At 50.6% G+C, this 69,752-nt stretch overlaps 5 protein-coding genes across 5 annotated transcripts in view; all 5 read right to left on the bottom strand.

The window, feature by feature from the left end:
- Positions 1–3,457, bottom strand: part of LOC310634701 (HLA class II histocompatibility antigen, DRB1 beta chain-like) — a gene marked incomplete at both ends in the record, with an annotated part of 6,116 nt that extends 2,659 nt beyond the window's left edge. Inside the window, 2 exons of the mRNA XM_083353235.1 lie at positions 2,437–2,709; positions 3,373–3,457. Coding sequence (XP_083209361.1) covers positions 2,437–2,709; positions 3,373–3,457 — 358 coding nt within the window. The remainder of the gene's footprint in view (positions 1–2,436; positions 2,710–3,372) is intronic.
- Positions 3,458–19,608: 16,151 nt separating this feature from the next.
- On the bottom strand, positions 19,609–24,942 carry LOC310634702 (DLA class II histocompatibility antigen, DR-1 beta chain-like; the record flags this gene model as incomplete). The annotated part of the gene is made up of 5 exons (XM_083353236.1): positions 24,848–24,942; positions 22,443–22,715; positions 20,186–20,467; positions 19,906–20,019; positions 19,609–19,667 (listed from the first exon to the last, which is right to left on the bottom strand). Exons 1-5 carry the CDS (start codon positions 24,930–24,932, stop codon positions 19,609–19,611), a joined length of 813 nt encoding a protein of 270 aa, XP_083209362.1. The 5' UTR covers positions 24,933–24,942.
- A 4,384-nt stretch (positions 24,943–29,326) lies between these two features.
- On the bottom strand, positions 29,327–39,815 carry LOC310634703 (DLA class II histocompatibility antigen, DR-1 beta chain-like; the record flags this gene model as incomplete). The annotated part of the gene is made up of 6 exons (XM_083353237.1): positions 29,327–29,340; positions 29,850–29,873; positions 36,250–36,333; positions 36,502–36,783; positions 38,800–39,072; positions 39,731–39,815. 6 exons carry the CDS (start codon positions 39,813–39,815, stop codon positions 29,327–29,329), a joined length of 762 nt encoding a protein of 253 aa, XP_083209363.1.
- Positions 39,816–44,255: 4,440 nt separating this feature from the next.
- Positions 44,256–56,741, bottom strand: LOC310634704 (H-2 class II histocompatibility antigen, E-S beta chain-like; the record flags this gene model as incomplete). Its single annotated transcript, XM_083353238.1, has 6 exons — positions 44,256–44,632; positions 45,084–45,107; positions 45,337–45,450; positions 45,602–45,883; positions 50,602–50,874; positions 56,657–56,741. The coding sequence occupies 6 exons, from the start codon at positions 56,739–56,741 to the stop codon at positions 44,619–44,621; spliced, it is 792 nt and encodes a 263-aa protein (XP_083209364.1). The 3' UTR covers positions 44,256–44,618.
- A 10,467-nt stretch (positions 56,742–67,208) lies between these two features.
- LOC310634705 (DLA class II histocompatibility antigen, DR-1 beta chain-like) overlaps positions 67,209–69,752 on the bottom strand; it is a gene marked incomplete at its 3' end in the record, with an annotated part of 5,415 nt that continues 2,871 nt past the window's right edge. The window contains exons 3-5 of the mRNA XM_083353239.1: positions 67,768–68,049; positions 67,494–67,607; positions 67,209–67,255 (exon numbers count right to left, since the gene is read on the bottom strand). Of these exons, the coding sequence (XP_083209365.1) occupies positions 67,209–67,255; positions 67,494–67,607; positions 67,768–68,049 (443 nt within the window). The remainder of the gene's footprint in view (positions 67,256–67,493; positions 67,608–67,767; positions 68,050–69,752) is intronic.

Here is a 69,752-nt window from a genome sequence, read left to right on the forward strand (position 1 = left end):
GGGGGGCATTTGCCCAGATTCGCCTAATATACCAATTGCGCCCCTTTCTGGACCAATACACCCTACGTACAGTCACCCACGCACTCGTTACCTCCCGTATTGACTACTGTAATGCTCTCTACATGGGGCTGCCCTTGAAGACCACCCGGAGGCTTCAGCTGGTGCAGAGTGCAGCTGCACGGGTAGTGATGGGAGCACCCCGATACTCCCATATTACACCCCTCCTGCGTGAGCTGCATTGGCTACCGGTTGCCCTTCGGGTGAGATTTAAGGTGCTGGTACTTACCTTTAAAGCCCTACATGGCTTAGGCCCGGGATACTTGCAGGACCATCTGCTGCCGGGAACGAATTCCCATCGCCCAGTACGCTCACACAGAGAAGGCCTCCTCAGGGTACCGTCAGCTAGGCAATGTTGGCTGGCGACCGCCAGGGGGAGGGCCTTCTCTGTGGGAGCGCCAGTCCTATGGAATCAGCTCCCCCCTGAGCTTCGGATGGCCCAAAATCTCCAATCCTTTCGCCGCGGCCTCAAAACACTCCTATTCCACCAGGCTGACCTGGACTGAAAGGCATTTTAATTATATTTACAATTTTTAATTTATTTTTAGTTTTTAATTTTAATTTATTGCACAGATGATTTTAAATTTAATTTTTATCTTAATTTCTGTACTTATTATATGTTTTGTTGTTAGCCACCCTGAGTACTTCGGGAGATAGGGCGGGATATAAATCCCATTAATAAATAAATAAATAAATAAAGACTGGCAGAAACTATGGGATAGAAATATCAGATAGACTAAAGCAGTCTCATATAAAGAAAACTTGTATAAAATGTTTTACAGATGGCATATGACACCAGTAAGATTACCGAAAATGTTTAAAAACACTTCAAATAATTTCTGGAAATGTAAACAAAGGCCAGGTACTTACTATCACATCTGGTGGACAGGCCTTAAAGCAAAAAGGTTTGGGGTTAAAAGACATACATGGTTGGAAAAGATGAGTAAAGACAGAATTTAAGCCAGAATTGGTTTTGTTAGGAATATTAGGATCTAATTATGAGAAGGAGAATGAATATTTAATATTGCATGTACTGACAGCAGCGAGAATAGCATTTGCCCATTGCTGGAAAAATGAAAAGTTATCAACCGAAGAGGTTTTAATTAAGAAAATCTTAGAATGTGGAGAAATGGATAGATTGACGTTAGAGATTAAAGAGAAAAAAGATTCAGTTTATTATAGAACATGGGATAATTTTTACCAACAGTTAGGAAAATGAACTAGCGAGAAATGAATGTGATATGTTATCTTGAATATACATTAGTAAGAAGAATGACATGTATTGACTAACCGATACTGTTTTTTATTATCGTTTATTACATTCTCTACAGATATCTATTACTATATTAACTATTGTTAATTGAACGTATGTACCAGGACAACAGCCTGTTTGCTAAAGATAGAAAATGTAATTTGGGGAACATCCCAATGTTGACCCCAACCCCACCCTAAACCCTAATCCCTATCCCGATCCTATTTTATCCCTAACCCTATAAAATTCAATAAAATCCTTTATTTAAAAAGTGGATAAGTCAATCAATAAATATTATTGATTTATTCATATAAAATATATTGAAATATTATACAGCATACAGATTATATTGAAATGTATCTACCTACTGGGCAAGAGACGGACCTTGCTGGATTCCTCTCCCCCAGAAAAATATAATATTTTGTATAATATTCTGGAAAGAAGTTTTTTGGACCTGGGGAAGAGAAGGAAGATCGTGGGACGAAAGGGAAGGAGAGAAATATATTTCTTCCCTTTTGCATGTTTAATTGTCATAAGTTGTAGAATTTCTAACATTTTAAGGGTAATTTTTTCCCCCACATTTTTATTTTAGGAGGATGTTATAATGGTACCCCCTCCAGATCTGCGCTTTGAGGGAGGGAGGGGGGTGGCTTAGGAGGATCAGTAAATATCAATAAATACCAATGAGTAAATTTCTTAGATTGGAGAGCAAAGAATAAATAAGGGGCAAATCTTTATCTGGGAAATTTTTTTTTATTTTAATTCCATTTATATCCCGCCCTTCTCCGAAGACTCAGGGCGGCTTACAAACTTAGCAGTAGCCTTCATTCTATGTATATGCCTGCTTATTAGGGCTTTCACACACACCCCAAGCGGCATTATTACAAAGTCAGCTTAATTGCCCCCAACAATCTGGGTCCTCATTTTACCTACCTCGGAAGGATGGAAGGCTGAGTCAACCTTGAGCCTGGTGGGACTCGAACCTGCACTAATAGCAGGCAGCTGGTGTTACTTAAGGAGGTATTAGCCCACTGCTCCACCAAATCAATTCCCTAATCAATGAAATAAAAGGGGGGGGAGTCCCCGCATTCACACACACCCCATGGAACTCCCCCTCCCCCACTCACCTCTCCGGCCAACCACGGAATTGCTCTGGAGAGCCTCGTAGTTGTTTCGGCAGCCGGAATCCACTCGGGCCTTCTGGTACTGCAGGAGCTGCTTATTCCTGTTCCAATACTCCGCATCCACCTTCCCGAACTCCGTGACGGCCTCGAACTCCCCGAGGTCGCTGTCGAAGCGGGCGAACTCCTGACGGTCGTAGAACTGGCTGTACAGGTATCTCACCTGCTGCGTCCCGTTGAGGAAGCGGCACTCGACCTTCTCCTGGACCAGGAAATGGGCTGCGGGAAGGAGGAGGGGGGGCGTCAGGAGAGACTCCGGGGCCCATGGTCCCCAGCGGGTACTGGAGGAGAGGCCCACGTGGGGAGGGGGAGAGGCGGGAGACCTGCTGCGAGGGACTGATGGAAGACGCCCCCTGGAGGAGGGAGGGGGAACCGTCGGTCCCAGCGGGACTCCCCCTTGGTGGGGGGGTCTGGAGGGGGGGAAATGAGGGAGGGGGAAAGAGCTTCCATCTCCCCAGGGTGGGAAAAGGCAGGCAGAAGTTCAGTCGGCCCAGGCCTCCCCCTGTCTGCAGGGAACGCTGGATCCCGGGGGGGCTCTTCCCCCCCCCAAAACCGGCAGGAAGTATAGGGGCAGAGAAGAGACCCCCCCCCCGGCTGAGGGAAAATAATATCCAAACTTCTCTCTCCCTCTTCCTTTTGGGAGCACAGTAAGGATACCCACACCCATGCTCCTGGGCTCTCCCCTCCCTTCCAGCCCCACTTTCTCTCCCCCTCCCATCTTAAGCCCCACCACGCGGAGATCGAGGCTCCTGCAGTCTCCCGCCTCTCTTGCCCTCCACCCCTTTCCCCACTTCTGGGGTTCCCCCCTTTCTTTCTCTCCCCTCCCAGGAGCACTAACGGCCCCTCTCATCCTCCTACCCCCCCGCCCAGCCTCCTCCTTACCGGGGGTCTCCTTCCCCGCTTCGCTTCCGGGGATCCGGGCCAGCGCCCCCACCAGCAACAAAAGAGGGACCCCAACGGAGCCCATGGATGCTCCCCACAAGCGCCCCCAAAGGGAGGGGAGAGAGACGCGGCCCAGAGGCGGAATCGTGGGGTCTGGCTTGGGGGGAGGGGGCGGTTTCATCGGACTTCGGAATTGGGAGGGGCCAGGAAAGCGGAGGGACCAATGGGAATTCTCCCTTCTGCAGCGTCATCGGTCTCCGGGCAGAGTCTGCCTGAGTTCATCCACAAGAGGAGATAGTGCGAAGCCGAGAGAGAAGCGGAGAAAGTTGGGGGAGGGGAATCCCTTCAGTCTGGGGGGGGGGGCTGCATTTTAGGGGGGCGCTTCCTGCTAGATCCGGAGGGGAGAGGAAGCGGCAATCGATCTTCCTCTGCTGCAGGAAATGGGTTGTGGGGAGGGGGAGGGGGAGGGGGAGAAAGAGGGGCAGAAGGGACTCCGGGTGTCAGAATCCATTGATATCACATTCATTAATGTATGGTTAGATATTGTGCCTACCGGGATTCTGCCATACTTGTAGAAGGAGGGAGGGATTGTTTATTCAGTCTATCTGTGGCTGCTTTCAAAGATCTGGGGAAAAGTGATCTGTCTGTTTGGGGCTGTAGGAAGAAGGCGATCTACCAAGGAAGGCAGGAAGTTCCTTCTTCCCAGGGAAGGACCTGACAAGCAGGAATTGAGGGGATCCTAACCAAATGGAGTTTTGAGGGGAGGGGGTTGAACCGGGAAGGCTTATATAGATTTGAAATGCGACTCAAGACCAGATCCTGTCTCATTTCTCCACAACCAATCCTATCCTTAGTAAACGTTTTCCTTTTGGACAACTCGGCTCCAAGGGTCCTTATTTCCTAAGATGTGGATTGGACTGGGTCCTGACGCGGGGGCCCATGGTTCCCAGCCTCTCCCAGAGAAGGGACACAGGCTTGTCAGAGGAGGGGAGGGAAACCTGCCGCAAGAGGCTACCGGAAGACGCCCCCTGGAGGAGGTATGGGGAACTGTCAGTCCCAAGGGCTAATCCTCCTTGGTGGGGGTGGGGGGGGGAGGGGAGGAAAATGAGGGAGAGGAAGAGACTCCTGAGGGACCCCCTCCATCTTCCCAGGGTGGAAAAAGGCAGGCAGAAGTTCAGCTGGTCCAGCACTGGGTCTACCTGTCTGCAAGGAATGTTGGATCCTGGTGGGGCCTCTTTGTCCCCCCCAAAATGGCAAGAAATATGGGGGGAGGTAAGAGACGCCCCCCTCTGGGCTGGAAGGGAAGTAATATCCGTGCTTCTCTCTCCCTCTCCCTTTCGGGGGACATAAGGGCTGGAGGGTCACAATAAGGATACCCACACCCATGCTCCTGGGCTCTCCCCCCTTCCAGCCCCCCCTTCCCTTTTCCTCTTCCTCCCCTCGCTCCCCTCTTCAGCCCCACAAGCTGCCTTTGGATGCTTTTCGAGGCCTCTTTCCTGTCCCCCACCCAAATAGAGCGCCCTGCAGCCCCCCAAGATGGTCTGAAAGGGAGGGGCTGCAGCCCCCTTCACTAAAGGGAGAGTTTTGGGGAGCCAATTTAGGGGAGCAATTCGGACCCCCCCGAATATCCTTCTCCCTCAGTTCCCCCTCCCTTCCAGATCCCGATTCAGCAATTGGGGAATATGGGGTGGGGGTTCTGGATCTCCTCCCCAAATTCAGTGTCTCCCCCCAGAAGGAATCCAAGCTCAACTCTTCCCTCCCCTTTAAAAAAAATTCAGAAGAAAAACTGAGGTTGCAAAAACCCTTTTGCCAAAAAGCGTCTTTTTCTTATACATTTGATGGCATTTGTGGATTCAGCTCTGAAAGTGCCTCAGTTTCCCCCTTTCGCTTTCCGTCTCCTTCCTCTTTCGGTGCAATAAACTTCGGGGCTCAGGAGCTAATCCGGGGTCCGCAAGGTCCCCCTCCCACACAGCCACGGAGGGGACGAGAGAGGGGGTACCTCTGCCTCTTATCCCACCTCGGCTGCCTTCCCGCGACCCCCGCCCACCTCGCCCGCAAGCAGGGAAGGGGGGGCTCCCTCTCCGTCTTGCGGGGAGAAATGCTGCGAGGGAGGGGTGTAGACCACGCGGAGATCCAGGGTCCTGCAGTCTCCCGCCTCTCTTGCCCTAGACCCCTTTCCCCACTTCTGGAGTCCCAGCCCCATTCTTCGCCCCCAGAAACACTGAGGGCCCCTCCCCTCTCCTCCCCCCGCCCAGCCCCCTCCTTACCGGGGGTCTCCTTCCCCCCCTTCGCCTCCGGGGATCCGGGCCAGCGCCCCCACCAGCAACAAAAGGGGGACCCCAACGGAGCCCATGGATGCTCCCCACAAGCGCCCCCAAAGGGAGGGGAGAGAGACGCGGAGGCTCCCAGCCCAGAGGCGGAATCGGGGGGGTCTGGCTTGGGGGGAGGGGCGGTTTCCTCGGACTTCGGGATTGGGAGGGGCCAGGAAAGCGGAGGGACCAATGGGGATTCTCCCTTCTGCAGCGTCATCGGTCTCCGGGCAGAGTCTGCCTGAGTTCATCCACAAGAGGAGATAGTGCGAAGCCGAGAGAGAAGCGGAGAAAGTTGGGGGAGGGGAATCCCTTCAGTCTGGTGGGGCTGCATTTTAGGGGGGCGTTTCCTGCCAGCTCCGGAGGGACCCCCCCCTCTGGGATGGAAGGAAAGTAATATCCATGCTTCTCTCTCCCTCTTCCTTTTGGGAGCACAATAAGGATACCCACACCCATGCTCCTGGGCTCTCCCCCCCTTCCAGCCCCCCTTCCCTTTTCCTCCCCTCGCTCCCATCTTCAGCCCCACAAGCTGCCTCTGGATGCTTTTCGAGGCCTCTTTCCTGTCCCCCCCCGCCCAAGTAGAGCCCCCTGCAGCCCCCAAAGACCGTCTGAAAGGGAGGGGCTCCAGACCCCTTCGCTAAAGGGAGAGTTTTGGGGAGCCAATCTAGGGGAGCAATTCAGACCCCCCCATATCCTTCTCTCTCAGTTCACCCCTCCCCCCGTACCGAATCAGCAATGGGGGGATATGGGGTGGGGGGTTCTGGGTCTCCTCCCCAAATTCAGAGTCTCCTCTTCCCTCCCCTTAAAAAAAATGGAGATTCGGAAGAAAAACTGAGGTTGCAAAAACCCTTTTGCCAAAAAACGTCTTTTTTCTTAGACTCTTTGCTGGCCTTTGTGGATTCAGCTCTGAAAGTGCCTCAGTTTCCCCTTTCGCTTTCCGTCTCCTTCCTCTTTCGGTGCCAGAAACTTCGGGGCTCAGGCGCTAATTCGGGGTCCGCAAGGTCCCCCTCCCACCCAGCCAAGGGGGGGGCGAGAGAGGGGGTCCAGCTGCCTCTTATCCCACCTCGGCTGCCTTCCCGCGACCCCTCTGCGTCCTTCTGAGGGAGGGGTGGAGACCACGCGGAGATCGAGGCTCCTGCAGGCTCCCGCCTCTCTTGCCCTCGACCCTTTTCCCCACTGCTGGGGTCCCCCCTTTTCTTTCTCTCCCCTCCCAGGAGCACTGACGGCCCCTCTCATCCTCCTACCCCCCCCCGCCCAGCCCCCTCCTTACCGGGGGTCTCCTTCCCCCCTTCGCTTCCGGGGATCCGGGCCAGCGCCCCCACCAGCAACAAAAGGGGGACCCCAACGGAGCCCATGGATGCTCCCCACAAGCGCCCCCAAAGGGAGGGGAGAGAGACGCGGAGGCTCCCAGCCCAGAGGCGGAATCGGGGGGTCTCGCTTGGGGGGAGGGGGCGGTTTCCTCGGACTTCGGGATTGGGAGGGGCCAGGAAAGCGGAGGGACCAATGGGAATTCTCCCTTCTGCAGCGTCATCGGTCTCCGGGCAGAGTCTGCCCTGACTTCGTCCATGGAGGAGATAGTTCGGCGCAGAGAGAGAAGCGGAGAAAGTGGGGTGGGGGGTTTAATCCCTTCAGTCTGGGGGGGCTGCATTTTAGGGGGGCGTTTTATGCCAGCTCCGGAGGGGAGGGCGGACTTCCATTTTCACCCCATCCACCCCCATGATTCCCAACCAGAGCCTCCTTTTCTCTGTGTGTCTGGAGGGGTGGACTAGATGCCCTCTCAGTTCCCACAGGGAGCCTAGTGGAGGGCTTTTGAACTTTTTCACCCACTTTTAGGATGTGGCGACATCCGAGGACCACCAGTCGCCTAGCAAGGTGTCCAGAACTTGATGACCAAAAAGAAAAACAAAAGGAAAAAAGTGATGAAGAGCAGGTAGTTTGAGCCCCCCCACTCCCCCCCCACTCCCCCCCCCCCATGTCCTGGGCGGAAGACTCGATCCTGACTCCAGAGGAGGTAAAGTTGCCATAGGTTTTTTTATTATTTTAATCCCATTTATATCCCGCCCTTCTCCGAAGACTCAGGACGGCTTACAAACTTAGCAGTAGCCTTCATTCCATGTATATGTCTGCTTATTAGGGCTTTCACACACACACCCCAAGCGGCATTATTACAAAGTCAGCTTAATTGCCCCCAACAATCTGGGTCCTCATTTTACCTACCTCGGAAGGACGGAAGGCTGAGTCAACCTTGAGCCTGGTGGGACTCGAACCTGCACTCATGGCAGGCAGCTGGTGTTACTTAGGGAGGCATCAGCCCACTGCTCCACCAAGGCTCCCCCTCCTGTTCTCGGGTGGGGGGACCCTCCCCATCCCCCTCCTCCAAGTCTTCCCTCGGGGTCCCCCCCCACTGCAACTGAGCCCCTCCCCTTCCATGCTGGTCCCCCTTTTCCCCCCTCCCCTCTTTCCCGGCCATCAGAGCCCCCCCCCTTAGAGAGCCGAGTCTCCCCGTAACGTCTGAAGGGGGAGAATCGGAGCCTTTGGGTCCTTTGGGCCTCCGGGGACATTTCTTCAACCCTCCGTCGGTTTCTTCTCTGGGCTGTCCGGGGGTCGGGAGGTGCCCCTCAGCCTCTTCCAGGGGGGGAAAGGCAGGGGACCGAGGGGGCCGCCCCACCCGGAGACTTAGCCATGGGGTGGAGCAGGACAGCTGACCCGGGGAAGAATCCTGGCTTGTTGCCTGCTGGATCAGGGCCGGTTCCTCGGTTCCGCTTCGGGGGAGCCCAGCGCTTCTGTCCGGGGGGGGAAGGGAAGCGAAACTCCAGCACTTCTCCAGCTGTTGGGGGTTGGGGAAACACACAAAGGTCCTCTCTGTGTTTGTGTGTGTGTGTGTGTTTGTGTGTGTGTGTGTTTGTGTGTGTGTGTGTGTGGGGGGGGGTGTTGAGGGCTGGGGGGGCAGGGAGAACCCAAGAGAAAATCCAAACCTCGCTGGGGAGACACGAAAAGAGGAGAGGAGTTCTGCTCTAGTCAGAGGCTGCCTGGATCTGGGACCCCCTTTGTGCGACTGGCTGTGTAGACACAATGGTGGTGCGGTGGGGGCAGGCCCTCCCCTCCCTCCCCCCTCCTGCTCTGGGGACCCCCTCCTGCCCGGAGAGTTTCTCCTCGAGTGATAGACAGACGTCTAGACCGTGCTTGCCATTACACGCGCACGCGCACACACGGCTCCCTCCTACTCAGCGGAGACCCCCATTCACAGCAGCCGCTGCAACCATCCAGTCGCTTATCCGGAATAGCGTCGGTTCTGCTTGGGGTGGGGAGGGGGGGTGGGGAGGGGCTGGACTAGAAGACCTCCGAGGTCCCTTCCGTCTCTATTCCCTTCTCAAAAAAAATCTGCTTAACTCCAAATCCTCCTCCGCCCTCAGCCAAGGCCACCAGATCCGGGAAGATCCCCAGACGCCCCAGATCTAGCAGCCCCCCCACAACCATATTTGTGTCTTCAGCTGAGGCTCTGCTGAACAGGCATGCAGGTGTACAAACACACACACACACACACACACACACAAAGAGAAACTCTTCTTAAAGGGGCAGCAGCGAAGGAGTCACCTGAGGCCGTTTCCAGAACTGCCTGCTCAGCCCCACAGCCGCCCCACACTCCGAGGCCCCCTCCCCTTGGGACAGCGGAGACCCCAGACTCTTGCAGGGCCCGGGATGCTGCTGAGGACCCCCACTTTGTGTCCAGGGTGGGGGGCCCGGTCCTGGCCCCTCAAAGCGCCATGCGTGGCCCCCCCTATAGAGTTCCCCCCCTGCTCAGAAAAGGGTTCGAGCGATTCTGCGGCCGGTGGCTTTGATCTTTGGGAAGGGGGCGCAGATGTCCGTCTCTCTGGGCCGGGGGCTCCTGGGCGGGGGGCCCGGGGGGGCGTCTTCCTGGGGGCCCCTTGGGCCGGAGCAGGAAGTCCAGGCTGAAACCGTTCCTGGCATAGAAGACGTTGGCTAAGACCAGCTCTGCGGGAGAGAGGGGGGGAATCAATGGGGGGAGCCCCCCCAGGAAGGCCCTGCCCTCCTCCCCCAAACCCCTTTTGTTTTATTCTATTCTTCAATCTATTTATTCTATTCTATTCTTCAATCTATTATATTCTATCCTATCCTACCCAATCTTATCCTATCCTATATTCTATTCTATTCTATTCTACTTTCTACTCTAGTCTATTCTTCAATCAATTTATTCTATTCTATTCTATCTGTCAATCAATCAATTTGTTCTATTCTATTTTTCAATAAATTTATCCTATCCTATCCTATCCTATCCTATCCTATCCTATCCTATCCTATCCTATCCTATCCTATCCTATCCTATCCTACCCTATCCTGGATTCTATTCTATTCTATTCTATTCTATTCTATTCTATTCTATTCTATTCTATTCTATTCTATTCTATTCTACAGTATTCTATTCTATTCTATTCTATTCTATTCTATTCTATTCTATTCTATTCTATTCTATTCTATTCTATTCTATTCTATTCTATTATAATATTATTTAATTCTATTCCATTCTATCTATTCTATTCTTCAATCTATTCTATCCTATCCTATTCTATTCTTCAATCAATTTATCCTATCCTATCCTATCCTATCCTGAAAGGGACGTGGTGGCTCAGTGGGTTAGAACGCTGAGCTTGTCGATCAGAAGATCGGCAGTTTGGCGGGTTGAATCCAGAGTGCCGCGTAGCAGAGTGAGCGCCTGTTAGTCCTCCCAGCTTCTGCCAACCTAGCAGTTCGAAAGCACGTAAAAACGCAAGTAGAAAAATAGGGACCACTCCGGTGGGAAGGTAACAGCGTTCCGTGCGCCTTTGGCGTCTAGTCATGCCGGCCACATGACCACGGAGACGTCCTCGGACAAGCGCTGGCTCTTTGGCTTTTCAGTCAATCAATTTGTTCTATTCTATTCTTCAATCAATTTATCCTATCCTATCCTATCCTAGATTCGATTCTATTATTCTATTCTATTCTATTCTATTCTATTCTATTCTATTCTATTCTATTCTATTCTATTCTATTCTATTCTATTCTATTCTATATTCTATTCTATATTCTATTCTATATTCTATTCTATATTCTATTCTATTCTATCCTATCCTATCCTATTCTATCCTATCCTATCCTATCCTATCCTATCCTATCCTATCCTATCCTATCCTATCCTATCCTATCCTATCCTAGTTCATACAAATAGCCCTCAATTTACAACCTCAATGGAACCCAACATTTCGGTCGCTAGTTAAGTGAATTTAAGTCCCATTTTATGATCTTTTCGGCCACAGTCGTTAAGTGAACCTGTGCCATCGTTAAGTGAGTAACATTGTTGTTAAGTGAATCCGGCTTCCCCAGGGAGGTTTGCTTGTCAGAAGGTGGCAAATGGGGGTCAGACGAAGCCCCCGGGACTCTGCCACCGTCATAAATACCAGTCAGTTGCCAGGCGTCTGAATTTTGATCATGCGCTGACCACGGGGAGGCTGCGACGGTCGTTAAGTGTGAAAAACGGTTGTAAGTCACTTCTTTTGTGCCCGAGTTCTTTTTGGCCCCAAATTTCAAAAATCTGTGGTATGCACAGCAAGGAGGTTTTGTTCAGGCACATTTTTTTTTAAAAAAAGGAGCAATTAACGAATATTAAAAGAGACATTTATCACTTGAGGAGAAACTCTCAGGGCAGGAGGGGTCCCCCCACCGCACCACAGTTGTGTACACACAAATCCACACAAAGGGGGTCCCAGATCCAGGCAGCCTCTGATCAGAGCAGAACTCCTCTCCTCTTTTCATGTCTCCCCAGCGAGGTTTGGATTTTCTCTTGAGTTCTTCCTGCCCCCCCAGCCCTCAACAACCCCACACACACACACAAACACAGAGAGGACCTTTGTGTGTTTCCCCAACCCCCAACAGCTGGAGAAGTGCTGGAGTTTCGCTTCCCTTCCCCCCCCGGACAGAAGCGCTGGGCTCCCCCGAAGCAGAACCGAGGAACCGGCCCTGATCCAGCAGACAACAAGCCCGGATTCTTCCCCGGGGCAGCTGTCCTGCTCCACCCCATGGCTGAGTCTCCGGGTGGGGCGGCCCCCTCGGTCCCCTGCCTTTCCCCCCCCGAAAGAGGCTGGGGGGCCCCTCCCGACCCCCGAGGAGACCCCGGACAGCCCAGGGAAGAAACGAGGGAGGGCTGGAGAAACGTCCCCGGAGGCCCAAAGGACCCAAAGGCTCCGATTCTCCCCCTTCAGACGTTACGGGGAGACTCGGCTCTCTAAGGGGGGGGCTCTGATGAGTGGGAAAGAGAGGAAAAGGGGGACCAGCACGGAAGGGGAGGGGCTCACTTGCAGTGGGGGGGGACCCTGAGGGCAGACTTGGAGGATGGGTATGGGGAGGGTCTCCCCCCAGAACAGGAGGGGGAATTATGGCAACTTAAGTCCTCTGGAGTCAGGATTGAGTCTTCTGCCCAGGACATGGGGGTGGGAGTGGGGGGGTCCTCAAACTGTGGAAGAAACCTTGTTCAGGTCTTCCCTGCCCAGAGGGAGGGGGCTTCGGGCCCCAAGGCAGGAAGGGCTGTGGGGGGGGCAGTGGGGCCAGGTGGGCAGTCCTGGAAAAGGCCTCTGGGGTGACTGAAGCCCCCCCACCTCCACCCCGGCCTCCAACCGTCTCCTCTGCTGCTTCTTTGAGGGGGGTTCTGTGTGTTTGTGTGTTGTGGGTGCATGTGTGTCCTGAGACAACAATATTTTGGGAGGACCGAGTTTGCCCCATTTTCCCCTCAATGGCCCCCCTGCCCCCCAGGTGGGAAGCTCTCTGCCCTCCCCATATCTCTCAAATGACCCCTTTTCAGGGTCCTTCCCTAAGAGGGGGAGCCATTTTGGGGGGGAGGCCATTTAAAGGCTGTGATGGAACCTGTTGACCGGGGGGGGTCCCCAACTCCCACCAGAGCTTACAGCCTCCCACAGGGGCCCTCGAGGGGCGGGTGAAGGCGGCTTTCCCCTGGTCTGAATGCAGCTGAGGTCAGAGGTCAGGAGGGCCCTTCCCTGGTCATGCGTGTGGTCTGAATGGGGCCACATCTTGACCCCCCCATGTCCTAGAGATAAGGGGAATTGTAGTCCTCACCCTCCCCAATGGAACTCCCCAAAGTTTACCCCTCACCAACCATGGTAACTTGGAGGAGGCAGCTGGATGGGCTGGAGTTCGTCTGGAGGGGGCTTTTCATAGATAGTTGATAGAATGTGAAAGAAGTTGAAAGGGACCTTGGAGATCATCTAGTCCACCCCTTTACCATTTATACCATCAAGCAGGGGAGTCTACACTTCCGGTGGCAACGCCATATATCAACAACAATCGGCTCAAATTATAATTAATGGGGGATTAACAGATGCATTTAAAATTGAAAAAGGTACAAGACGGGGGTGTCCCCTGTCACCGTTACTGTTTGTCTTAACATTGGAGATTTTATTGATTAAAATTCGGGAATCAACTAAAATAAAGGGAATAAAAATAAAGCAGAATGACTATAGGTTAAGAGCATTTGCGGATGACTTGGTTGTTACAGTATCCCAACCGATTCAATCGGTTATAGATTTGACGGAAATCATAATTCAATATGGGAAAGTTTCGGGTTTTAAGGTAAATAATAAGACTAACATATTATCTAAAAATATGACTATGAATGAAAAGGAAATGTTAGAACTGACAGGTTTTGAAATAGTGAAAAAGTTAAAAAGGTTAAGAGCCTTGGTGGAGCAGTGGGCTAATGCCTCCTTAAGTAACACCAGCTGCCTGCAATTAGTGCAGGTTCGAGTCCCACCAGGCTCAAGGTTGACTCAGCCTTCCATCCTTCCCAGGTAGGTAAAATGAGGACCCAGATTGTTGGGGGCAATTAAGCTGACTTTGTAATAATTCCGCTTGGGGTGTGTGTGTGAAAGCCCTAACAAGCAGGCATATACATAGAATGAAGGCTATTGCTAAGCACATTGATTTGTGCTTTAAATTGTAAGCCGCCCTGAGTCTTCGGAGAAGGGCGGGATATAAATGGGATTAAAATAAATAAATAAAAATAAAAAATAAATATTTGGGAGTATATATTACAGCTTCTAATGTGAAATTATATAAGAATAATTATGAGATGTTATGGTTAAAAGTACAAAAGGATTTAAAAATTGGAAAAAATTACAATTATCTTTGTTGGGAAAAATTGCAGCTGTTAAAATGAATGTTTTACCAAAGTTTCTCTTTTTGTTTCAAATGATACCTATTTTGAAAAAGGATGCTAATTTGGATGATTGGCAGAAGGGTATTAATAAATTTATTTGGGCGGGGGAAAAACCGAGAGTTAAACTTAAGATTTTACAAGACGCTCAGGAAAGAGGGGGACTTAAGGTGCCTAATCTGAAACTATATTATGATGCGGTGGTTTTAACACTGGTTAGTGATTGGCTCAATTTAACAAATAAAAGTATACTTTATCTTGAGGGGTGGGACTTATTATATGGGTGGCATGCATATTTGATTTATGATCAAAAAGTTGACAAGGCTTTTAAATCTCATATTTTAAGAAGTGCTTTATTGCGTGTCTGGAAAAAGTATTATTATAAGTTGAATTATAAAATACCAATTTGGGGGATTCCTGGACACGCAATAGAGGGGGTATCTATGGGTGTGAATTTAGATATGATTTCTTATAAGCAATTACTTAGACTGGTAGGGAATGATTGGCAATTAAGGTCGGTAGCTGAGTTAAAACAAGAAAATATCGTACAGTCTTGGTTTCAGTATACCCAATTGCAAGCTAGGTGGAAGTTAGATCAGAAGGTTGGTTTGACACTGATGGATGAAAATTTGGTAAAACAGATTAAAGATCAAACTCGAGCACATATAAAGAGTATTTATAATGCTTTAATTGAATTAGATTCGGAAACGGAATTGGTGAAAGATTGCATGGTAAAGTGGGCTCAAAATATTCAAGAATTGATCCCATTGGATGTTTGGGAGGTAATTTGGGTTAGAAATGTAAGATTTACTCAGGCCCGAAACTTAAGAGAAAATTTTTATAAAATGTTTTATAGATGGCATTTGGATCCTAAAAAGTTGTCTTGTATGTATTCCAACTTACAGTCCAAATGTTGGAGATGTGGTAGTTTGGATGCTACTTACTTTCATATTTGGTGGACTTGTAGAAATATAAAAGCTTTTTGGATTAAAATTTGGTGGAACATCCAAAAGATTTTCAAGAGAAAGATAAAGTTTACTCCACAATTATTTTTATTGGGTGTTATTACAGATGGTGATACTAAAGAAATTAATTTGATGTTGAATTTTATAACAGCTGCGAGGTTATTGGTAGGGCAATATTGGAAGAAGGACTGCCTGCCTACTATAGAGGAGTGGACGCTTAAAGTGTCAAATCTAGTAGAAATGGCTAAGATTTCTGCTTACTTGAAGCATCATTCACAAGAAAGATACATTTCGGTTTGGAGAAGATGGATAGATTATATTCAGAAAAAATATGGGACTAAAAAGTTCCATTTAGCTTATGAGTAAACTTTAGATTGTTATAATTTTTTTTAAGTTCGATATTTTTAGAGTGTTTGTAATCATGTTATAGGCGGGTTAAAGTGTATTATGTATTTGGATACGTAGATAGTTGATCAATGTTAGTTAGTTTATGATTATTATATATTTGTAACCCTGTAATCGGCTTTGGGAAGTGGGGGAGGGGAGGGGGGTTTAGGGGTGGGTTGGGGATGGGATAATATTGTTACTTTTATAAAACTCTTTAATAAAAAAAGCAGGGGAGTCTATACGATGAGAATCTCAGCCCCAAAGAGGGAGGGGGGAGGGAGGGAGGCATTGGAGGGCAAAATGGTGCAGGACCCTCCAGTTGTGAAGGAGAGAAATGGTACAAAGGGCTGGGGGAGTGTAGGAAGAGTCCCCCAATGGCTCCCCACAAGTTTTTAGGGAGGACCGTGGCCAATGGCATCCTGGTCCTCAAAAGGGGGCTTGAGGGGAAGCAGAGGAAAGGGGGCTCTGAGTAGGAGGGGGGTCCTGCCTCAGAGATCAGCTGCTTTAAGTCTTCTTTAGGATTCTCTTTTAAGCCCCTGATTCTAATAGCATACTGCATCTGATGGTACTGGACAAGGCTCAATTCTCCGTCCATTTTATCCCTTATATTTTCATTCTTTAGTACCTTTACTTCTAATATAGAGTTCTTTTGACTAAGATCCTCCACTTTTTCATCCAAACGTTGCACACATTCAGCCACACTTTCGATTGTAGACAAAATGTCTACCCTCATTGCACTAAACATCTCTTCCATCTTCTCCTCCAATTTCTCCAATTTCTCCTCCAGCTTTGCCATCTTATCATCCATCATATCTGACATTACTTGCGATTGCTTTGCAAAGGCATCTTGTAAGTCCTTAAGCATCAATGCCAGAGGAGGTGCAGGAGGAAGCAAAGCTTGCAACGAAGTCTGTTGCACCGGGGAAGTTCCTGCACTCTGAAGAGCTTTAGAAGATTTAGCCGCCATCTTTCCCCACTTTCACTTGTTGCGTACTTTCACTTTAAAGCTATAAAGTCTTGGAGCTGGCTGTGACTGTCTTTGAGCTGCTATTCCACCCTGGCCAGCAGGAGGCGCTGGTGCTGGTGCATTAGCATAACCTGCAGATGACACTGGCCTCCGCATATAAGAACCCGGTGGCAATTGCATGTGGGTTAAATATGGCTGTGTTCTGCCAGGTAGAGGGACTTGCATAGAAGCAATATTAACAGGAGAAGCAATAGTAACAGGAATCCTGGCACCATCAGGGGCTGGAACCTCAGATAATGGCAGAAATCTTGTATCTCTGAGCAAAGACTCCTCCATGGACAGTTGCGAGAGTTCATGTCTTAATGCAGCTTCACCAGTAGATGGTGCTATAACATTTGCTTCAGGCATCACTGTGGCTCTGTATGGCTTTTGGGACAGCCCATAATCATGTGACATAGGAGCCTCCGGTTCCCATTCGTCTTGCATGACACTCAATGATGGGCGTGACTTTGGCTCTGGGGAAGAAGGAGGCAATATGGCTTCTCCTTGTGGGTGTGGCAATATGGCCGGTTCATGCTCATAATTCCTCTCATATTGCTGAACCATTGACACATATTCCTTTGCCTGCTGCAAATGCTTTTCAAAAACCCCAATTTGTTCACAGTAGCCTTGCATAGCCCTATCTCGCATAGTTTGCTTGGGGCTTGAAGGAGCAGAAGGAATTTTCTTCGGCTGAACTTTAGGTTTCGCTCCAAGCCTTTGAAATTCATCTTGAGCCCCTGGAGTGTGAACATTTTCAAAAGCAGCTGCCAGGGAGCTTGGAAAAGTAGAAAAAAGGAGTGACTGACCTTCCATCCTCGACAGGAGCAGGTGCGTCTTCTCCAAGGCATGTGGCTGAAGCTATCGGAGTTCTTAAAGTTGAAGGGAGCTGCCCCACAGAAAGACTCCTTTTCAGCCGTGGCTTCCTTCCTGACATGTTTCAGCAGTTAATCACCGCTGCCTCGCTAGCACTAACTAACTGATAACAGCCGCAGAAACATGCATCTCTAAAAACATAAATCAAACCATCCTCTGCTACCAAAATGTCAAGGTATAAATCACCTTTGTAGAGGGCGAAGGACCGTGCTTCAGAGAATGCATGATATGCATGCAGGAAGGTAATAAAAACACGACGCATAATCTTACTAAATACCTTTTACTTACAAAAATATAAAAACTAAATATATATTATAAAGAGAGCTAGCTGACTACATCCTAACGTAATGGACAGTAACAGCAAAGTGAATAAAACAATAAAGATAAACATTGTGAGAACCTCTTCTACACATGCGCACTAAACAGACTGAAACCATAACATAACTAGTCATATGGGATTCACTATGGTTACCAGATAAATTATCACAACAGGTGCAGAGAGCAGGGGAAATGTACAGTTAGAAATGAACTTTCTGATGAACAAAAAAAAGTGCAGTGACACACACAAAGGAACCTTGTTTGTTTCTGCAACCCCAACAGCTGGAGAAGTGCTGGAGTTTCACTTCCTTCCCCTCCCCATCCCCAGCCTGAAGCGTTGAGCTCCCACGAAGCGAAACCGAGAAACTGGCCCTGATCCAGCAGGCAACAAGCCCAGATTCTTCCCCAGGGCAGCTCAGGGACTATCTGGCTCCGCCCCGTTGCTGAGTCTCTGAGTGGGGCGATGCCTCGGTCCTCTGCCACCCTGAGGGGCTGAGGGGCCCTTCCCGACCCCCGAGGAGACCCCGGACAGCCCAGGGAAGAAACGACGGAGGTCTGGAGAAACATCCCTGGAGGCCCAAAGAATGCAAAGGCTCTGATGCTCCTCCTTCACACGTTACGGGGAGACTCAGCTCTCTAAGGGGTGGGCTCTGATGGGTGGAAAAGAGGGAAGGGAAGAGAGGAAAAGGGGGACCAGCATGGAAGGGGAGGGGCTCAGTTGCATTGGGAGAAAGACCCTGATGGGAGACTTGGAGGAGGGGGATGGGGAGAGTCTTCCCCTCAGAACAGGAGGGGGGAATTATGGACTCAGGATCGAGTCTTCCACCCAGGACATGAAGCGGTGGGGGCCCCTCAAACTGTGGAAGAAACCTTGTTCTCCGGGTCTCTCCTGCCCAGAGGGAGGGGACTTTGGGCCCAAACGCACGAAGGGCTGTGGGGGCAGCAGTGGGGCCAGGTGGGCAGTCCTGGAAAAGGCCTCTGGGGTGATTGAAGCCCCCCACCTCCTCCCCAGCCCCCCACCGCCTCCTCTGCTGCTTCTTGGGGAGGGTTCTCTGTGTGTGTCTGTGTGATGTGGGTGCAGGTGTGTCCTGAGACACCAATATTTTGGGAGAGTTGAGTTTGCCCCATTTTCCCCTTAATGCCCCCCCTGCCCCGAAGCTCCCTGGATCTCCCCATCCTCCTCCCAAGCCCGTTCTGGCTTGGGACCCAAAGCTGTTGGGCTGGCCAATGCAGAGGCAGTGGAGGCCTCAATCTGGGGAGGGGGAGGGGAGAATGGTGGACCCCCTTAAGAGGGGCAGGAAAGAGAAGGAGGAAGAGGAAGGAAGGAGGAATTCCAGGGTTTTCCTACAATGTTTATTCGTTTACAGCAAAGGGAAGGGATTCGGAGAAAGAGTGATGCAGATGAAGCTGCTCTGGATTCAAAGCAGGGAGAGATTTGGGTGTCTGGAATGACAGGCAGGCCCAGAGTCCCCGGGGTCAGTCTAGATTGTCTCCACCCCTCCCTCCCAAGAAAGGGAGGCCCTGAAAGAAAGATGGGGGGCCTCTCAGCAGGAGAAACTCCAGGCTGCCATTGTCCTCCTCTCCCTAATCTAAAATCTTGAGACTCCATTTTTCAGAGGTTGCAAAAAAGCCAGAAATTCATCAGCTACTGAAAAAAAAATTCCTTTTCCATCAAGAAGCAGGAAAGATGGCAGGATTAATTCATGAGGGCTGTAGAGAAAAAGAGAAAAGGAGAAAATGAGAATATAAAGTGAAAATAACTTATTATTCCTCTCTTTTACCAACCCCCCCCACAGACCCACACTGAGGGGGGTGGTTGATAGGCAGGGGCAGAATGAGGGAAAATCTCCCACCCCCACTTCAGGGAGGAAAAGGATGCAAAGGACCAGCAATTCATTTCCCGGGACTTATGGAATTTTCCCCAAATGACTTAATTGCGGCACTTAATCAAAAGAGGAGTCCTCCCCGCCCACCACGTTGGAAAAAACCTGGTCAATATTTTACTATTTGTGGTGTGTTTGTATTTGTTTTTGATTCCAATGCATTTTCAGGTCTCTGTAAGGAAAAGCTGCCCAAAATTTCAACAATTTCTGTTATCCATAGCAAGGAGGTTTTGTTCAGGCACATTTTTTTTAAAAAAGGAACAATTAATGAATGTTAAAGAAACATCTGTAACTTGAGGAGAAACTCACCTGCAGGAGGCTGGATGGGAATTGCTGGAAGGAGAAAAAGAGCCAATCAGAACTCTTCATGGGCTGGAGGACTCAGGGGCTCCCCCTCCCCATCAATAGCCCATAATAGGTTGCAGCATGCTCGCTTATACAGCAGACCCTCAAAGAACAGAATTTCCCAAGCAAATGTCCAAGGGGGGCTCCTTGATTTCTGCTAAGCTTGCTGAGAGCCCCCCCTGGATGGTCCCCTCCCCACAACCTCTCATCCAGCCCCCAGACTCACCTTTCTTGCTCTTCAGGTAGAGGGAGAGCCCCGTGGCAAAGAAGATCACCCCGATCAGGGCCCCCATAATCCCCGTCCAGAGTTTGCTCCTGGCCGAGTTGGAGGATCGGGGCTCTGGGGAAGGAGAAGGAGCCTCCCCTGAGCAGGAGGATCAGGGCCAGCTTCCCACCCCCAGGAAGGTCCAACCTGGCTTCCCCCACAGGGAGGGCCTCTCTCCCCCTCTCAGGGAAGGAGGGGGTCCCCAGAGCAGGAGGGGAGGGAGGGGAGGGGAGGGGCTCACCCCACTGGACGGTGATGGGGGCCTCCAGGCTGGCGTGCCCCACCTGGCAGGTGTAGACGTCCCCCCACTGGGGCTGGGTCTCCAGCATCACCTGGAGCTGGTAGGTCCAGTCTCCGTTCTGGAGCTCCTCCCCGAAGGCCACGCCCTCCTCCTCCGGCCGCCCGTTCTTCAGCCAGCGGACCTGGATCTCCACGGGGTAGAAGCCCCTCGCGGTGCAGAGGAGGATGGTGTGGGGGGAAGCCGTGTCCAGCTTGGTGGAGGAGATGGAGACGGTGGGCTTGGCTGGAGGGGAGGAGGGGGAGGAGGGAGGGGGGGGAGACACAGGAGGGAACAGAACAAAGCAAATTGCAGCAAGAAATTAATTAAATTATCACTTGATTTTACTGATTCCTGCCTTTTAAATATTAAATTATATATACTCTTTTGGTGGTTTTATATTTTATGTGTGTGCCATGCAAAGTCCCTCTGTGTGTGAGAGAGATGGTTTTAAAACTTGATACGGGAGGAATAAAACACTCAGATATTTTCAAAGCCACCTTACAAGGAATCTACTTCTTTCAGATGGGAAAGAATAAAGAAGAAAATCTATAGGAAGCTACCTGAATGGCTTTCAACAATGGAAGCTTTTGCTTACCCAAATTTAATTCATTATGACAAAGCCGTTGACTTAGAAAGATATCTTGGATAACGGAGGGAAATTGAAAGATAGAGAAGATTTACAACGAGAAGGTATTGATTTAGCATGGGGGCCATATTTGCACATTCAAAAGAGATAAAGAGAACAGGATTCCATAAAGAACAGACAGAATTCAATCAAACATTGTTAAAAAGAAATGAAAACTTGATTAGGAAACTCTATAGATTTCTGCTCAATTTAAAGATGGAAGAAGAACAAGTAAAAGAAACAATGATAACATGGACAAAAAACTTTGGATATTCTACAGACTTGGAAGACTGGCAGAAACTATGGGATAGAAATATCAGATCGACTAAAGCAATCTCAGATAAAGAAAACTTGCATAAAATGTTTTACAGATGGCATATGACACCAGTAAGATTACCGAAAATGTTTAAAAACACAGTTTGGGGTTAAAACACAGACATGGTTGGAAAAGATGACTAAAGACAGAATTTAAGCCAGAATTGGTTTTGTTAGGAATATTAGGACCTAATTATGAGAAGGAGAATGAATATTTAATATTGCATGTTCTGACAGCAGTGAGAATAGCATTTGCCCAATGCTGGAAAAATGAAAACTTATCAACTGAAGAGGTTTTAACTAAGAAAATCTTAGAATGTGGAGAAATGGATAGATTGACGTTAGACATTAAAGAGAAAGAAGATTCAGTTTATTATAGAACATGGGATCATTTTTACCAACGGTTAGGAAAATGAACTAGCGAGAAATGAATGTGATATGTTATTTTGAATATATATTAGTAGGAAGAATGAAATGTATTGGGTAACTGATACTGTTTTTGATTTATTATTTATTACATTCTCTACAGATATCTATTACTGTATTAACTATTTTTAATTGAACGTATGTACCAGGACAACAGCCTGTTTGCTAAAGATAGAAAATGTTATTGGGGGATAATCCCAATGTTGATTGCAACCCCTCCCTAAACCCTAATCCCTAACCCCATCCTATTTTATCCCTAACCCTATAAAATTCAATAAAATCCTTTATAAAAAATGTTATTAAGTCAATCAATAAATATTATGGATTTATTCATATAAAATATATTGAAATATTATATAGCATACAGATTATATTGAAATCTATCTACCTACTGGGCAAGAGAGAGACCTTGCTGGATTACTCCCCCCCCCAGAAAAATATAATATTTGGTATAATATTCCGGAAAGAAGTTTTTTGGACCTGGGGAAGAGAAGGAAGATTGTGGGACGATAGGGAAGGAGAGGAATATATTTCTTCCCTCCTTTTGCATGTTTCATTGTCATCCTTGTAGAATTTCTAACATTTAAAGGGTAATTTATTTTTTACACATTTTTATTTAGGGGTGATGTTATAATCCTACCCCCTCCAGACCCCCGCTTTGAGGGAGGGAGGGGGTTAAATTAGGAGGATCAACAAACAGCGATAAATACCAAAGAATAAATTTCCTAGATCGGAGAGCAGAGAATAAATAATGGGCAAATCTTTATCTGGGAGATCCCTAATCAATGAAATGAAACGGGGGGGGGGGAGTCCCTGCATTCCCCCCCATGGAACCCCCCCTCCCCCCCTCACCTCTCCGGCCAATCGCGTGGCCTCTCTGGAGAACCCCGTAGTTGTTTCGGCAGAAGCGATTCACGTGGGCCTTCGCTAATTGCAGGAGATGCTTATCCCTGTTCGCAGCCTCCGCAACCCCCTTCCCGAACTCCGTGACGGCCTCGAACTCCCCGCGGACGCTGTCGAAACGGACGATCTCCTCCCGGTCGTAGATGTACCTGTAGAGGAGCCTCACCTGCTGCGTCCCGTTGAGGAAGCGGCACTCGTACTTGTCCTGCAACAGGAAATGGGCTGCGGGGAGGAGGAGGAGGGGGGTCAGGAGGGACTCCGGCGCCCATGGTCCCCAGCGGCTACTGGAGGAGGGGCCCACGTGGGGAGGGGGAGGGACTGCCGGAAGGCGCCCCCTGGAGGAGGGAGGGGGAACCGTCGGTCCCAGCGAAATTCCCCCTTGGTGGGGGGTCTGGAGGGGGGGGAAATGAGGGAGGGGAGGGAAGAGCTTCCATCTCCCCAGGGTGGGAAAAGGCAGGCAGAAGTTCAGCCGGTCCAGCCCTCCCTCTGTCTGCAGGGAACGCTGGATCCCGGGGGGGGGCTCTTTCCCCCCCCAACCGGCAGGAAGTATAGAGGGAGGGAAGAGACACCCCCCCCCGCTGAGGGAAAATAATATCCAAACTTCTCTCTCCCTCTTCCTTTTGGGAGCACAGTAAGGATACCCACACCCATGCTCCTGGGCTCTCCCCTCCCTTCCAGCCCCACTTTCTCTCCCCCTCCCATCTTAAGCCCCACAAGCTGCCTTTGGATGCTTTTCTAGGCCTCCTTTCTGTCCCCCTCACAAATAGACCCCCCCTGCAGCCCCCCAAGGCCACCTGAAAGGGAGGGGCTCCAGCCCCCTTCACTTAAGGGGGGGTTGGAGGAGCAACTCAGACCCCCCCAATATCCCTCCCAAGAGAAGCGGAGAAGGGGAGGGAGGGGAAGATTTTCAGTCTTGGGGGCTGCAACTTCAGGGGGGTCTTCAGGATGTGTGTGGACTTCATTTTGTGCCCCCCCCATGACTCTCCACCGCAGTCTCCCTTTCTCTTTCTGCCTGCAGGGGTGGACTAGATGCCCCTTTAAGCTCCCTTAAGACCCCCATCAGGAGTCCAGGCTGGGTCTGGGGAGACTTCGGAAGGGCCGAGGGGAGCCGGGGGTCTCTCCGGAGAGTCTCCCCCTCCGGGTCTCGCTTGGCCCAAAGGGGCTTTTCCCAAAGGGAGCAGGAATTTCCTGGTTTTTCCCTTGAAGACGTTTCGCTTCTCATCCCAGAAGCTTCTTCAGTTCTGACTGAATGTTGGAGGATGGGAAGACTGATATTCTTTGGGGTCCTTTTGAAAGTCGGTCCCTGGTTCTCTGAGGGGCCTCGAGGAGCCCCAGGGATTTATCTGGGCCCTCTGGGTCCCCTGAATTGGGGGGACAAAGGGGTGGGGAGCCTTCCTGGGGCTGCTGAAAGGACCCTGTTGGAGGCAGGAGATGGGGGGTCCTTTCCCTCCCCCCTGTTGAAGGGAGGGCTGCTCAGGTGTGACCTAGATGGCCTGGGGGGGCTGGGGATCCTGGGGAGAAGGGAACCCCCAAATTCCCTAGATATCCCCCAAATTTTCTCCCCCCTCGCAACTTCCCTCCTACTGGCTGCCTTTGCCTGATTTGGGGGTTCAGCCCTCTTTCCTGTCCCCCTGCAGTCCCCCCAAAACTATCTGAAAGGGAGGGGCTCCAGCCCCCTTCCCTAAAGGGATAGTTTTGGGGAGCCAATTTAGGGGAGCTATTCAGACGCCCCCCCGAATATCCTCCCTCAGTTCCCCCCTCCCCTCCAGGTCCCGATTCAGCAATGGGGGATTATGGGGTGGGGGGTTCTGGGTCTCCTCCCCAAATTCAGAGTCTCCCCCCAGAAGGAATCCAAGCTCAACTCTTCCTCCGCCTTAAAAAAATGGAGATTCAGAAGAAAAACTGAGGTTGCCAAAAAGCGTCTTTTTGTTATACATTTGCTGATCTTTGTGGATTCGGCTCTGAAAATGCCTCAGTTTCCCCCTTTCGCTTTCGCTTTCCGTCTCCTTCCTCTTTCGGTGCCAGAAACTTCGGGGCTCAGGCGCTAATTAGGGATCCGCAAGGTCCCCCTCCAACCCAGCCACGGGGGGGGGCGAGAGAGGGGCCCCGGCTGCCTCTTATCCCACCTCGGCTGCCTTCCCGCGACCCCCACCCACCTCGCCCGCAAGCAGGGAAGGGGGGCCTCCGTCTCCGTCCTACGGGGGAAAATGCTGAGAGGGAGGGGTGGAGACCACGCGGAGATCCCGCCTCTCTTGCCCTAGACCCCTTTCCCCACTTCTGGGGTCCCAGCCCCATTCATCGCCCCCAGAAACACTGAGGGCCCCTCCCCTCCCCCCGCCGAGCCCCCTCCTTACCGGGGGTCTCCTTCCCCGCTTCGCCTCCGGGGATCCGGGCCAGCGCCCCCACCAGCAACAAAAGGGGGACCCCAACGGAGCCCATGGATGCTCCCCACAAGCGCCCCCAAAGGGAGGGGAGAGAGACGCGGAGGCTCCCAGCCCAGAGGCGGAATCGGGGGGGTCTGGCTTGGGGGGAGGGGCGGTTTCCTCGGACTTCGGGATTGGGAGGGGCCAGGAAAGCGGAGGGACCAATGGGAATTCTCCCTTCTGCAGCGTCATCGGTCTCCGGGCAGAGTCTGCCTGAGTTCATCCACAAGAGGAGATAGTGCGAAGCCGAGAGAGAAGCGGAGAAAGTTGGGGGAGGGGAATCCCTTCAGTCTGGGGGGGCTGCATTTTAGGGGGGCGTTTCCTGCCAGCTCCGGAGGGACCCCCCCTCTGGGATGGAAGGAAAGTAATATCCATGCTTCTCTCTCCCTTTTGGGAGCACAATAAGGATACCCACACCCATGCTCCTGGGCTCTCCCCCCCTTCCAGCCCGTCCTTCCCTTTTCCTCCCCTCGCTCCCATCTTCAGCCCCACAAGCTGCCTCTGGATGCTTTTCGAGGCCTCTTTCCTGTTTCCCCCCCCCCGCCCAAATAGAGCCCCCTGCAGCCCCCCAAGACCGTCTGAAAGGGAGGGGCTCCAGACCCCCTCGCTAAAGGGAGGGTTTTGGGGAGCCAATTTAGGGGAGCTATTCAGACCGCCCCAATATCCTTCCACAACCTTCTTTTTGAAGAGCTCCAGGGATGGAGAACCCCCCCCCCAAATTCCAGGTTCCATTGGTTCTCACGGCTAGGAGATCCCTCCCGATCCCTTCCAGGTCGGATCCCCTTCGGAGGCTCCGGACGGTCCCAACTTCCCTCCCAGGCTGACCGTCACCGACCTTCTCCGGGCTTCGCCTTCGGTCAGCTGCCAGATGATCCCTAGCGAGGCTGCCTCCCCTCCGGGATCTGCCTGTGAGATCCTAAAGGCAGCGAGGAAGATCCCAAGAGCGGGAGTGGGTCTCCACTCGGTCTCCTCCTCCAGGAAGGGCCGCGACTGGATCTGCTTTCCCCCCAAGAAAGCCAGCCGGGACCCCCCTTCCCCCCCCCCGCTCCTTTCCCAGCAGAAGCCCGGAATCCGGGAATCTCCCCCGATGGATCCGCGGCTCTTCCTGGCTCAGCCCGGCCCGATCCTCCGCTTCAGGCGCAGCTTTTCCTCCCGAGGGGAAGTTCTGAGTGGGTTTTCCTCCACAACCCTCTCCGGCTTCCGTGTGTGTTCGTGCAAAGCTTCTTTTGAACAGAAATATCTCAGCTTTTCCCGCCTTCCCAGATTTCTCCTCTTAATTCGGAATAAACATTAACGAACTCCCTGACACGAAGACTTTGAGGAAAGAGAAGGTGGATTATTCAAGGCCGGTGAAAGGATTTCAGCTCAATCAATTTTGCCAATAATTTACATTGTGAGCAGGATAGAGGCTCAGTTCCTGCCCTTGGCTGCGTGCCAATGAATTCAACCTTTTGACTGGCAGGAAGGGAATTTTAGGGGAAAAGGAATCAGCCCCGGGACTCGGTCCTCAGGATCAAGAGACTCGGAAGTTAACTCCGTTCTTCCGGATGGGAGTGGAAGGAAACGTTTTGCCCAAAGAGGAGAAGAAAAAAATCCACCCCCGTGGACGTGGACAGGATGGATGAGAGGATCTGATCGGAGTTTCTTCCTTGGAAAAGTTCTCAGCGTTGAAGGAGGAGGGATGGACGGGGAGTTTATTGCAGGAAACGATGAATTTGGAATTTATAACGTCCTGCAATTTGAATAGAAATTCTGTGGACTTCGGGAATCCCTCGCCTTCAAGTATTGGATTACAGGCTTCACCATTAATGTCTGAAAACCTTTCTCTGCCCCCCCACAACTATCCCCCCCCAAATAAAAGACTTCCTGTTTCTTCTCTTTCCTTACATCAATAGAAAACATTTTTTTTCTAGTCTTCTGCGGAGATTCGGGTTGTGGCGAGTTACGCAAAGGCGGGTCAGGCAGATCCTCAATTCCCGACTCTCTTCAAAAGAGCTTTGGGGGGGGGGTCCAGAGGGGCCCTGAATCCTTTCCTGGAATGGGGGGAGGGGGCTGGAGGGGGTCAAACTCTCCCCCCCCCGGCCCAGCACCAGCCCCGGCAGGCCAGAGCCGGGTTCCTCCCCCCCCCCCGCAGCCGAAGGAGGCGGCAGAGTCCGAATCTGCCCCCCCCCAGTTGTGTATCTGGACACAGCCAGTCGCACAAAGTCTGTCCCGGATCCAGGCAGCCTCTGGGGGGGGCATCGCTCATCTGACCCAGGCAGAACCTCTGGGCTCCTTTCATGCTTCCCCCCCCCCCAGCAAATATTGTGAATTTCCCAGAGTTCTCCCTGCCACTCCCAGCCCCCCACAAACACGCACACACAAACACAGCAACTCCTTTCCACAAACTCCGAAGAGGCGCTTGAGTGCCGCTTCCTCCCCCCCATCCCCGGCCTGAAGCGCTGGGCTCCCCCGAAGCGGACCCGAGAAAGCGACCCTGATCCAGCAGGCAACAAGCCCGGGGCAGCTGTCCTGCTCCACCCCATGGCTGAGTCTCCGGGTGGGGCGGCCCCCTCGGTCCCCTGCCTTTCCCCCCCAGGAAGAGGCTGGGGGGACCCTCCCGACCCCCAAGGAGACCCCGGACAGCCCAGGGAAGAAACGATGGAGGGCTGGAGAAACGTCCCCGGAGGCCCAAAGGACCCAAAGGCTCCGATTCTCCCCTTCAGACGTTACAGGGAGACTCAGCTCTGGGGGGGGGCACTGATGGGTGGGAGAGGAAAAGGAGGACCAGGATGGAAGGGGAGGGGCTCAGTTGCAGTGGGGGGGATCCTGAGGGCAGACTTGGAGGAGGGGGATGGGGAGGGTCCCCCCCTCAGAGCAGGAGGGGGAACTATGGCAACTTTACCTCCTCTGGAGTCAGGATTGAGTCTTCCGCCCTGGACATGAAGGGGGCCTGGGGGGCCCTCAAACTGTGGAAGAAACCTTGTTCTCTGGGTCTCCCCTGCCCAGAGGGAGGGGGCTTCAGGCCCAAAGGCAGGAAGGGCTGTGGGGCAGCAGTGGGGCCAGGTGGGCAGTCCTCGAAAAGTCCTATGGGGTGACTGAAGCCCCCCCACACCTACTTCCACCTCCTCTGCTGCTTCTTTGAGGGGGGTCTGTGTGTGTGTGTGTGTGTGTTGTGGGTGCAGGTGTGTGCTGAGACACCAATATTTTGGGAGAGTTGAGTTTGCCCCATTTTCCCCTCGCCCCCCCCCCCCGCCCACCAGACGGGAAGCTCTCTGCCCTCCCCACATCTGTGAAATCACCCCTTTTCACCGTCCTTCCCTAAGAGGAGGAGCCATTTATTTGGGGGGAAAGAGGCTATTGAAAGGCTGTGACAGAAGCTGCTGACTGGGGGGGTTCCCCACAACTCCCAAAGCCCCCCAGAGCCAACAGCCTCCCACAGGGGAGTTCTAGTCCTCGCCCTGCCCAGCAGCTGGATGGGTTGGACTTCATCTGGAGGCGGCTGTTCATACAGAGTTGATAGAATGTGAAAGAAGTTGGAAGGGACCTTGGAGGTCATGTAGTCCAACCCCCTGCTTGAGCAGGTGAAACCCTTTACCATTTATACCATCATGCAGGAGAGTCTGTACCATGAGAGCCCCAAAAAGGGAGGGGGGAAGGGAGGGAGGCGTTGGGAGGCAAAATGGGGCAGGACCCTCCAGTGCTGAAGAAATGGCTGAAATGGCTTGGGGAGTGTAGGGGGAGTCTCAGATGCCCCCCGAATGGCTCCCCACAAGAGCTTGGGGAGGACCGTGGCTGATGGCATCCTAGTCCTCAAAATTGGGCTTGAGGGGAAGCAGAGCAAGGGGGGGTCCGAGTAGGAGGGGGGTCCTGCCCCTTCCCCTCCCTGAATCTGGCCACCCTCCTCCCAAACCAGTTCTGGCTTCAGACCCAAAGCTGCTGGGGTGGTCCATGCAGAGGCAGTGGAGACCTCAATCTGGAGAGAGGGAGGGGAGAAGGGAGGACCCACCTGGAGGGGGAGGAAATAGGAGGAGGAAGAGGAAGAAAGGAGGAATTCCAGAGTTTTCCTACAATGTTTATTCTTTTACATCAAAGCAAAGGGAAGGGAAGGGATTCGGAGGAAGAGTGATGCAGATGAAGCTGCTGTGGATTCAAAGCAGGGAGAGATTTGGGTGTCTGGAATGACAGGCAGGCCCAGAGTCCCCAGAGTCAGTCTACATGGTCTGCACCCCTACCTCCCAAGAAAGGGAGGCCCTGAATGAAAGATGGGGGGGGGCTCTCAGCAGGAAAAGCTCCAGGCTGCCCTTCTCCTCTTCTCCCTAATCTAAAATCTTGAGACTCCATTTTTCAGAGGTTGCAAAAAAGCCAGAAATTCATCAGCTACTGAAAAAAAAATTCCTTTTCCATCAGGAAGCAGGAATGACGGCAGGATTAATTCATGAGGGCTGTAGAGAAAAAAAGATGGGGAGAAAATGAGAATATAAAGTTAAACCTTCAGTGTAAATAACTTATTATTCCTCCCTATCAGCCCCCCCCCAGACAGACCCACACTGCAGGGGGGTGGTTGATAGGCAGGGGCGGAATGAGGGAAAATCTCCCACCCCCACCCCCATTTCAGGGAGGAAAGGGATGCAAAGGACCAGCAATTCATTTCCCCAAAGAAAATTCATTCTTATGGAATTTTCCCCAAACGACATAATTGCAGCACTTAATCAAAAGATTAAGTGCTCCCCGCCCACCACGTTGGAAAAAACCTGGTCAATATTTTACTATTTGTGGTGTGTCTGTATTTGTTTTTGATTCCAATGCATTTTCAGGTCTCTGTAAGGAAAAGCTGCCCAAAATTTCAAAACTTTCTTTTATCCACAGAAAGGAAGTTTTCTTCAGATACATTTTTTTAAAGGAACAATTAACGAATGTTGAAGTAACATCTACAACTTGAGGAGAAACTCACCTGCAGGAGGCTGGATGGGAATTGCTGGAAGGAGAAAAAGAGCCAATCAGAATTCTTCATGGGCTGGAGGATTCAGGGGGTCTCCCTCCCCATCAATAGCCCATAATACAGAGCCTTGGTGGAGCAGTGGGCTAACGCCTCCTTAAGTAACACCAGCTGCCTGCAATTAGTGCAGGTTCGAGTCCCACCAGGCTCAAGGTTGACTCAGCCTTCCGTCCTTCCCAGGTAGGTAAAATGAGGACCCAGATTTTTGGGGGCAATTAAGCTGACTTTGTAATAATGCCACTTGGGGGGGGGGGGTGAAAGCCCTAATAAGCAGGCATATACATAGAATGAAGGCTACTGCTAAGCTTGTAAGCCGCCCTGAGTCTTCGGAGAAGGGCGGGATATAAATGGATTTTTTAAAAAAAAAAGGTTGCAGGATGCTCACTTATACAGCAGACTCTCAAAGAACAGAATTTCCCATGCAAATTTCCAAGGGAGCCTTCTTGCCATCTGAGAGGTCCCCCCCCCGGATGGTCCCCTCCCCACAACCTCTTATCCAGCCCCCAGACTCACCTTTCTTGCTCTTCAGGTAGAGGGAGAGCCCCGTTGTCAGGACCCACCTCAATCCACATCTTAGGAAATAAGAACTCTTGGATGCAAGTTTAGTCCAAAAGGAAAATGTTTACTAGGAAGGAATTGATTGTGGGAATACAAGACGGAATCTGAGAAAAGTTACATTTCAATCCTATATAAACCATTCCCATTCCAGCCCCTCCCCTCATCCATTTGGTCAGGCTGTCGTCAGTTGCTAGGTGTCAGGTTCTTCCATGGGAAAGGGAACTCTCCTTGGTTTTATGGTTATTGCTTCCCTTTTTTCAGTTGTAAATGAAGACACAAACCATATCTGTCTGTCCCCCTCCCTTCCCCCGTTAAAACATCCCCTGTTGTTTGAAAATCGCTTTAGTAACCATCCTCTCCCCCCCCTCGGAGAGATGGCAGAATCCCCAGTAATAGCACGTTGTTCTACCTATACAATTATGAAATGTGATATAAATGGATTCTGACATTCGGCTCTCCTTTCAGAAAAAAGATGAGTCCATCTGTGGGGAAAGAAAACATATAACTGTTAGCCTGGTTTGTTTGGATATTCTGTATGAAACCTCTTAAGCAACTTAGGTGCTTTAACATGGAGTTTGTTAACCCATTCGTTTTCTGAGGAGGGGAGGTGTTTCCATGCCACTAAATATTGTATCGTTCCATGGTGTTTTCTGGAATCTAAGATTTCTTTCACTTCAAAATGTTGTTCTCCTTCCACCATGATGGGGGGTGGTGGTGGTGGGATTTTTTCTCGTAGTGGAGATTGTTGTTCTCTCTTTAATAGACTGCAGTGGAAGGTTGGGTGTATTCGTCTAAGATTTTTGGGTAGTTCTAATTCAACTGTTACTGGGTTTATGATTCTTTTAATTGGAAAGGGTCCAATATATTTTGGTCCTAGTTTTTTACAGGGTTGGAGTGATTTCAGGTATTTTGTGGATAAATATACCATCTCTCCTACCCTAAATGGTGTGGGATCGGTTCTTTTTTTGTCTGCCTGTGTCTTGTATGCTTTTCTGGCATCTTCCAACGCTTTCCTAACGATTGGCCATGTATTTTGTAATTGAGCAATCCATTCCTTCAGGTCAGGGATAACCGGTTCTTTTGGGGTTAGTTCTGGTATTGGGTTGAAACTCTGGCCTGTAGCTACTTGAAAAGGAGTGTAACCTGTGCTTGAGTGGACTGCATTATTATATGCTACTTCTGCAAAAGGCAGTAGGTCCGTCCAGTCGGACTGCTGAAAATTAATATAGCATCTCAGATATTGTTCAAGTATATTATTAAGTCTTTCAGAAGCTCCGTCTGTCTGAGGATGGTGACTAGATGACAGTCCTTGGGTGGTTCCTAAGAGGGATAAAAATTCTTTCCAAAATGCCGACGTAAATTGCACCCCTCTGTCAGATATGATGCGTTGTGGTACCCCGTGCAATCTGTAAATATGCTGTACAAAAAGTTTTGCTAATGCTTTTGCAGTCGGGATTTTTTGGCAAGGTATGAAGTGTACTTGCTTAGAGAACAGATCTGTGACAGTCCAGACTACGGTGTTTCCATTACTTTCAGGCAGTTCTACGATAAAATCCATGGCTATTTCTTTCCATGGGGCTGAGGGGTTTGCCACCGGTTGTAACAGACCTGGCGGTTTCCCTTGCAGTCTTTTGGCCATCGCGCAAATTTGACAGCTACCCACATAGCTTTCTATGTCCTTTTTCATAGATGGCCACCAAAATTGCCTTTTAGTTAAGTGTAAGGTTTTTACAAAGCCAAAGTGTCCTGCTGATTTTGTATCATGGCACAGTTGCATGAAATTGATTCTCTGTGTGGCAGGTATATATAGCTTCTCCCCCACCCACGGTAGTCCATCTTTAATTGTGCACACATGTTTATTTTTCTGGAACCATTCATCACTTTCCAAAGATTTCCTGAATTCTATTCCAGTTTGGCTATCTACCTTCGGCTTCATTTTTTCTTGTGCCCTGGTGGTGACTGGTGCTGCCAGTTGTTGTTCCGGTACAAGTGGTTTAAAGTCAGTAACTCTTGTGCTGTTATATTGGGGCATGCGGGATAATGCATCTGCAAGGAAGTTCTTTCCCCCCGGTAAGTGTTTGAGAGTGAAATTGAATCGGTGAAAATGTTGGGACCAGCGGGCTTGCTTAGGAGTGAGCTTCCTGGGCGTTTTTAGTGCTTCCAAATTTTTGTGGTCTGTCCAGACCTGGAAAGGTATTTTATTTCCTTCTAAAAATTGGCGCCATGTTAGTAATGCCCACCTCAGCGAGAATGCCTCTTTTTCCCATATTGGCCAGCGTTGTTCTGTTTCTGTGAGTTTTCTGGATGTGTATGCGCATGGTTGCAATGTCCCCCCATCATTTTCTTGTAATAGTACGGCTCCTACCGCTACATCACTCGCATCTGCCTGTATTACAAAAGGTTTGTCGGGATCTGGGTGTTTTAGGACAGGTTCAGCAGAAAAAAGTCTCTTTAGCCTCTCAAATGCTGCTTGACATTCCATTGACCATTTCAGAGGCTGGCTGGGTTTCACGGGTGACCCCCCCTTCGTTTTCAACAAATTTGTGAGGGGCATGGCTATTTGGCCAAATGCGGGGATGAATTGGCGGTAGAAGTTTGCAAACCCCAGGAAACTTTGCAATTGCTTCCGTGTGCGGGGGGGTGCCCACTCTAGTACTGCTCTGACCTTCTCAGGGTCCATTTCGATGCCCTCTGGAGATATGCGATATCCCAGGTAGTCGATTTTTTCCTGATGGAATTCACACTTCGATAATTTAGCATATAAGTGGGCAGCTCGCAACTTCTTCAGGACTGCTCTGACTAGTTTGATATGTTCCTCTTTAGTTTCTGTGAAGATAAGGATGTCATCGAGGTAAACCAGGACCCCCTTATATAGGTGCTCTCTCAGCACGTCATTAATTAATTGCATAAAGACTGCGGGTGCCCCTTGCAGTCCGAATGGCAATACTTTGAATTGATAGCACCCCATTGGGCAGTTGAATGCAGTCTTCCATTCGTCTCCTTCCTTAATCCTAATTCGGTAGTATGCTTCCCTCAGGTCTAGTTTGGTAAAAATCTTTCCTTTCGATAGGTGGGATAACATATCCTTCATTAGGGGAAGGGGGTACAGATTACATTCACTAATTGTGTTCAAATTTCTATAGTCCACAACCAAACGAAAGGATCCATCCTTCTTCTCCCTGAACAGAACCGGGGCGGCCACTTTGGGTTTGGCAGGCTCAATAAATCCTCTTTCTAAGTTTTTCTTTATGAATCTCTCCATTTCTGCCATTTCCCTTGGGCTCATGGCATACATCCTGGGTTTTGGGAGTTTTGCCCCAGGTTTGAATTCTATGGTGCAGTCTGTGGGGCGGTGGGGGGGAAGCTCATCTGCTCTTTCCTCACTGAAAACCTCAGCCAGGTCCCTGTATTCCTCTGGTATCTCTGGTAATCCCTTCTCTTTCCCCACTGCTGCTGTCTCCTCCCTCTGGGTTGGGGGGGTGCTTTTGGAGTCTACGTTCTTCTGCCCCCCCTTTGGGAAGTTGAGTTCTGCTGTCCTCCAGTTTATCCCGGGGTTCCATTTCTTCAGCCATTCCAGTCCTAGGATCATTGGGCATTCCATGCCTGGGGCCACTATAAACGTTATGTCCTCCTCATGGGGCCCCAGTGATAGGTGGATTGGTAAAGTGGCTAGGGTGGCTGGTCCTCCCCCTGCTATTGTCCCATCTAATTGACTAAAAGAGATTGGATGTTTTAGCCTCCTCACTGGGATGCTCAATCTCTCCACCAGCGTTGGGCTGATAAGGCAGCGGATGCACCCAGAGTCTATCAGAGCTTTTATTTTGGCTGCTTCAGGCATAGGGGAAGCTAATATAGTCACTGTCTTAAGCATGGGTGGAAGGGGTCCACTTACCAATGGTTCTCCCTCTGAGCTGTCTTCCGAGTTGTCCACCGTCCCTGCGGTGCAGGCCGGAGTCCAGTCCCAGTTCCTGGCAGGAATTGTGGACTCTACAGCCTCTGTCCCCTTCATGGAAGATTCTTTTGTGTTGCCTTGGGGCTTCCCCGGCTTCTTGGAGGATGATGCCTCTGGTTTTCGGGGGGGGGGGGCTTTTGAACGACATTCTGCAGCACGGTGGCCCTCTCTCCCGCAGTTGAAACAACTTGTTGATTTTTTGGCTGTGGCTGGTGGTTTTTCCCCCTCGCGTGTTTGCTCGGGTGGCAGGCGGCCCCATGGTTTTCCTCTGCGGTGTCTCTTCAGTAGGTCTATTTCCACTTCCTCCGCCAGGATGTACCAGTCGTCGAGGTGGGGTGGGTCTCCTCGAGGCAGGCAAGCATCATACAGGTCGTAGTTCAGACCGTCTTTGAAATGGCTAAGGAGGATGTCTTCTGGCCAGTTCAGCTTGCTGGCAATGGCTCGGAATTCTTGGGTATAATCAGCCACTGTTCGCCTGCCCTGCCTCACCGTTTTGATTCTCTCCCGGGCCTTACGGTCAGCCAAAGGATCCTCGAACCGTCGCCTCAAAGATGACATGAATCGGTTGAAGTCGTTGAGTTCTGGGGCGTTGGAGTCATGCAAGTTCACCACCCAGTCTGCAGCCATCCCGTCCAGGGCAGATTGCACAATTCGGATGCGTGTTTTGTCACTGGGGATGTCCCGTCCGTACTCTTCCATGTAGCTGAGGACTTGGGTTAGGAAAAATCCCAGTCGTGATGGCTCCCCCTTGAATTTGACTTCCAGGGGCGGGAGTCTTTGGCTGGAGCGTTGTCTGCGCCGTGGCCGGTATCGCTCCTCATCCTGGTCCCCATCTGTGGTTCTGGGGGGGTGGGTGGGTACTGCTGAGGCAGCAATTCCTGTTCCATTGGATGGCCCCGGGGTTTCAGGTGTTGGATCCCCTCCGTTACCTTTCCAGTTGCGTCCCCAGGCGCTGCCTCGGTTGCGATTTTCAGCTCTCTCCTCCCTCAGTGAACTCAGGGTTGCTTTCATCAGATCAATGGCCTTTTCCAGGATCCGCTCCTCCTCGCTGGCGTGCAGGGAACTCTCCATCTCTTGCCTCCATTCCGGTTGGTGGTTACTACGCCTCAGGGTCTTTTCTCCCGAAGCCTTTTCCCACTCACTTTTCCTTCCAACGCCCATCGACCACCGGGGTTTTCGGTCGTACTGCTCCACCGCTTCTTCCCCGGGGGAATATGCTGCTTCAGTTTCCCATTGTCTCTGGGATTCCATTTGGGGGGAAGACTCCCCCTCCATGGGGCTTCCCTCCTCTCTTGCTTCGTCGCCAGACATTTGTATTTGTTGCAAAGTCCCCCGGTAAGGTTTTCCCTTCCAGGTTGACTCTTAAAGCAGATTCCGTCTACTGTCAGGACCCACCTCAATCCACATCTTAGGAAATAAGAACTCTTGGATGCAAGTTTAGTCCAAAAGGAAAATGTTTACTAGGAAGGAATTGATTGTGGGAATACAAGACGGAATCTGAGAAAAGTTACATTTCAATCCTATATAAACCATTCCCATTCCAGCCCCTCCCCTCATCCATTTGGTCAGGCTGTCGTCAGTTGCTAGGTGTCAGGTTCTTCCATGGGAAAGGGAACTCTCCTTGGTTTTATGGTTATTGCTTCCCTTTTTTCAGTTGTAAATGAAGACACAAACCATATCTGTCTGTCCCCCTCCCTTCCCCCGTTAAAACATCCCCTGTTGTTTGAAAATCGCTTTAGTAACCATCCTCTCCCCCCCCCCCTCGGAGAGATGGCAGAATCCCCAGTAATAGCACGTTGTTCTACCTATACAATTATGAAATGTGATATAAATGGATTCTGACACCCGTGGCAAAGAAGATCACCCCGATCAGGGCCCCCATAATCCCCGTCCAGAGCTTGCTCCTGGCCGAGTTGGAGGATCGGGGCTCTGGGGAAGGAGAAGGAGCCTCCCCTGAGCAGGAGGATCAGGGCCAGCTTCCCCCCCCAGGAGGGTCCTTCCTGGCTCCCCCCACAGGGAGGGCCTCTCTCCCCCCTCAGGACAGGAGGGTGTCCCCAGAGCAGGAGGGGAGGAAGGGGATGGAGGGGAGGGGCTCACCCCACTGGATGGTGATGGGGGCCTCCAGGCTGGCGTGCTCCACCTGGCAGGTGTAGACGTCCCCCCGCTGGGGCTGGGTCTCCAGCATCACCTGGAGCTGGTAGGTCCAGTCTCCGTTCTGGAGCTCCTCCGTGAAGGCCACGCCCTCCTCCTCCGGCCGCCCGTTCTTCAGCCAGCGGACCTCGATCTCCACGGGGTAGAAGCCCCTCGCGGTGCAGAGGAGGATGGTGTGGGGGGAAGCGGGGTCCAGCTTGGTGGAGGAGATGGAGACGGTGGGCTTGGCTGGAGGGGAGGAGGGGGAGGAGGGACACAGGGGAGACACAAAGACGGCCAAGAAAGGGAGACCAAGTTGGTTAGTTCAGACCAAGATCCCTTTTCACTCCTGAAAATATTATTTGTTTCACGTCATTTCCAAAGCAAATTGCAGCAAAAAATTAAAGGGGATCCTGGAAGATGGAAAAACATAAATCCTTTTAGGGCCTCCCTTTTTCCTTGCTTTTGAGGCGCTGACTTTTAAAACTCCACAAAAATTAAAAGCATCATTAGGCTAGAATGATTAGAAATAAAAAGCATTTTTATTATTATTATTTCACAGCTCCCCAAAGTAGGGCTTGTTTGCCAAATGCAGAGGCCTCTGTTCATTATTTACTTTATTTAGCTTATTCCGTTTGTTTTGAATGTCGATAGAATTAGTCTAGGGTGAAGCTAATCACGTACCCAGAGGCTTGACTGCCTTGATTTATTGATGGGGTTCGGTTCAAGACGCCTTATCTGGAAATAGGGCGGTGACTTCCACATAGGGCCATGATCTGTTGACGTGATCAACACCACGTGGGTTTGTTTACTTTGATGACGTCACTGATCAAAAGGGCTGATAATTTTCATTAAAAAAAGGTATACACTATAACTACTTTCATAGATCCACTCCAGCTCAGAGACCTTTTGCTAACCACGTTTTTCTCCCTTGAGGGATTCTCTTACGAACAGCTAATTATATCATGTTTAAGAACATGCAATTTTTAAAGGTTTGCTTATTTGCAATTCAATCCTGGGATCTGGTCGGGATTTTTTTTTATGAACAGTGAATTATCCTCCTGGGTTTGCAGGGAAGAATTTAGGTGTAAGAATGAATTCCAGACTGAACATGCAGAGAACAAAATCTGCCTCACTTCCTCTTACATTAGTAAGAAGAATGACATGTATTGACTAACTGATAGTTTTTTATTATCGTTTATTACATTCTCTACAGATATCTATTACTATATTAACTATTGTTAATTGAACGTATGTACCAGGACAACAGCCTGTTTGCTAAAGATAGAAAATGTAATTTGGGGAACATCCCAATGTTGACCCCAACCCCACCCTAAACCCTAATCCCTATCCCGATCCTATTTTATCCCTAACCCTATAAAATTCAATAAAATCCTTTATTTAAAAAGTGGATAAGTCAATCAATAAATATTATTGATTTATTCATATAAAATATATTGAAATATTATATAGGATACAGATTATATTGAAATCTATCTGCGTACCTCGCAAGAGAGAGACCTTGCTGGATTCCTCCTCCCCCAGAAAAATATAATATTTTGTATAATATTCTGGAAAGAAGTTTTTTGGACCTGGGGAAGAGAAGGAAGATCGTGGGACGAAAGGGAAGGAGAGAAATATATTTCTTCCCTTTTGCATGTTTAATTGTCATAAGTTGTAGAATTTCTAACATTTTAAGGGTAATTTTTCCCCCCACATTTTTATTTTAGGGGGATGTTATAATGGTACCCCCTCCAGATCCGCGCTTTGAGGGAGGGAGGGGGGTGGCTTAGGAGGATCAGTAAATATCAATAAATACCAATGAGTAAATTTCTTAGATTGGAGAGCAAAGAATAAATAAGGGGCAAATCTTTATCTGGGAAATTTTTTTTAATTTTAATTCCATTTATATCCCGCCCTTCTCCGAAGACTCAGGGCGGCTTACAAACTTAGCAGTAGCCTTCATTCTATGTATGTGCCTGCTTATTAGGGCTTTCACACACACCCCAAGCGGCATTATTACAAAGTCAGCTTAATTGCCCCCAACAATCTGGGTCCTCATTTTACCTACCTCGGAAGGATGGAAGGCTGAGTCAACCTTGAGCCTGGTGGGACTCGAACCTGGACTAATGGCAGGCAGCTGGTGTTACTTAAGGAGGTATTAGCCCACTGCTCCACCAAATCAATTCCCTAATCAATGAAATAAAAGGGGGGGGAGTCCCCGCATTCACACACACCCCATGGAACTCCCCCTCCCCCACTCACCTCTCCGGCCAACCACGGAATTGCTCTGGGAAACCTCGTAGTTGTTTCGGCAGCCGGAATCCACTCGGGCCTTCTGGTACTGCAGGAGCTGCTTATTCCTGTTCCAATACTCCGCATCCACCTTCCCGAACTCCGTGACGGCCTCGAACTCCCCGCGGTCGCTGTCGAAGCGGGCGAACTCCTGACGGTCGTAGAACTGGCTGTACAGGTATCTCACCTGCTGCGTCCCGTTGAGGAAGCGGCACTCGACCTTCTCCTGGACCAGGAAATGGGCTGCGGGAAGGAGGAGGGCTGGGCGTCAGGAGAGACTCCGGGGCCCATGGTCCCCAGCGGGTACTGGAGGAGAGGCCCACGTGGGGAGGGGGAGAGGCGGGAGACCTGCTGCGAGGGACTGACGGAAGGCGCCCCCTGGAGGAGGGAGGGGGAACCGTCGGTCCCAGCGGGACTCCCCCTTGGTGGGGGGGTCTGGAGGGGGGGAAATGGGGGAGGGGGAAAGAGCTTCCATCTCCCCAGGGTGGGAAAAGGCAGGCAGAAGTTCAGCCGGTCCAGACCTCCCTCTGTCTGCAGGGAACGCTGGATCCGGGGGGGGGGGCCTCTTTGCCCCCCCCCAAACCGGCAGGAAGTATAGGGGGAGAGAAGAGACTCCCCCCCCCCGGCTGAGGGAAAATAATATCCAAACTTCTCTCTCCCTCTTCCTTTTGGGAGCACAGTAAGGATACCCACACCCATGCTCCTGCGCTCTCCCCTCCCTTCCAGCCCCACTTTCTCTCCCCCTCCCATCTTAAGCCCCACCACGCGGAGATCGAGGCTCCTGCAGTCTCCCGCCTCTCTTGCCCTCCACCCCTTTCCCCACTTCTGGGGTCCCAGCCCCATTCTTCGCCCCCAGAAACACTGAGGGCCCCTCCCCTCCCCCGCCGAGCCCCCTCCTTACCGGGGGTCTCCTTCCCCGCTTCTCTCCCGGGGATCCGGGCCAGCGCCCCCACCAGCAACAAAAGGGGGACCCCAACGGAGCCCATGGATGCTCTCCACAAGCGCCCCCAAAGGGAGGGGAGAGAGACGCGGAGGCTCCCAGCCCAGAGGCGGAATCGGGGGGTCTGGCTTGGGGGGAGGGGCGGTTTCCTCGGACTTCGGGATTGGGAGGGGCCAGGAAAGCGGAGCGACCAATGGGAATTCTCCCTTCCTCATCGTCATCGGTCTCCGGGCAGAGTCTGCCTGAGTTCATCCACAAGAGGAGATAGTGCCGAGAGAGAAGCGGAGAAAGTTGGGGGAGGGGAATCCCTTCAGTCTGGGGGGACTGCATTTTAGGGGGGCGTTTCCTGCTAGATCCGGAGGGACCCCCCCTCTGGGATGGAAGGAAAGTAATATCCATGCTTCTCTCTCCCTCTTCCTTTTGGGAGCACAATAAGGATACCCACACCCATGCTCCTGGGCTCTCCCCCCTTCCAGCCCCCCCTTCCCTTTTCCTCCCCTCGCTCCCATCTTCAGCCCCACAAGCTGCCTCTGGATGCTTTTCGAGGCCTCTTTCCTGTCCCCCCCCCCGCCCAAGTAGAGCCCCTGCAGCCCCCCAAGACCGTCTGAAAGGGAGGGGCTCCAGACCCCTTCGCTAAAGGGAGGGTTTTGGGGAGCCAATCTAGGGGAGCAATTCAGACCCCCCATATCCTTCCACCACCTTCTTTTTGAAGACCTCCAGGGATGGAGAAACCCCCCCCCCCCAAATTCCAGGTTCCATTGGTTCTCACGGCCAGGAGATCCCTCCCGATCCCTTCCAGGTCGGATCCCCTTCGGAGGCTCCGGACGGTCCCATCTTCCCTCCCAGGCTGACCGTCACCGACCTTCTCCGGGCTTCGCCTTCGGTCAGCTGCCAGATGATCCCTGGCGAGGCTGCTCCCCCCTCCGCGATCTGCCGGTGAGATCCTAATGGCAGCGAGGGAGATCCCAAGACCGGGAGTGGGTCTTCACTCGATCTTCTTCTCCAGGAAGGGCCGCGACTGGATCTGCCCCCCCCCCCACAAGAAAGCCAGCCGGGATCCCCCTTCCTCCCCCTCCTCTCCCGGCAGAAGCCCGGAATCCGGGAATCTCCCCCGATGGATCCGCGGCTCTTCCTGGCTCAGCCCGGCCCGATCCTCCGCTTCACGCGCAGCTTTTCCTCCCGAGGGGAAATTCTGAGTGGGTTTTCCTCCACAACCCTCTCCGGCTTCCGTGTGTGTGTTCGTGCAAAGCTTCTTTTGAACAGAAATATCTCAGCTTTTCCCGCCTTCCCAGATTTCTCCTCTTAATTCGGAATAAACATTAACGAACTCCCTGACACGAAGACTTTGAGGAAAGAGAAGGTGGATTATTCAAGGCCGGTGAAAGGATTTCAGCTCAATCAATTTTGCCAATAATTTACATTATGAGTAGGATAGAGGCTCAATTCCTGCCCTTGGCTGCGTGCCAATGAATTCAACCTTTTGACTGGCAGGAAGGGAATTTTGGGGGAAAAGGAATCAGCCCCGGGACTCGGTCCTCAGGATCAAGAGACTCGGAGGTTAACTCCGTTCTTCCGGATGGGAGTGGAAGGAAACGTTTTGCCCAAAGAGAAGAAGAAAAAAATCCACCCCCGTGGACGTGGACAGGATGGATAAGAGGATCTGATCGGAGTTTCTTCCTTGGAAAAGTTCTGAAGTAGGAGAGATGGACGGACAGTATATTGGCTCTATCAGATAGATAGATAGATAGATAGATAGATAGATAGATAGATAGATAGATAGATGATAGATAGATAGATAGATAGATAGATAGATAGATAGATAGATAGATAGATAGATAGATAGATAGATAGATAGATAGATAGATAGGAGTGGAAGGAAACGTTTTGCCCAAAGAGGAGAAGAAAAAAATCCACCCCCGTGGACGTGGACAGGATGGATGAGAGGATCTGATCGGAGTTTCTTCCTTGGAAAAGTTCTCAGCGTTGAAGGAGGAGGGATGGACGGGGAGTTTATTGCAGGAAACGATGAATTTGGGATTTATAACGTCATGCAATTTTAATAGAAATTCTGTGGACTTCGGTGATCCCTCGCCTTCAAGTATTGGATTACAGGCTTCACCATCAATGTCTGAAAACCTTTCTCTGCCCCCCCCCCCACAACTATCCCCCCCCCCAAAAAAAGACTTCCTGTTTCTTCTCTTTCCTTACATCAATAGAAAACATTTTTTTTTCTTCTGCGGAGATTCGGGTTGTGGCGAGTTACGCAAAGGCGGGTCAGGCAGATCCTCAATTCCCGACTCTCTTCAAAAGAGCTTTGGGGGGGTCCAGAGGGGGCCTGAATCCTTTCCGGGAATGGGGAGGGGGCTGGAGGGGGTCAAACTCTCCCCCCCCCCCCGCCCAGCACCAGCCCCGGAAGGCCAGAGCCGGGTTCCTCCCCCCCCCGCAGCCGAAGGAGGCGGCAGAGTCCGAATCTGCCCCCCAGTTGTGTATCTGGACACAGCCAGTCGCACAAAGTCTGTCCCGGATCCAGGCAGCCTCGGGGGGGGGCATCGCTCATCTGACCCAGGCAGAACCTCTGGGCTCCTTTCATGCTTCCCCCCCCCAGCAAATATTGTGAATTTCCCCGAGTTCTCCCTGCCACTCCCAGCCCTCCACAAACACGCACAAACACAGCAACTCCTTTCCACAACCTCCGAAGAGGCGCTTGAGTGCCGCTTCCTTCCCCCCATCCCCGGCCTGAAGCGCTGGGCTCCCCCGAAGCGGAACCGAGAAACAGGCCCTGATCCAGCAGGCAACAAGCCCGGATTCTTCCCCGGGGCAGCTGTCCTGCTCCACCCCATGGCTGAGTCTCCGGGTGGGGCGGCCCCCTCGGTCCTCTGCCTTTCCCCTCCCCAGAAAGAGGCTGGGGGGGCCCTCCCGACCCCCGAGGAGACCCCGGACAGCCCAGGGGAGAAACGAGGGAGGGCTGGAGAAACGTCCCCGGAGGCCCAAAGGACCCAAAGGCTCCAATTCTCCCCCTTCAGACGTTATGGGGAGACTCGGCTCTCTAAGGGGGGGGCTCTGATGGGTGGGAAAGAGAGGAAAAGGGGGACCAGCATGGAAGGGGAGGGGCTCACCTGCAGTGGGGGGGGGACCCTGAGGGCAGACTTGGAGGAGGGGGATGGGGAGGGTCCCCCCCTCAGAGCAGGAGGGGGAACTATGGCAACTTTACCTCCTCTGGAGTCAGGATTGAGTCTTCCGCCCTGGACATGAAGGGGGCCTGGGGGGCCCTCAAACTGTGGAAGAAACCTTGTTCTCCGGGTCTCCCCTGCCCAGAGGGAGGGGGCTTCAGGCCCAAAGGCAGGAAGGGCCGTGGGGAAGCAGTGGGGCCAGGTGGGCAGTCCTCGAAAAGTCCTATGGGGTGACTGAAGCCCCCCCACACCTACTTCCACCTCCTCTGCTGCTTCTTTGAGGGGGGTCTGTGTGTGTGTGTGTGTGTGTTGTGGGTGCAGGTGTGTGCTGAGACACCAATATTTTGGGAGAGTTGAGTTTGCCCCCATTTTCCCCTCGCCCCCCCCGCCCACCAGACGGGAAGCTCTCTGCCCTCCCCACATCTGTGAAATCACCCCTTTTCACCGTCCTTCCCTAAGAGGAGGAGCCATTTATTTGGGGGGAAGGAGGCCATTGAAAGGCTGTGACAGAAGCTGTTGACCGGGAGGTACCCCACAACTCCCGAAGCCCCCCAGAGCCAACAGCCTCCCACAGGGGCCCTCAAGCGGCGGGTGAAGGCGGCTTTCCCCTGGTCTGAATGCAGCTGAGGTCAGACGTCAGGAGGGCCCTTCCCTGGTCACGCGTGTTGTCTGAATGTAGCCACATCTTGACACCCCTCCCCCTACTTCCTAGAGATAAGGGGAGTTCTAGTCCTCGCCCTGCCCAGCAGCTGGATGGGTTGGACTTCATCTGGAGGGGGCTGTTCATACAGAGTTGATAGAATGTGAAAGAAGTTGGAAGGGACCTTGGAGGTCATGTAGGTCATATACCATTTATACCATCATGCAGGAGAGTCTGTACCATGAGAGCCCCAAAAAGGGAGGGGGGAAGGGAGGGAGGCGTTGGGAGGCAAAATGGGGCAGGACCCTCCAGTGCTGAAGAAATGGCTGAAATGGCTTGGGGAGTGTAGGGGGAGTCACAGATGCCCCCCGAATGGCTCCCCACAAGTGCTTGAGGAGGACCGTGGCCGATGGCATCCTGGTCCTCAAAATTGGGCTTGAAAGGAAGCAGAGCAAGGGGGGCTCTGAGTAGGAGGGGGGGTCCTGCCCCTTCCCCTTCATGGATCTCCCCACCCTCCTCCCAAACCATTCTGGCTTTGGACCCAAAGCTGCCGGGATGGTCAATCCAGACGCAGTGGAGGCCTCAATCTGAGGAGGGGGAGGGGAGAAGGGTGACCACCCTGGAGGGGGAGAAAAGAGGAGGAGGAAGGAAGGAGGAATTCCAGGGTTTTCCTACAATGTTTATTCTTTTACATCAAAGCAAAGTGAAGGGAAGGGATTTGGAGGAAGAGTAATGCAGATGAAGCTGCTGTGGATTCAAAGCAGGGAGAGATTTGGGTGTCTGGAATGACAGGCAGGCCCAGAGTCCCCAGGGTCAGTCTAGATGGTCTCCACCCCTCCCTCCCAAGAAAGGGAGGCCCTGAAAGAAAGATGGAGGGGGCTCTCAGCAGGAAAAGCTCCAGGCTGCCCTTCTCCTCCTCTTCCTAATCTAAAATCTTGAGCCTCCATTTTTCAGAGGTTGCAAAAAAGCCAGAAATTCATCAGCTACTGAGGAAAAAAAGAATTTCCTTTCCCATCAGGAAGCAGGAAGGACGGCAGGATTAATTCATGAGGGCTGTAGAGAAAAAGAGAAGGGGAGAAAATGAGAATATAAAGAGACCCACACTGCAGGGGGGTGGTTGATAGGTAGGGGCAGAATGAGGGAGAATCTCCCACCCACACCCACACCCATTTCAGGGAGGAAAAGGATGCAAAGGACCAGCAATTCATTTCCCGGGACTTATGGAATTTTCCCCAAATGACATAATTGGGGCAGTTAATCAAAAGAGGAGTCCTCCCCACCCACCACGATGGAAAAAACCTGGTCAATATTTTACTATTTGTGGTGTGTTTGTATTTGTTTTTGATTCCAATGCATTTTCAGGTCTCTGTAAGGAAACGCTGCCCAAAATTTCAAAAATTTGTGTTATCCACAGCAAGCAGGTTTTGTTCAGATACATATTTTTTTAAAAAAGGAAATATTAACGAATATTAAAGTAAAATCTACAACTTGAGGAGAAACTCACCTGCAGGAGGCTGGATGGGAATTGCTGCAAGGAGAAAAAGAGCCAATCAGAACCTCTCATGGGCTGGAGGAATCAGGGCCCCCCCCTCCCCATCGATAGCCCATAATAGGTTGCAGGATGCTCACTTATACAGCAGACCCTCAAAGAACAGAATTTCCCATGCAAATTTCCAAGGAAGCCTTCTTGCCATCTGAGAGGTCCCCCCCCCCGATGGTCCCCTCACCACAACCTCTCATCCAGCCCCCAGACTCACCTTTCTTGCTCTTCAGGTAGAGGGAGAGCCCCGTGGCAAAGAAGATCACCCCGATCAGGGCCCCCATAATCCCCGTCCAGAGTTTGCTCCTGGCCGAGTTGGAGGATCGGGGCTCTGGGGAAGGAGAAGGAGCCTCCCCTGAGCAGGAGGATCAGGGCCAGCTTCCCCACCCAGGAGGGTCCATCCTGGCTCTCCCCACAGGGAGGGTCTCTCCCCCTCTCTCAGGGTAGGAGGGGGTCCCCAGAGAAGGAGGGGAGGGGCTCACCCCACTGGACGGTGATGGGGGCTTCCAGGCTGGTGTGCTCCACCTGGCAGGTGTAGACGTCCCCCCGCTGGGGCTGAGTCTCCAGCATCACCTGGAGCTGGTAGGTCCAGTCTCCGTTCTGGAGCTCCTCCCCGAAGGCCACACCCTCCTCCTCCAGCCGCCCGTTCTTCAGCCAGCGGACCTGGATCTCCACGGGGTAGAAGCCCCTCGCGGTGCAGAGGAGGATGGTGTGGGGGGAACCCGGGTCCAGCTTGGTGGAGGAGATGGAGACGGTGGGCTTGGCTGGAGGGGAGGAGGGGGAGGAGGGACACGGGGGAGACACAAAGAGGGCCGAGAAAGGGAGACCAAGTTGGTTAGTTCAGACCAAGATCCCTTTTCACTCCTGAAAATATAATTTGTTTGAAATCATTTCCAAAGCAAATTGCAGCAAGAAATTAAAGGGGATCCTGGAAGATGGAAAAACATAAATCCTTTTAGGGCCTCCCTTTTTCCCTGCTTTTGAGGCGCTGACTTTTAAAACTCCACAAAAATTAAAAGCATCATTAGGCTAGAATGATTAGAAATAAAAAGCATTTATTATTATTATTATTTCACAGCTCCCCAAAGTAGGGCTTGTTTCCCAAAAGCAGAGGCCTCTGTTCATTATTTACTTTATTTAGCTTATTCCGTTTGTTTTGAATGTCGATAGAATTAGTCTAGGGCGAAGCTAATCACGTACCCAGAGGCTTGACTGCCTTGACTTATTGATGGGGTTCGGTTCAAGACGCCTAATCTGGAAATAGGGCGGTGACTTCCGCGTAGGGCCATGATCTGCTGACGTGATCAACACCACGTGGGTTTGTTTACTTTGATGACGTCACTGATCAAAAGGGCTGATAATTTGCATTAAAAAAAGGTACACCCTCTAACTACTTTCATAGATCCACTCCAGCTCAGAGACCTTTTGCTAACCACGTTTTTCTCCCTCAAGGGATTCTCTTACTGTAGGAAACCTGTGATATTTCCACCTTAGGCTCACATAAAATGGCGCAGGTCTGGCTCAGGGCAGAGACAGGTTTCGTTTCTGTTCATAAGTTGCAGTTTACCAGAAATGAGATGACCTTGCTATGTGCAGATGGACAATCCCGTTGGAACACGTACAAGAAAGTAACACATACAAGAAAGTTACAGGAACAAAGACATTCCATACAGGGCTATAGCTGAAATGTAACCATTAGATAATTGCTTGTTGCTTGTGCGTTGCTGGTATCTCAATAAAAGAGAGCTTGGGACTTCCGTCTTGGCCCTCATCCCGAGAACGCTCAGAGAGACGTGTCCTCATTTATTGGCAAGTTCATGAGGAGCCCGCCGGGTGCGAAAAACCCACACTTACGAACAGCTAATTATATCATGTTTAAGAACATGCAATTTTTAAAGGTTTGGTTATTTGCAATTCAATCCTGGGATCTGGTCAGGATTTTTTTAAATGAACAGTGAATTATCCTCCTGGGTTTGCAGGGAAGAATTTAGGTGTAAGAATGAATTCCAGACTGAACATGCAGAGAACAAAATCTCTGTCGCTTCCCTTAAATATTCCATAATTTCCGGAAGGAGCAAATTCCCAGCATCTCCCCGTAAAATGCGTTTTTCTCTTGGGATCTGGCGGTTTTCCTCTTGTGGAACAAAGATCTTATTTAATTCTTTGGTAGCGTATTATTTTTGCAGACACCAGCAACAACAAATGGCAACAACTGCAGATGAAACATTGGTTTTGCACAATGAAACCTTATCGGTTGATAGAAATATATAAGGTTTTTTCAAAATATAAGCAAATAAAACTAGAACAACAAATGTAGGCAATTTGCCAGGAATCTGGAAGAGGGAACTAAACAATCCGAGGCTTCCAAGCTGAAGGAATCCCCGAAATTCAGTTTTAATATTTGTGGGTGTTTTTTGAATCTTTGCCCCCAAACGAGGAACCTTCCCAGGTAGGAAATGAGAAGCGATTCGGCTGCAGGTGAAGCCGAGTCTGTGACCGAAAAGGGGGTCTCAAGGGGGGCTTTTCTCCCAGACCCCCAAAACTGGATGAACAAACGACTCTGAATAAAGAATAAAAAGGACTAAAAGATGGACGGGGCACAGCAGACAAAACTTCCCTAATTCCCTTTTCCAGACCTTTGGAAGTTCACTTTTTATCCTAAAATCCCAAATGCCCCAGAGGGGAAGGGAGCCCCTCCCCCACTCCTGGCCTTCTGGAAATGGTGGGGGGGAAATGGTGTCTGGGGCTTCGCTTGGGGGGCGTAGAGGAGGAGGCAGAAGTGGGGCCAGTCAGCATCTCGAAGCCCTCCCCCTTTTAATAATATTTTTATCACTGGAGTTTAATCATCCTTGCCTTTTAAATCTTAAATTGTACATAGACTATTTTGGTGGTTTTATATTTTATGTGTGTGCCATCCAAAGTCCCTCTGTGTGTGAGAGAGAGATGGTTTTAAAAGTTGATACGGGAAGAATAAAACGCAGAGATACTTTCAAAGCCACTTTACAAGGAATGTATTTCTTTGAGATGGGAAAGAATAAAGAAGAAAATCTATACGAAGCTACCTTGAATGGCTTTCAACAATGGAAGCTTTTGCTTACCCAAATTTAATTCATTATGACAAAGTCGTTGACTTATAAAGATATCTTGGATAACGGAGGGAAATTGAAAGATAGAGAAGATTTACAATGACAAGGTATTGATTTAGCATGGTGACCATATTTGCAAATTCAAAAGAGATAAAGAGAACAGGATTCCATAAAGAACAGACAGAATTCAATCAAACATTGTTAAAAACAGATGAAAACTTGATTAGGAAACTCTATAGATTTCTGCTCAATTTAAAGATGGAAGAAGAACACATAAAAGAAACAATGATAACGTGGGCAAAAAGCTTTGGATATTCTACAGACTTGGAAGACTGGCAGAAACTATGGGATAGAAATATCAGATCGACTAAAGCAGTCTCATACTGTATAAAGAAAACTTGTATAAAATGTTTTAGAAATGGCATATGACACCAGTAAGATTACCGAAAATCTTTAAAAACACTTCAAATAATTTCTGGAAATGTAAACAAAGGCCAGGTACTTACTATCATACATGGTGGACAGGCCTTAAAGCAAAAAAGTTTGGGGTTAAAATACAGACATGGTTGGAAAAGATGAGTAAAGACAGAATTTAAGGCAGAATTGGTTTTGTTAGGAATATGAGGACCTAATTATGAGAAGGAGAATGAATATTTAATATTGCATGTACTGACAGCAGCGAGAATAGCATTTGCCCAATGCTGGAAAAATGAAAACTTATCAACTGAAGAGGTTTTAATTAAGAAGATCTTAGAATGTGGAGAAATGGATAGATTGACGTTAGAGATTAAAGAGAAAGAAGATTCAGTTTATTATAGAACATGGGATCATTTTTACCAACGGTTAGGAAAATGAACTAGCAAGAAATGAATGTGATATGTTATCTTGAATATATACTGCTCAAAAAAATAAAGGGAACAGAAAATAAGACATCCTAGTATTAAATGTGATGGGAGCACCCCAATATTCCCACATTACACCCCTCCTGCGTGAGCTGCATTGGTTACCGGTTGTCCTCCGGGTGAGATTTAAGGTGCTGGTACTTACCTTTAAAGCCCTACATGGCTTAGGCCCGGGATACTTGCAGGACCATCTGCTGCCGGGAACGAATTCCCATCGCCCAGTGCGCTCACACAGAGAGGGTCTCCTCAGGGTACCGTCGGCTAGACAATGTCGGCTGGCGACCCCCAGGGGGAGGGCCTTCTCTGTGGGAGCGCCAGCCCTATGAAACCAACTTCCCCTTGAGCTCCGAATGGCCCCGGATCTCCGGTCCTTTCGCCTCAGCCTCAAAACACTCCTTTTCCACCTGGCTGACCTGGACTGACAGGGATTTTAATTATGTTTTTAATTTTTTAACTCTTATTTTTAATTTATTTTAATTTTAATTTATTGTACAGAGGCCTTTAATTTTAATTTTACCTTAACTTCTGTATTTATTGTATGTTATTGTTGTTAGCCGCCCTGAGTCCTTCGGGAGATACGGCGGCATATAAGTCCCAATAATAAAATAAATAAATAAATACAGTACATTGTGTTGTTTAAGTGTTCCCTTTATTTTTTTGAGCAGTATATATCAGTAGGAAGAATGAAATGTATTGACTAACTGATACTGTTTTTGATTATCGTTTATTACATTCTCTACAGATATCTATTACTATATTAACTATTGTTAATTGAACGTATGTAGCCGGACAATTGCCTGTTTGCTAAAGATAGAAAATGTTATTGGGGGATAATCCCAATGTTGATCCCATCCCCACCCTAAACCCTAATCCCTAACCCCATCCTATTTTATCCCTAACCGTATAAAATTCAATAAAATCCTTTTTAAAAAAAGTTGATAAGTCAATTAATAAATATTATTGATTTATTCATATGAAATATATTGAAATATTATACAGCATACAGATTATATTGAAATCTATCGACCTACTGGGCAAGAGAGAGACCTTGCTGGATTCCTCCCCCCCCCAGAAAAATATAATATTTTGTATAATATTCCGGAAAGAAGTTTTTTGGATCTTGGGAAGAGAAGGAAGATCGTGGGACGAAAGGGAAGTAGAGGAATACATATATTTCTTCCCTCCTTTTGCATGTTTAATTGTCATCGTTATAGAATTTCTGACATTTTAAGGGTAATTTATTTTTTACACATTTTTATTTAGGGGTGATGTTATAATCCTACCCCCTCCAGACCCCCGCTTTGAGGGAGGGAGGGGGCGGTTTAGGAGGATCAGTAAATATCAATAAATACCAATGAATAAATTTCCTAGATCGGAGAGCAGAGAATAAATAATGGGTAAATCTTTATCTGGGAGATCCCTAATCAATGAAATGAAACGGGGGGAGTCCCCGCATTCCCCCCCCCCCCGTGGAACTCCCCCTCCCCCACTCACCTCTCCGGCCAACCACGGGGCCGCCCTGGAGAGCCTCGTAGTTGTTTCGGCAGAAGCGATCCACGGAGGCCTTCTTGTACTGCAGTTTGAGCTTATCCCTGTTCCAACCCTCCGCAGTCTCCTTCCCCAACGCCGTGACGGCCTCGAACTCCCCGCGGGCGCTGTCGAAGCAGAGGATCTCCTGCCGGTCGTAGATGTACCTGTACAGGTATCTCACCTGCTGCGTCCCGTTGAGGAAGCGGCACTCGTCCTTGTCCTGGGCCAGGAAATGGGCTGCGGGGAGGAGGAGGGGGAGGGGGGTCAGGAGGGACTCCGGCACCCATGGTTCCCAGCGGCTACTGGAGGAGAGGCCCACGTGGGGAGGGGGAGGGACTGCCGGAAGGCGCCCCCTGGAGGAGGGAGGGGGAACCGTCGGTCCCAGCGGGATTCCCCCTTGGTGGGGGGGTCTGGAGGGGGGGGAAATGAGGGAGGGGGGAAAGAGCTTCCATCTCCCCAGGGTGGGAAAAGGCAGGCAGAGGTTCAGCCGGTCCAGCCCTCCCTCCGTCTGCAGGGAACGCTGGATCCCGGGGGGGGGGGCTCTTTGCCCCCCCAAAAACCTGCAGGAAATATGGGGGGGGGAAAGACACGCCCCCTCTGGGCTGGAGGGAAAATAATACCCAAACTTCTCTCTCCCTCTTCCTTTTGGGAGCACAATAAGGATACCCAGACCCATGCTCCTGGGCTCTCCCCTCCTTTCCAGCCCCACCTTCCCTTCCCCCCCCTCCACCCCATCTTCAGCCCCACAAGCTGCCTTTGGATGCTTTTCTAGGCCTCTTTTCTCTCCCCCTCCCAAAAGACCCCCTGCAGCCCCCCCCAGGCCACCTGAAAGGGAGGGGGCTTCACTAAAGGGGGGGTTTGGAGGAGCAACTCAGACCCCCCCATATCCCTCCCAAGAGAGGCGGATAATGGGAGGGAGGGGAAGATTTTCAGTCTTGGGGGCTGCAACTTCAGGGCGGTCTTCATTGTGTGCCCCCCATGACTCTCCACCGCAGTCTCCCTTTCTCTTTCTGCCTGCCCTTTTGCCAAAAAGCTTCTTTTTTGTTAGACTCTTTGCTGGTCTTTGCGGATTCAGCTCTGAAAGTGCCTCAGTTTCCCCCTTTCGCTTTCGCTTTCCGTCTCCTTCCTCTTTCGGTGCCAGAAACTTCGGGGCTCAGGCGCTAATTCGGGGTCTGCAAGGTCCCCCTCCCACCCAGCCACGGGGGGGGCGACAGAGAGAGGGGCCCGGCGGCCTCTTATCCCACCCGCGACCCCCGCCCACCTCGGCCGCAAGCAGGGAAGGGGGGGCTCCCTCTCTTGCGGAGAGAAATGCTGTGAGGGAGGGGTGGAGACCACGCGGAGATCCAGGCTCCTGCAGTCTCCCGCCTCTCTTGCCCTCGACCCCTTCTCCCACCTCTGGGGTCCCAGCCCCATTCTTCACCCCCAGAAACACTGAGGGCCCCTCCCCCCACCCAGCCCCTCCTTACTGGGGGTCTCCTTCCCCCCTCCGCTTCCGGGGATCCGGGCCAGCGCCCCCACCAGCAACAAAAGGGGGACCCCGACGGAGCCCATGGATGCTCCCCACAAGCGCCCCCAAAGGGAGGGGAGAGAGACGCGGAGGCTCCCAGCCCAGAGGCGGAATCGGGGGGGGGGGGTCTCGCTTGGGGGGGAGGGGGCGGTTTCATCGGAGTTCAGGATTGGGAGGGCCCAGGAAAACGGAGGGACCAATGGGAATTCTCCCTTCTGCAGCGTCATCGGTCTCCGGGCAGAGTCTGCCTGAGTTCATCCACAAGAGGAGATAGTGCGAAGCCGAGAGAGAAGCGGAGAAAGTTGGGGGAGGGGAATCCCTTCAGTCTGGGGGGGCTGCATTTTAGGGGGGCGTTTCCTGCCAGCTCCGGAGGGGAGAGGAAGCGGCACTCGATCTTCCTCTGGTACAGGAAATGGGTTGTGGGGAGGGGGAGGGGGAGGGGGAGGAGAAAGAGGGGCAGAAGGGACTCCGGGTGTCAGAATCCATTGATATCACATTCATTAATGTATGGTTAGATATTGTGCCTACCGGGATTCTGCCATACTTGTAGAAGGAGGGGGGGATTCAGTCTATCTGTGGCTGCTTTCAAAGATCTGGGGAAAAGTGATCTGTCTGTTTGGGGCTGTAGGAAGAAGGCGATCTACCAAGGAAGGCAGGAAGTTCCTTCTTCCCAGGGAAGGACCTGACAAGCAGGAATTGAGGGGATCCTAACCAAATGGAGTTTTGAGGGGAGGGGGTTGAACCGGGAAGGCTTATATAGATTTGAAATGCGACTCAAGACCAGATCCTGTCTCATTTCTCCACAACCAATCCTATCCTTAGTAAACCTTTTCCTTTTGGACAAGTCGGCTCCAAGGGTCCTTATTTCCTAAGATGTGGATTGGGCTGGGTCCTGACGCCGGGGCCCATGGTTCCCAGCCTCTCCCAGAGAAGGGACACAGGCTTGTCAGAGGAGGGGAGGGAAACCTGCCGCAAGAGGCTACCGGAAGGCGCCCCCTGGAGGAGGTATGGGGAACTGTCGTTCCCAACGGCTAATCCTCCTTGGTGGGGGTCGGGGGAGGGGAGGAAAATGAGGGAGAGGAAGAGACTCCTGAGGGACCCCCTCCATCTTCCCAGGGTGGAAAAAGGCAGGCAGAAGTTCAGCTGGTCCAGCACTGGGTCTAACTGTCTGCAAGGAATGTTGGATCCCGGTGGGGCCTCTTTGTCCCCCCCAAAAATGGCAAGAAATATGGGGGGAGGTAAGAGACGCCCCCCTCTGGGCTGGGAGGAAAGTAATATCCGTGCTTCTCTCTCCCTCTCCCTTTCGGGGGACATAAGGGCTGGAGGGTCACAATAAGGATACCCACACCCATGCTCCTGGGCTCTCCCCCCTTCCAGCCCCTCCTTCCCTTTTCCTCTTCCTCCCCTCACTCCCCTCTTCAGCCCCACAAGCTGCCTTTGGATGCTTTTCGAGGCCTTTCCTGTCCCCCACCCAAATAGAGCCCCCTGCAGCCCCCCAAGACGGTCTGAAAGGGAGGGGCTCCAGCCCCCCTCACTAAACGGAGAGTTTTGGGGAGCCAATTTAGGGGAGCAATTCAGACCCCCCCGAATATCCTTCTCCCTCAGTTCCCCCTCCCTTCCAGATCCCGATTCAGCAATGGGGGGATATGGGGTCGGGGGTTCTGGATCTCCTCCCCAAATTCAGAGTCTCCCCCCAGAAGGAATCCAAGCTCAACTCCTCCCTCCCCTTTAAAAAAAATTCAGAAGGAAAACTGAGGTTGCAAAAACCCTTTTGCCAAAAAACGTCTTTTTTCTTAGACTCTTTGCTGGCCTTTGTGGATTCAGCTCTGAAAGTGCCTCAGTTTCCCCCTTTCGCTTTCGCTTTCCGTCTCCTTCCTCTTTCGGTGCCAGAAACTTCGGGGCTCAGGCGCTAATTCGGGGTCCGCAATGTCCCCCTCCCACCCAGCCACGGGGGGGGATAGAGGGGCCCCGGCTGCCTCTTATCCCACCTCGGCTGCCTTCCCGCGACCCCCGCCAACCTCGCCCACCTCGCCCGCAAGCAGGAAAGGGGGGGCTCCGTCTCCGTCCTACGGTGGAAAATGCGGAGAGGGAGGGATGGAGACCACGGGGAGATCCAGGCTCCTGCTGGCTCCCGCCTCTCTTGCCCTCGACCCCTTCTCCCACCTCTGGGGTCCCAGCCCCATTCTTCACCCCCAGAAACACTGAGGGCCCCTCCCCCCACCCAGCCCCTCCTTACTGGGGGTCTCCTTCCCCGCTTCGCTTCCGGGGATCCGGGCCAGCGCCCCCACCAGCAACAAAAGGGGGACCCCGACGGAGCCCATGGATGCTCCCCACAAGCGCCCCCAAAGGGAGGGGAGAGAGACGCGGAGGCTCCCAGCCCAGAGGCGGAATCGGGGGGGGGTCTCGCTTGGGGGGGAGGGGGCGGTTTCATCGGAGTTCAGGATTGGGAGGGCCCAGGAAAACGGAGGGACCAATGGGAATTCTCCCTTCTGCAGCGTCATCGGTCTCCGGGCAGAGTCTGCCTGAGTTCATCCACAAGAGGAGATAGTGCGAAGCCGAGAGAGAAGCGGAGAAAGTTGGGGGAGGGGAACCCCTTCAGTCTGGGGGGGCTGCATTTTAGGGGGGCGTTTCCTGCCAGCTCCGGAGGGGAGAGGAAGCGGCACTCGATCTTCCTCTGGTGCAGGAAATGGGTTGTGGGGAGGGGGAGGGTGAGTGGGAGGAGAAAGAGGGGCAGAAGGGACTCCGGGTGTCAGAATCCATTGATATCACATTCATTAATGTATGGTTAGATATTGTGCCTACCGGGATTCTGCCATACTTGTAGAAGGAGGGGGGGATTCAGTCTATCTGTGGCTGCTTTCAAAGATCTGGGGAAAAGTGATCTGTCTGTTTGGGGCTGTAGGAAGAAGGCGATCTACCAAGGAAGGCAGGAAGTTCCTTCTTCCCAGGGAAGGACCTGACAAGCAGGAATTGAGGGGATCCTAACCAAATGGAGTTTTGAGGGGAGGGGGTTGAACCGGGAACGCTTATATAGATTTGAAATGCGACTCAAGACCAGATCCTGTCTCATTTCTCCACAACCAATCCTATCCTTAGTAAACCTTTTCCTTTTGGACAACTCGGCTCCAAGGGTCCTTATTTCCTAAGATGTGGATTGGGCTGGGTCCTGACGCCGGGGCCCATGGTTCCCAGCCTCTCCCAGAGAAGGGACACAGGCTTGTCAGAGGAGGGGAGGGAAACCTGCCGCAAGAGGCTACCGGAAGGCGCCCCCTGGAGGAGGTATGGGGAACTGTCGGTCCCAACGGCTGATCCTCCTTGGTGGGGGTCGGGGGAGGGGAGGAAAATGAGGGAGAGGAAGAGACTCCTGAGGGACCCCCTCCATCTTCCCAGGGTGGAAAAAGGCAGGCAGAAGTTCAGCTGGTCCAGCACTGAGTCTAACTGTCTGCAAGGAATGTTGGATCCTGGTGGGGCCTCTTTGTCCCCCCCAAAAATGGCAAGAAATATGGGGGGAGGTAAGAGACGCCCCCCTCTGGGCTGGGAGGGAAGTAATATCCGTGCTTCTCTCTCCCTCTCCCTTTCGGGGGACATAAGGCCTGGAGGGTCACAATAAGGATACCCACACCCATGCTCCTGGGCTCTCCCCCCTTCAAGCCTCCCCTTCCCTTTTCCTCTTCCTCCCCTCGCTCCCCTCTTCAGCCCCACAAGCTGCCTTTGGATGCTTTGCGAGGCGTCTTTCCTGTCCCCCCCCAAATAGAGCCCCCTGCAGCCCCCCAAGACGGTCTGAAAGGGAGGGGCTCCAGCCCTCTTCACTAAAGGGAGAGTTTTGGGGAGCCAATTTAGGGGAGCAATTCAGACCCCCCCCCGAATATCCTTCTCCCTCAGTTCCCCCTCCCTTCCAGGTCCTGATTCAGCAATGGGGGGATATGGGGTGGGGGGTTCTGGGTCTCCTCCCCAAATTCAGAGTCTCCCCCCAGAAGGAATCCAGCTCAACTCCGCCCTCCCCTTTAAAAAAAATTCAGAAGAAAAACTGAGGTTGCAAAAACCCTTTTGCCAAAAAGCGTCTTTTTTCTTATACATTTGATGGCCTTTGTGGATTCAGGTCTGAAAGTGCCTCAGTTTCCCCCTTTCGCTTTCCGTCTCCTTCCTCTTTCGGCGCAAGAAACTTCGGGGCTCAGGAGCTAATCCGGGGTCCGCAAGGTCCCCCTGCCACCCAGCCACGGGGGGGGGGGGCGAGAGAGGGGGTCCAGCTGCCTCTTATCCCACTCGGCTGCCTTCCCGCGACCCCCGCCCACCTCGCCCGCAAGCAGGGAAGGGGGGGCTCCCTCTCCGTCTTGCGGGGAGAAATGCTGCGAGGGAGGGGTGGAGACCACGCGGAGATCCAGGGTCCTGCAGTCTCCCGCCTCTCTTGCCCTAGACCCCTTTCCCCACTTCTGGAGTCCCAGCCCCATTCTTCGCCCCCAGAAAGACTGAGGGCCCCTCCCCTCTCCTCCCCCCGCCGAGCCCCCTCCTTACCGGGGGTCTCCTTCCCCGCTTCGCTTCCGGGGATCCGGGCCAGCGCCCCCACCAGCAACAAAAGAGGGACCCCAACGGAGCCCATGGATGCTCCCCACAAGCGCCCCCAAAGGGAGGGGAGAGAGACGCGGAGGCTCCCAGCCCAGAGGCGGAATCGGGGGGTCTGGCTTGGGGGGAGGGGCGGTTTCCTCAAACTTCGGAATTGGGAGGGCCCAGGAAAGCGGAGGGACCAATGGGAACTCTCCCTTCTGCAGCGTCATCGGTCTCCGGGCAGAGTCGGCCTGAGTTCATCCACAAGAGGAGATAGTGCGAAGCCGAGAGAGAAGCGGAGAAAGTTGGGGGAGGGGAATCCCGAGAAGCGGAGAAAGTTGGGGGAGGGGAATCCCTTCAGTCTGGGGGGGGCCTGCAATTTAGGGGGCGTTTTATGCCAGCTCCGGAGGGGAGGGCGGACTTCTATTTTCACCCCACCCCCCCATGATTCCCAACCAGAGCCTCCTTTTCTCTGCGTGTCTGGAGGGGTGGACTAGATGCCCTTTTAGTTCCCACAGGGAGCCTAGTGCAGGGCTTTTCAACTTTTTCACCCACTTTTAGGATGTGGCGACATCCGAGCACCACCAGTCGCCTAGCAAGGAGTCCAGAACTTGATGAGCAAAAAGAAAAACAAAAGGAAAAAAGTGATGAAGAGCAGGTAGTTTGAGCCCCCCCACTCCCCCCCCACTCCCCCCCCCCCATGTCCTGGGCGGAAGACTCGATCCTGACTCCAGAGGAGGTAAAGTTGCCATAGGTTTTTTTATTATTTTAATCCCATTTATATCCCGCCCTTCTCCGAAGACTCAGGACGGCTTACAAACTTAGCAGTAGCCTTCATTCCATGTATATGTCTGCTTATTAGGGCTTTCACACACACACCCCAAGCGGCATTATTACAAAGTCAGCTTAATTGCCCCCAACAATCTGGGTCCTCATTTTACCTACCTCGGAAGGACGGAAGGCTGAGTCAACCTTGAGCCTGGTGGGACTCGAACCTGCACTCATGGCAGGCAGCTGGTGTTACTTAGGGAGGCATCAGCCCACTGCTCCACCAAGGCTCCCCCTCCTGTTCTCGGGTGGGGGGACCCTCCCCATCCCCCTCCTCCAAGTCTTCCCTCGGGGTCACCCCCACTGCAAGTGAGCCCCTCCCCTTCCATGCTGGTCCCCCTTTTCCCCCCTCCCCTCTTTCCCGGCCATCAGAGCCCCCCCCCCTTAGAGAGCCGAGTCTCCCCGTAACGTCTGAAGGGGGAGAATCGGAGCCTTTGGGTCCTTTGGGCCTCCGGGGACATTTCTTCAACCCTCCGTCGGTTTCTTCTCTGGGCTGTCCGGGGGTCGGGAGGTGCCCCTCAGCCTCTTCCAGGGGGGGAAAGGCAGGGGACCGAGGGGGCCGCCCCACCCGGAGACTTAGCCATGGGGTGGAGCAGGACAGCTGACCCGGGGAAGAATCCTGGCTTGTTGCCTGCTGGATCAGGGCCGGTTCCTCGGTTCCGCTTCGGGGGAGCCCAGCGCTTCTGTCCGGGGGGGGAAGGGAAGCGAAACTCCAGCCCTTCTCCAGCTGTTGGGGGTTGGGGAAACACACAAAGGTCCTCTCTGTGTTTGTGTGTGTGTGTGTGTTTCTGTGTGTGTGTGTGGGGGGGGGTGTTGAGGGCTGGGGGGGCAGGGAGAACCCAAGAGAAAATCCAAACCTCGCTGGGGAGACACGAAAAGAGGAGAGGAGTTCTGCTCTAGTCAGAGGCTGCCTGGATCTGGGACCCCCTTTGTGCGACTGGCTGTGTAGACACAATGGTGGTGCGGTGGGGGCAGGCCCTCCCCTCCCTCCCCCCTCCTGCTCTGGGGACCCCCTCCTGCCCGGAGAGTTTCTCCTCGAGTGATAGACAGACGTCTAGACGGGTGCTTGCCATTACACGCGCAGGCGCACACACGGCTCCCTCCTCCTCAGCGGAGACCCCCATTCACAGCAGCCGCTGCAACCATCCAGTCGCTTATCCGGAATAGCGTCGGTTCTGCTTGGGGTGGGGAGGGGGGGTGGGGAGGGGCTGGACTAGAAGACCTCCGAGGTCCCTTCCGTCTCTATTCCCTTCTAAAAAAAATCTGCTTAACTCCAAATCCTCCTCGGCCCTCAGCCAAGGCCACCAGATCCGGGAAGATCCCCAGACGCCCCAGATCTAGCAGCCCCCCCACAACCATATTTGTGTCTTCAGCTGAGGCTCTGCTGAACAGGCATGCAGGTGTACAAACACACACACACACACACACACACACACAAAGAGAAACTCTTCTTAAAGGGGCAGCAGCGAAGGAGTCACCTGAGGCCTTTTCCAGGACTGCCTGCTCAGCCCCACAGCCGCCCCACACTCCGAAGCCCCCTCCCTCTGGGACAGCGGAGACCCCAGACTCTTGCAGGGCCCGGGATGCTGCTGAGGACCCCCACTTTGTGTCCAGGGTGGGGGGCCCGGTCCTGGCCTGTCAAAGCGCCATGCGTGGCCCCCCCCTATAGAGTTCCCCCCCTGCTCAGAAAAGGGTTCGAGCGATTCTGCGGCCGGTGGCTTTGATCTTTGGGAAGGGGGCGCAGATGTCCGTCTCTCTGGGCCGGGGGCTCCTGGGCGGGGGGCCCGGGGGGGCGTCTTCCTGGGGGCCCCTTGGGCCGGAGCAGGAAGTCCAGGCTGAAACCGTTCCTGGCATAGAAGACGTTGGCTAAGACCAGCTCTGCGGGAGAGAGGGGGGGAATCAATGGGGGGAGCCCCCCCAGGAAGGCCCTGCCCTCCTCCCCCAAACCCCTTTTGTTTTATTCTATTCTTCAATCTATTTATTCTATTCTATTCTTCAATCTATTATATTCTATCCTATCCTACCCAATCTTATCCTATCCTATATTCTATTCTATTCTATTCTACTTTCTACTCTAGTCTATTCTTCAATCAATTTATTCTATTCTATTCTATCTGTCAATCAATCAATTTGTTCTATTCTATTTTTCAATAAATTTATCCTATCCTATCCTATCCTATCCTATCCTATCCTATCCTATCCTATCCTATCCTATCCTATCCTATCCTATCCTATCCTACCCTATCCTGGATTCTATTCTATTCTATTCTATTCTATTCTATTCTATTCTATTCTATTCTATTCTATTCTATTCTATTCTATTCTATTCTATTCTACAGTATTCTATTCTATTCTATTCTATTCTATTCTATTCTATTCTATTCTATTCTATTCTATTCTATTCTATTCTATTCTATTCTATTCTATTCTATTATAATATTATTTAATTCTATTCCATTCTATCTATTCTATTCTTCAATCTATTCTATCCTATCCTATTCTATTCTTCAATCAATTTATCCTATCCTATCCTATCCTATCCTGAAAGGGACGTGGTGGCTCAGTGGGTTAGAACGCTGAGCTTGTCGATCAGAAGATCGGCAGTTTGGCGGGTCGAATCCAGAGTGCCGCGTAGCAGAGTGAGCGCCTGTTAGTCCTCCCAGCTTCTGCCAACCTAGCAGTTCGAAAGCACGTAAAAACGCAAGTAGAAAAATAGGGACCACTCCGGTGGGAAGGTAACAGCGTTCCGTGCGCCTTTGGCGTCTAGTCATGCCGGCCACATGACCACGGAGACGTCCTCGGACAAGCGCTGGCTCTTTGGCTTTTCAGTCAATCAATTTGTTCTATTCTATTCTTCAATCAATTTATCCTATCCTATCCTATCCTAGATTCGATTCTATTATTCTATTCTATTCTATTCTATTCTATTCTATTCTATTCTATTCTATTCTATTCTATTCTATTCTATTCTATTCTATTCTATTCTATTCTATATTCTATTCTATATTCTATTCTATATTCTATTCTATATTCTATTCTATTCTATCCTATCCTATCCTATTCTATCCTATCCTATCCTATCCTATCCTATCCTATCCTATCCTATCCTATCCTATCCTATCCTATCCTATCCTATCCTAGTTCATACAAATAGCCCTCAATTTACAACCTCAATGGAACCCAACATTTCGGTCGCTAGTTAAGTGAATTTAAGTCCCATTTTATGATCTTTTCGGCCACAGTCGTTAAGTGAACCTGTGCCATCGTTAAGTGAGTAACATTGTTGTTAAGTGAATCCGGCTTCCCCAGGGAGGTTTGCTTGTCAGAAGGTGGCAAATGGGGGTCAGACGAAGCCCCCGGGACTCTGCCACCGTCATAAATACCAGTCAGTTGCCAGGCGTCTGAATTTTGATCATGCGCTGACCACGGGGAGGCTGCGACGGTCGTTAAGTGTGAAAAACGGTTGTAAGTCACTTCTTTTGTGCCCGAGTTCTTTTTGGCCCCAAATTTCAAAAATCTGTGGTATGCACAGCAAGGAGGTTTTGTTCAGGCACATTTTTTTTTAAAAAAAGGAGCAATTAACGAATATTAAAAGAGACATTTATCACTTGAGGAGAAACTCTCAGGGCAGGAGGGGTCCCCCCACCGCACCACAGTTGTGTACACACAAATCCACACAAAGGGGGTCCCAGATCCAGGCAGCCTCTGATCAGAGCAGAACTCCTCTCCTCTTTTCATGTCTCCCCAGCGAGGTTTGGATTTTCTCTTGAGTTCTTCCTGCCCCCCCAGCCCTCAACAACCCCACACACACACACAAACACAGAGAGGACCTTTGTGTGTTTCCCCAACCCCCAACAGCTGGAGAAGTGCTGGAGTTTCGCTTCCCTTCCCCCCCCGGACAGAAGCGCTGGGCTCCCCCGAAGCAGAACCGAGGAACCGGCCCTGATCCAGCAGACAACAAGCCCGGATTCTTCCCCGGGGCAGCTGTCCTGCTCCACCCCATGGCTGAGTCTCCGGGTGGGGCGGCCCCCTCGGTCCCCTGCCTTTCCCCCCCCGAAAGAGGCTGGGGGGCCCCTCCCGACCCCCGAGGAGACCCCGGACAGCCCAGGGAAGAAACGAGGGAGGGCTGGAGAAACGTCCCCGGAGGCCCAAAGGACCCAAAGGCTCCGATTCTCCCCCTTCAGACGTTACGGGGAGACTCGGCTCTCTAAGGGGGGGGCTCTGATGAGTGGGAAAGAGAGGAAAAGGGGGACCAGCACGGAAGGGGAGGGGCTCACTTGCAGTGGGGGGGGACCCTGAGGGCAGACTTGGAGGATGGGTATGGGGAGGGTCTCCCCCCAGAACAGGAGGGGGAATTATGGCAACTTAAGTCCTCTGGAGTCAGGATTGAGTCTTCTGCCCAGGACATGGGGGTGGGAGTGGGGGGGTCCTCAAACTGTGGAAGAAACCTTGTTCAGGTCTTCCCTGCCCAGAGGGAGGGGGCTTCGGGCCCCAAGGCAGGAAGGGCTGTGGGGGGGGCAGTGGGGCCAGGTGGGCAGTCCTGGAAAAGGCCTCTGGGGTGACTGAAGCCCCCCCACCTCCACCCCGGCCTCCAACCGTCTCCTCTGCTGCTTCTTTGAGGGGGGTTCTGTGTGTTTGTGTGTTGTGGGTGCATGTGTGTCCTGAGACAACAATATTTTGGGAGGACCGAGTTTGCCCCATTTTCCCCTCAATGGCCCCCCTGCCCCCCAGGTGGGAAGCTCTCTGCCCTCCCCATATCTCTCAAATGACCCCTTTTCAGGGTCCTTCCCTAAGAGGGGGAGCCATTTTGGGGGGGAGGCCATTTAAAGGCTGTGATGGAACCTGTTGACCGGGGGGGGTCCCCAACTCCCACCAGAGCTTACAGCCTCCCACAGGGGCCCTCGAGGGGCGGGTGAAGGCGGCTTTCCCCTGGTCTGAATGCAGCTGAGGTCAGAGGTCAGGAGGGCCCTTCCCTGGTCATGCGTGTGGTCTGAATGGGGCCACATCTTGACCCCCCCATGTCCTAGAGATAAGGGGAATTGTAGTCCTCACCCTCCCCAATGGAACTCCCCAAAGTTTACCCCTCACCAACCATGGTAACTTGGAGGAGGCAGCTGGATGGGCTGGAGTTCGTCTGGAGGGGGCTTTTCATAGATAGTTGATAGAATGTGAAAGAAGTTGAAAGGGACCTTGGAGATCATCTAGTCCACCCCTTTACCATTTATACCATCAAGCAGGGGAGTCTACACTTCCGGTGGCAACGCCATATATCAACAACAATCGGCTCAAATTATAATTAATGGGGGATTAACAGATGAATTTAAAATTGAAAAAGGTACAAGACGGGGGTGTCCCCTGTCACCGTTACTGTTTGTCTTAACATTGGAGATTTTATTGATTAAAATTCGGGAATCAACTAAAATAAAGGGAATAAAAATAAAGCAGAATGACTATAGGTTAAGAGCATTTGCGGATGACTTGGTTGTTACAGTATCCCAACCGATTCAATCGGTTATAGATTTGACGGAAATCATAATTCAATATGGGAAAGTTTCGGGTTTTAAGGTAAATAATAAGACTAACATATTATCTAAAAATATGACTATGAATGAAAAGGAAATGTTAGAACTGACAGGTTTTGAAATAGTGAAAAAGTTAAAAAGGTTAAGAGCCTTGGTGGAGCAGTGGGCTAATGCCTCCTTAAGTAACACCAGCTGCCTGCAATTAGTGCAGGTTCGAGTCCCACCAGGCTCAAGGTTGACTCAGCCTTCCATCCTTCCCAGGTAGGTAAAATGAGGACCCAGATTGTTGGGGGCAATTAAGCTGACTTTGTAATAATTCCGCTTGGGGTGTGTGTGTGAAAGCCCTAACAAGCAGGCATATACATAGAATGAAGGCTATTGCTAAGCACATTGATTTGTGCTTTAAATTGTAAGCCGCCCTGAGTCTTCGGAGAAGGGCGGGATATAAATGGGATTAAAATAAATAAATAAAAATAAAAAATAAATATTTGGGAGTATATATTACAGCTTCTAATGTGAAATTATATAAGAATAATTATGAGATGTTATGGTTAAAAGTACAAAAGGATTTAAAAATTGGAAAAAATTACAATTATCTTTGTTGGGAAAAATTGCAGCTGTTAAAATGAATGTTTTACCAAAGTTTCTCTTTTTGTTTCAAATGATACCTATTTTGAAAAAGGATGCTAATTTGGATGATTGGCAGAAGGGTATTAATAAATTTATTTGGGCGGGGGAAAAACCGAGAGTTAAACTTAAGATTTTACAAGACGCTCAGGAAAGAGGGGGACTTAAGGTGCCTAATCTGAAACTATATTATGATGCGGTGGTTTTAACACTGGTTAGTGATTGGCTCAATTTAACAAATAAAAGTATACTTTATCTTGAGGGGTGGGACTTATTATATGGGTGGCATGCATATTTGATTTATGATCAAAAAGTTGACAAGGCTTTTAAATCTCATATTTTAAGAAGTGCTTTATTGCGTGTCTGGAAAAAGTATTATTATAAGTTGAATTATAAAATACCAATTTGGGGGATTCCTGGACACGCAATAGAGGGGGTATCTATGGGTGTGAATTTAGATATGATTTCTTATAAGCAATTACTTAGACTGGTAGGGAATGATTGGCAATTAAGGTCGGTAGCTGAGTTAAAACAAGAAAATATCGTACAGTCTTGGTTTCAGTATACCCAATTGCAAGCTAGGTGGAAGTTAGATCAGAAGGTTGGTTTGACACTGATGGATGAAAATTTGGTAAAACAGATTAAAGATCAAACTCGAGCACATATAAAGAGTATTTATAATGCTTTAATTGAATTAGATTCGGAAACGGAATTGGTGAAAGATTGCATGGTAAAGTGGGCTCAAAATATTCAAGAATTGATCCCATTGGATGTTTGGGAGGTAATTTGGGTTAGAAATGTAAGATTTACTCAGGCCCGAAACTTAAGAGAAAATTTTTATAAAATGTTTTATAGATGGCATTTGGATCCTAAAAAGTTGTCTTGTATGTATTCCAACTTACAGTCCAAATGTTGGAGATGTGGTAGTTTGGATGCTACTTACTTTCATATTTGGTGGACTTGTAGAAATATAAAAGCTTTTTGGATTAAAATTTGGTGGAACATCCAAAAGATTTTCAAGAGAAAGATAAAGTTTACTCCACAATTATTTTTATTGGGTGTTATTACAGATGGTGATACTAAAGAAATTAATTTGATGTTGAATTTTATAACAGCTGCGAGGTTATTGGTAGGGCAATATTGGAAGAAGGACTGCCTGCCTACTATAGAGGAGTGGACGCTTAAAGTGTCAAATCTAGTAGAAATGGCTAAGATTTCTGCTTACTTGAAGCATCATTCACAAGAAAGATACATTTCGGTTTGGAGAAGATGGATAGATTATATTCAGAAAAAATATGGGACTAAAAAGTTCCATTTAGCTTATGAGTAAACTTTAGATTGTTATAATTTTTTTTAAGTTCGATATTTTTAGAGTGTTTGTAATCATGTTATAGGCGGGTTAAAGTGTATTATGTATTTGGATACGTAGATAGTTGATCAATGTTAGTTAGTTTATGATTATTATATATTTGTAACCCTGTAATCGGCTTTGGGAAGTGGGGGAGGGGAGGGGGGTTTAGGGGTGGGTTGGGGATGGGATAATATTGTTACTTTTATAAAACTCTTTAAAAAGCAGGGGAGTCTATATGATGAGAATCTCAGCCCCAAAGAGGGAGGGGGGAGGGAGGGAGGCATTGGGGGGCAAAATGAGGCAGGACCCTCCAGTTGTGAAGGAGAGAAATGGCACAAAGGGCTGGGGGAGTGTAGGAAGAGTCCCCCAATGGCTCCCCACAGGTTTTTGGGGAGGACCATGGCCAATGGCATCCTGGTCCTCAAAAGGGGGCTTGAGGGGAAGCAGAGCAAAGGGGACTCTGAGTAGGAGGGGGGGTCCTGCCCCTTCCCCTCCCTGAATCTGCCCACCCTCCTCCTGAACCAGTTCTGGCTTCAGACCCAAAGCTGCCGGGATGGTCAATCCAGAGGCAGGGGAGGTCTCAATCTGGGGAGAGGGAGGGGAGAAGGGAGGACCCTCCTGCAGGGGGAGGAAAGAGGAGAAGGAAGAGGAAGGAAGGAGGAATTACAGGGTTTTCCTACAATGTTTATTCATTTACAGCAAAGCGAAGGGAAGGGAAGGGATTCGGAGGAAGAGTAATGCAGATGAAGCTGCTGTGGATTCAAAGCAGGAAGAGATTTGGGTGTCTGGAATGACAGGCAGGCCCAGAGTCCCCAGGGTCAGTCTAGATGGTCTCCACCCCTCCCTCCCAAGAAAGGGAGGCCCTGAAAGAAAGATGAGGGGGCTCTCAGCAGGAGAAGCTCCAGGCTGCCCTTCTCCTCCTCTCCCTAATCTAAAATCTTGAGACTCCATTTTTCAGGGGTTGCAAAAAAGCCAGAAATTCATCAGCTACTGAAAAAAAAATATTCCTTTTCCATCAGGAAGCAGGAAAGATGGCAGGATTAATTCATGAGGGCTGTAGAGAAAAAGAGAAGGGGAGAAAATGAGAATATAAAGTGAAACCTTCAGTGTAAATAACATTATTCCTCTCTATCAGCCCCCCCCAGACAGACCCACACTGCAGGGGGGTGGTTGATAGGCAGGGACAGAATGAGGGAAAATCTCCCACCCCCACCCCCATTTCAGGGAGGAAAAGGATGCAAAGGACCAGCAATTCATTTCCCGGGACTTATGGAATTTTCCCCAAATGACTTAATTGTGGCACTTAATCAAAAGACGAGTCCTCCCCGCCCACCACGTTGGAAAAATGTAGGAAACCTGTCATATTTCCACCTTAGGCTCACATAAAATGGCGCAGGTCTGGCTCAGGGCAGAGATAAGTTTCGTTTCTGTTCATAAGTTGTGTTTTACCAAAAATCAGATGACCTTGCTACGTGCAGACGGACACCCCGTTGGAACACGTACAAGAAAGTAACAAGAACAAAGACATTCCATACAGATATGTAGCTGATTTATAACCTTAAGATAATTGCTTAGTGCATGGCTGAGATGTAACCATTCGCAACCTTAAGATAACGGTTTTCATGGATAGCTGAACGCTTAGATAATTGTTTGTTGCTAATTGCTTGTTGCTTATGCGTTGCTGGTATCTCAATAAAAGAGAGCTTGGGACTTCGGTCTGGGCCCTCATCCCGAGAAAGCTCTGAGAGATGTGTCTTCATTAATTGGCAAGTTCATGAGGAGCCCGCCGGGTGCGAAAAACCCACAGAAAAAACCTGGTCAATATTTTACTATTTGTGGTGTATTTGTATTTGTTTTTGATTCCAATGCATTTTCAGGTCTCTGTAAAGAAACGCTGCCCAAAATTTCAAAAATTTGATGGGGAATGGCAGCAAAGCCAGGTGTCAGTTTGCCAGGAATTGCGAGAAATGTCACAAGGAGACTTCCCTTCCCTTTTGTAATTTCCCAAAACTTGGAAACATCCCCCGCAAGATTTTAGTGTTTCTCTGAGTGTTTGTTTTCAATTGCAATGCATTTGCAGGTCTCTGTAAGGAAACACTGCGCAAAATTTCAAAAATTGGTTGTATCCACAACATGGAGGTTTTATTCAGGCACTTTTTTTTAAAGGAACAATTAACAAATGTTAAAGTAACATCTACAACGTGAGGAGAAACTCACCTGCAGGAGGCTGGATGGGAATTGCTGGAAGGAGAAAAAGAGCCAATCAGAACTCTTCATGGGCTGGAGGACTCAGGGGCTCCCCCTCCCCATCAATAGCCCATAATAGGTTGCAGGATACTCACCTATACAGCAGACCCTCAAAGAACAGAATTTCCCATGCAAATGTCCAAGCGGGGCTCCTTGCCTTCTGCTAAGCTTGCTGAGAGCCCCCCCTGGATGGTCCCCTCCCCACAACCTCTCATCCAGCCCCCAGACTCACCTTTCTTGCTCTTCAGGTAGAGGGAGAGCCCCGTGGCAAAGAAGATCACCCCGATCAGGGCCCCCATAATCCCCGTCCAGAGTTTGCTCCTGGCCGAGTTGGAGGATCGGGGCTCTGGGGAAGGAGAAGGAGCCTCCCCTGAGCAGGAGGATCAGGGCCAGCTTCCCCCCCCCAGGAGGGTCCATCCCGGCTCCCCCCACAGGGAGGGTCTCTGCCCCCTCTCAGGGCAGGAGGGGGTCCCCAGAGCAGGAGGGGGGGGAGGGGAGGGGCTCACCCCACTGGACGGTGATGGGGGCCTCCAGGCTGGCGTGCCCCACCTGGCAGGTGTAGACGTCCCCCCGCTGGGGCTGGGTCTCCAGCATCACCTGGAGCTGGTAGGTCCAGTCTCCGTTCTGGAGCTCCTCCCCGAAGGCCACGCCCTCCTCCTCCGGCTGCCCGTTCTTCAGCCAGCGGACCTCGATCTCCACGGGGTAGAAGCCCCTCGCGGTGCAGAGGAGGATGGTGTGGGGGGAAGCGGGGTCCAGCTTGGTGGAGGAGATGGAGACGGTGGGCTTGGCTGGAGGGGAGGAGGGGGAGGAGGGACACGGGGGGGAGACACAGGAGGGAACAGAACAAAGCAAATTGCAGCAAGAAATTAATTAAATTATCACTTGATTTTACTGATTCCTGCCTTTTAAATCTTAAATTATATATACTATTTTGGTTGTTTTATATTTTATGTGTGTGCCATGCAAAGTCCCTCTGTGTGTGAGAGAGATGGTTTTAAAACTTGATACGGGAGGAATAAAACACACAGATACTTTCAAAGCCACCTTATAAGGAATCTACTTCTTTGAGATGGGAAAGAATAAGGAAGAAAATCTATAGGAAGCTACCTGAAAGGCTTTCAACAATGGAAGCTTTTGCTTACCCAAATTTAATTCATTATGACAAAGTCGTTGACTTAGAAAGGTATCTTGGATAACAAAGGGAAATTGAAAGATAGAGAAGATTTACAACGAGAAGGTATTGATTTAGCATGGTGGCCATATTTGCAAATTCAAAAGAGATAAAGAGAACAGGATTCCATAAAGAACAGACAGGATTCGATCAAACATTGTTAAAAACAGATGAAAACTTGATTAGGAAACTCTATAGATTTCTGCTCAATTTAAAGATGGAAGAAGAACAAGTAAAAGAAACAATGACAACTTGGGCAAAAAACTTTGGATATTCTACAGACTTGGAAGACTGGCAGAAACTATGGGATAGAAATATCAGATCGACTAAAGCAGTCTCAGATAAAGGAAACTTGTATAAAATGTTTTACAGATGGCATATGACACCAGTAAGATTAGCGAAAATGTTTAAAAACACTTCAAATAATTTCTGGAAATGTAAACAAAGGCCAGGTACTTACTATCACATCTGGTGGACAGGCCTTAAAGCAAAAAGGTTTGGGGTTAAAACACAGACATGGTTGGAAAAGATGACTAAAGACAGAATTTAAGCCAGAATTGGTTTTGTTAGGAATATTAGGACCTAATTATGAGAAGGAGAATGAATATTTAATACTGCATGTACTGACAGCAGCGAGAATAGCATTTGCCCAATGCTGGAAAAATGAAAACTTATCAACTGAAGAGGTTTTAACTAAGAAGATCTTAGAATGTGGAGAAATGGATAGATTGACGTTAGAGATTAAAGAGAAAGAAGATTCAGTTTATTATAGAACATGGGATCATTTTTACCAACGGTTAGGAAAATGAACTAGCGAGAAATGAATGTGATACGTTATCTTGAATGTATAATAGTAGGAGGAATGAGATGCATTGATTAACTGATACTGTTTTTGATTTATCGTTTATTACATTCTCTACAGTATTATTATATTTACTATTGTTAATTGAACATACGTACTGAGACAATAGCTTGTTTGCTAAAGATAGAAAATGTTATTGGGGGATAATCCCAATGTTGATCCCAACCGTGTCCTAATCCCAACCCCACCCTAAACCCTAATCCCTAACCCAATCCTATTTTATGGCTAAACCTATAAAATTCAATAAAATCCTTTGGAAAAAAGTTGATAAGTCAATCAATAAATATTATTGATTTATTCATATAAAATATATTGAAATATTATACAGCATACAGATTATATTGAAATCTATCTACCTACTGGGCAAGAGAGAGACCTTGGTAGATTCCTTCCCCCCCCCAGAAAAATATAATATTTTGTATAATATTCTGGAAAGAAGTTTTTTAGAACTGGGGAAG

This window comes from Vipera ursinii, assembly GCF_947247035.1.
Source record: "Vipera ursinii genome assembly, chromosome: 2".
Taxonomy (NCBI): Eukaryota; Metazoa; Chordata; class Lepidosauria; order Squamata; family Viperidae; genus Vipera; species Vipera ursinii.